At 41.9% G+C, this 72,089-nt stretch overlaps 1 protein-coding gene across 2 annotated transcripts; it reads right to left on the bottom strand.

Moving 5' to 3' along the window:
- Positions 1-14,007: 14,007 nt before the first annotated feature.
- On the bottom strand, positions 14,008-70,851 carry bckdhb (branched chain keto acid dehydrogenase E1 subunit beta). 2 transcript variants are annotated; one of them, XM_071902409.1, is made up of 11 exons: positions 70,647-70,851; positions 68,665-68,742; positions 67,833-67,901; positions 65,897-66,030; positions 62,148-62,303; positions 57,325-57,433; positions 54,067-54,164; positions 52,435-52,545; positions 26,181-26,267; positions 15,315-15,466; positions 14,008-14,518 (listed from the first exon to the last, which is right to left on the bottom strand). In XM_071902409.1, the coding sequence occupies exons 1-10, from the start codon at positions 70,840-70,842 to the stop codon at positions 15,326-15,328; spliced, it is 1,179 nt and encodes a 392-aa protein (XP_071758510.1). In that variant the 5' UTR covers positions 70,843-70,851; the 3' UTR covers positions 14,008-14,518; positions 15,315-15,325. The 2 variants fall into 2 exon arrangements, with proteins under 2 accessions (XP_071758510.1, XP_071758511.1); XM_071902410.2 differs by lacking the exon at positions 14,008-14,518 and adding an exon at positions 14,543-15,229 and having other exon boundaries at positions 15,298-15,466.
- Between the last annotated feature and the right edge of the window lie 1,238 nt (positions 70,852-72,089).

Raw genomic sequence — 72,089 nt, 5'->3', positions numbered from 1 at the left:
TTTAAAAAACACGGTTGGTATAAGATACTGCAAGATAGTGTTCCTGGGAAACAGAGATTGATTAGATACAATAGATTTATTGATGCTATTAGGATAATTTGATAATAATGAATACTGGGATTTGGCCTATTGGCGCAGCAGAGTGGGTGTTACTCTTAGACAATTTATCAGTAAGGGTTTTGCCATCTGTGATTTCAGATTTTCCTCTGTTGCTGTCTTTAATCTGTGAGCTCACAGGTTACTCATATTGCCAACATTTTATGTTGAATTGTACATTCCTTCCAGTAAGTCTCAAGGCCTTTCATTGTCGTTCCTCTAACAATACTGTATGGTGCTTCAGCTCTCTTATTACCAGCTAGACGGACTCTTACACAGATAGAAATCTCAGCTACAAATTCTCACGACCCTACAGCACTATACCATAAAGATTTCCTGGAACTTACCTGCACTCTTAATCAGATCGGCTGCTGCGTTCGGTTTATTGGAATGTGGTGCCATGTGAATCAATTAAGGGAAACTTGGAGAGTTTTCTGCATTTCCCAGTACTGATGAGGCGGACACACTGAAATCTATGGGAAAGCATCTGAAGTCAGGGAAAACACATAAAACTAAATCATATGTTAAAAAACATTTTCATATTATCGTCTCAGCTGGTGGTAAAGATTGAGTTCTGGGAATGTTAGGAAGCTGTATTTTTCTTTCCCTTCTTCTATGAATAAAGTACTTTAGTATATCAGGTTCCGTAAAAAGACTCTGGGAATACGCAGATATCGCCACAAAATCCTCTCTGCAGCTATCAATCACACATACATAAAAGAGTACATTTTGAGTATGTGTGGTCCCTGTATTTGTGTGTAAACTGTGTGCTCGTGTGTGTGTACTGTGAAAGAGAAAGGCAGAGAGAATGAACAAAGTAAAAAGTGTGCCTCGATGTAAATATTAGTGTAAATCATGGTTTAAAGCGCAAATAGCTCCCCAAGTCTGCAGCCTTGAATGCATAAATGCGCCCACACAAACCTGCAACACCATTTTGCCAATCTTTATCCCATTCAATGCCATTTTTCTCTCTCAAAAATGACTTGCATTTTAATGTCAGCCCCGCTAGATGAGATGCAATCTGAAAAAGCTTGAAGGCAAGCAAAGGATATGTGGAAATAAATAGAGGAGAGAGCAGGATAGACAAAGCACTGAGTTAAAAACGCAGAGTGGCTCAGCTGTATTTAGCGATGTGTCAAACAGGGTACGTGGAGATGAGAAACAGCCTTCTGTGCTAGTAACATTGGCGAGTGGGTGGATAAACACTCGCGTACAAAGACAAACAGATGAATACATTGAGAGGCTGACAGAAGGGACGCAGGAGGTACGAAAAGAAAGAAGTCAATGAACGGAGGAAACAAAGTGGTAATCTGCGAGAGATTCTGTTTTTTTGATTTTTTAATTTGGTTGGCATCTTTTGCACTAAGCGGTCATTGCTGTGGTGTTTCTGCACTGCACTTCCCACAGATCACCTGTCTATCAAACAGTGTGTCCAGTACTGTGACGTCTTGTTCCTTGGATTTTCTGTTGGTGAAGTTTGAGTTTCTGTAGGTGGCGCTCTTTTCTTTGTCTGATCAGCCATGGTGGCTATCACTGCTCGTGCTAACTACCCAGTTCTTCTTCTATTTATTCCAAACAAACCGGAAACGTAAAATGCATCACTCCCAGTGCGCCATCACTTCCAGCAAAGAGCTACCAGACACCAGGAGTTCAGAACAGCAAATGTAAAAGCTTTCATGAACTGGCTATAGGTTGCATCACTATTATGCTATAGCAACTGGTGATGGAGAGAAGCAAATCGTAAATGTATTCATATGAAAATGTCACAGATTATTAAAGAGAGCGTCTGAGATGCTTGTGCGAGGAGTCACAGCAAAACTCCTCCCTAACACAGAATTAACATAATGTTATTCCTATGAGCTCATACAGTTCAGTCAACATTTGTCAACACAATGGATTCTCTCCAGAAGCTGGAAACCGGAGAGCCCAAGAATCTGTGATGTCATGACAAGACAAACTGACTTCGCAGACCCACAGCATGTTTATTTGAGCTTTTACATTTACAAATGAGCTTTATTTAATTGTGGTCAGTGTACCCATGCCCCTGTCAGATCCCCATTCACTTTCAACAGGGATTTGTCTCTTAGTGACGCGATGAAGAGTTTTGTCTGGCTCGTTTCAGCTTCGGGGAAAACAGTAACTGTGGTGCTTATAAGGAAATAAAAGGCCTCATAAGTGTATTACAAACACATGAGTACATTATTATAATCAGAGCATGATATAATAAACACAATGTGCAAAAACTTTAGAGGGTTGATTTGCTTTATGGGGCAATTTTATGCTTAATGGCATTTAAATGCACTTTTCTGACATTTATCTGATGATTATATTCTAAAAAAAGTTTATCTCCGCTTCTAATGGCCTTATAATCTGCTGATGTAATGCATCACAATGCACTTCAAGTGAAGTGTTGCTGGAGAAACCCATTCACATTTACAAATACTAATCTGGCTCTTTTTTCTTTCTTTCAGCACCTAGAGGAGCCATGCCCCTCCTAGCCCGGTTCGACCCATTTCTCCTCTTCCATACAGGCTCCCAAACAGGCTGTTCTCATTGAAGTGGTATTAGTACCAATCAGTCCAACTGGCAAGCATCTCCAGAGAAACAGAGTAAGAGTCTTGGTGGTTGTCTGTGTTAGGAAAAACACCGTTCACAGCTGTACAGGGAAGCATCTTTCAAAGCCAGGTCTCTTTTTTCCCCACGGAATCACTGAATTCCATGAATAATTCTCCATGGAGAGGCGGTGGATGGTGGAGAGGTGTGTGTGTGTGTGTTGTGTGTGTGTTCTTGTACTTCTATCCTTATGAAGACCAAAGTGAGGACATTTAGCCGTACTTCACTTCTTCAAGGCGGTAGTTTGGGGTTACAGCTTGGGTTTAAGGTTGAGTTTAGAATTAGGCTTAGGTATATGTTATGTTAGGGTAATGCCAGTTGCAAGAGTCCAACAGTTGACTTCCATTCATTGTCTATGAGAGGCGAATAATTGCATGTGCATGGCACTACAGGATGGGTGGTGATGTGAACCAGGTCCGTGATGCAACGAGCAACAGCTGAAGAAGTTCTCATGGTGTGGTTGTGGCATGAGAACCAATCACACAAATCTGGTTCTCAAATTCTCTTGGTCATTAAATGTGTGTTCCTAGTTCCACTTTGCACCATGTCATTTTTTTCCACAGACATATGATTATGGATTATATTTGGACAAAATGATATACCATAATGGCCAAGGTTAAAGTAATATTTCATTTCATTTTCATATAAATAAATGTCCATTTTACTACTCTCCATGAGCAATTGATATAACACAATAGTGATTCAACCTATTCATGAAAACTTTTCCATGTGCTGTTCTAAACACCTGGTGTCTGGTAGGTCTTTCCCAGGAAAAATCCTCTGGAACACAGAAAGTGATGCGTTTTATGTTCCCGGCAGCAGCAACAGCGGTTTGTTTGGAATAAATAGAAGAAGAACTGGGTAGTGAGCTGAACTCAAACTTCATCAACAGAAAATCCAAGGAACAAGACGTCACAGTACTGGACACACTGTTTGATTGACAGGTGATCTCTGGGAAGTGCAGTGCAGAAACACCACAGCGATGAGCGCTGAGAACCAAAGATGGAGACAAAATAAAAAAGACAGATTACCACTTTCAGGTTTGTTTAGGGTTAGGGCGTGGTTTAGGTTAAGGTTAGAATTAGGATTAGGTTAAGGGTCAGGGAATGGATATAGTCAATGGAAGGTCCTCACAATGATAGTAATACAAATCTATATGTGTGTGTGTTTATAGCATGGGGTCCAATGCTATTTCCTCAAATATTTACCTTGGGAGTGGGGCTGGTCGGTGCCTGTGTGTTGGGGGCCGAGGAGAAAGAGGGCGTGCCTGCTGAGAGTCGCTGCCTTGTGTAAATACCAACAGAGGGAGATCAGAGGCCAGTTCGGGCCTAATTACCAGCATGTTTACACCTACACATCTGGGCAGCACTGCCGAGCGCTGAGTGACGGATCACATGGGAAGTTTATCATGGGAACAGGCATGTCACCCGGGAGAAATTCATTCAGTCAGGGGGAAAATATGTGCGCCACCAAGAGCTGAGTGCTGTGTGGCAAACCAGCGCTGGTGGTGTGGTGGAAGAAATGTCATTATTTTTGTTTCGTTATTATCAGCCCCTCCAAAATATCAGATGGAAGTTTAATCATCCAAAAACTATAATTATCCACGTTTGATTAGATGAAAAATAGCATAAAAGTTTACATTCTCTGGGTGGAAATATTCTCATTTCTTGGATTTTACAAGATGAAATTTTAATGATCCTCATGTGGAAATTGGGACGTTAACAGTAATGGGATACAGCATGAAAGAAAAATAGGGTGTGACGTCATATAAATGCAACCGACAATTTCAACATTAGAACATGATGGAAATGTAGAAAGATATGGATGAAAGTATGAAAAGTTATTGATTACAGCATTAAAGGGTGTGAAAAATAGCAGTAGTTGCAGTAGATATATAGAGATATAGTAAATATAGGTACAATATGAGAATATACCAAAAAAAATATGTACAGTGTGAAATAAGTCAGAAAAATATAAATGTAAATACAATATATGACAAATAACGAACATGAAGGAGAAGGATGACAAGAACATCGCACATCAACGTAGTTTGGTTCTCCTGATCATTCATGAGTGATTTCGGCAGGTAAGAGAAGATGCAACGGCAATTTGGGGGGCATAACAGTAAAGCAATATAACAAAAAGTACAAGGAATGAGTGCTTCCAGTGAGTAATAAGTAAGTAATGAGTAATAGATGACTTCTTTGGGGTGACGAGCCCAACACTGACAACTCATCCGAAGCGGCTTAATGAGAATCACGTCGTCACGCTGCCACATTCACATCGCCTCGTTATTTTGAATCCCTCTCATTTCACAGTGAAATCTAAGCTCTGGCTCGGGGTGTCGCTCACTGTATGGCTGCCATACAGCTTTCATGAAAATTAAAATTGATGCAAATTAATTCCCTAAATTACAGCGCAGTGGAAGCAGAATCCCCCCCCCACTGCTTATTAATTTGTGGACCGCAGACAAGAGAATGTGTGGAGGCTTCGATTTGAGTTTCACTTTTAAAGAGGAGTGTCAGCAGGCAGCCAAGGGAAATGTCTGCTGGGCTCACCCACTCTTCCTGCACAAGCCTGCCTCCATGGAGGACGCAAACCCCAAACAGCTATCAGTATTAAGACACAACTTCCTCTTATCAACACCGCCGCAGGGAGATTAAAACACTTTGTTCCCTAAAACGTCTATTATTATGCCTTAAATCACCCTTGTCACCCATGATTAGGGGGAGCAAACACTTGTTAGAGCGGCCTTAATTACAAGCAGCAGACAATATTCATCTTTTAAGCTATGACTTATTATTATTTATGCAAACGAATGTGCCAAAAGCGTCTGCTTAATCTTTCGAGGAAAATAAAAAAAGGTAGCCGCAAGTTTAAAAGCGTCAGCAGCGGTCCGGTTCCATGAGCTGCTGCGTGTCTGCACCCTAACTGAAGCCTTCGCTGACAGCCATGTTGAAAAGATCTGCACTGAGTCATTCTGTGAAGGCCTCGTCCGCTGCAGGCAGCCATTGTTTCGCCCATTGTTCTCCCTGGTGACTTAAATAAAGAGAGTCTCCAAAGCCACACAGCTCTAAATATGTATTTCTGTTGTGTTAATTAGAGACTGTCTGTCAAGCGGGCACCGAGCCCGGGACGAGGGATGGCTAAATATACCAAAACAAAAACAAAGCTCCCAAATGGAAAATGTAGACATAAAGTCACGGACAAAATTGCAAATATAAGTGGAAAGGTGATTTTTTGTGTGTGTGTGTGTGTTTGTGTTAGTGGAAGAGGCGAGCTCTGCTGACAGGAGTCGGTGGTTCGGTCACATGCACCGAGAATGTGACTGTGGACCAGGAGCCAATAGTGATTTAGTGATTTGAAATGGCAGAAGAGGTCACTGTCAACGCAGCAGAAGCAGCAGTGTGGGGATATCAATAGACAGAGAAGGAAATACAGCTCATCTCTAGTGGCTGGGATGGCTGATCCTCCAAAAAAAATTCCAAGGCACACTTCTTTGCTGAAAAAGTTAAAAAGCCTTTATTGTATGGGCTATGCCAACGCGTTTCAACTATACAGTCTTCATCAGGGCAGTGGTGTGGGGATATTAGGCACAGGAAACAATGATTCCCTGTGTTTTGCAATGGTTTGACATAAATGGGCGATTTCAGATTTTATCCACGCTGCAAAAATATGACTTGTTTCCAAATGTGATTTCAGTTTTTTCAGGAGTATTTCCAGAAGGGTTAGGGTTAGGGTTAGCGTCAATATCTTGAAACAAGGCAGATCATTCCACAAGCATCGAGAAAGTGTCACTTGAATTAAGAAAATTAATGAAACAAGTTGATTTGCATAGAAAACAAATGGAATTATCTCACCCCATCGGCAAATTTTCTTTACTCATTTACAAAAATCAATACTAGACTACAGTAAATGAGTTAAGATGGATATTTTTTGGAGTGTACTGATGTAATATGTCACATTCCATGACAGCAAGCATTCCTACACTATCATGTATTATGTGAGGAATTACGTAACTCAGTGGCAGGAAGAGAACGTTTTTCTGTGAAATTCCTTTGCATTGGATGCATCTCTGCAAACCAGCGCCAGATTCAAATTCATATGATTCACCTCTGAGGAAAGTTGGCACTGCGCGCTAAAATGATTCTTAGCAGGAGCATACCAAGGTATTTCTGGGGTCTAAAATGTTGTCCAGCTAAATCTGAATTCCCAACTAACTAACAAATTATTAAAGTGAAGCTCTGAACCTTGGGAATCCTACAAATTGCTATCTAAAATGCCTAAGCAAACATTTGCATTTCTTATCAACCAAACAACAGCTGTATTTGTCCCTGCTATACCCGACGTCCAGCAATAATCTTGGCACTTCAGAGAGAGTTCATGTAAGCCTCCAGTGTTTTTTCCCCCCTAAGAGACTTTTGTTCATAATTCTCTGTGTGGATACTAGCAGGGGGTAATAATCTAACTCACTCCTCCAGTGCGATCTCCTCTCTGTTCACGGGTCAGTCGGTTCCCATCACTGTAAATGTCATTTCACCGGTCCCTCCCTCTCCCGTCTCCCTGCCAGCTCAGATAGAAGTGGCTGTGACTCAGCCTCCAGGAAGGTGAAATGTTTTACTGTTCACACATTTCCCCCTCGCTGACCTCAAATAACTCCTCTCTTCCCTCCTTGCAGAATAGCGTTCCTTGAGATCCTTCAGCACCGCCGACCGGCGCGTCTGACATGACTGGGAATCAAGCACTCAAAGCAATGATGATATCACTCCACTGCAGCTGTACCACATAAATTACACATAAAAAAAAAAAAAAAATACACAGAAAATGAAGCTGTTGGTTTGAAAACTAATGTAAATTGAACTTTCCCACTCCCCCTTTTCTCTTTTAGTAGATAGTGTCTTCAGTGATTAACAACCTGAAATGAGTCGGTTTCCCTGAGGAAGCCCTTTATCTTTTGGAATGCTCCGAGAAAAAACAGAAGAAATGTTGCTTTTTGCATCTGCAAATATAAATCTCGGACATGCAATTGAAATCAAAACAGCATTTTGCGAAGAGTGATATGAGCCGTTTACACTTCTCCTTCCCAGTGTGAGCCTGGCCGCAGATGGACATCAAAGTCTTGGATGGAGATGAAAAGTAACGGGTCCGGTCGATCGAGCACATCCACACTGTTTTACCTATCCTGAACTTCCCTCCGACCAGCTGCGGAGCAGAGTCGGCACCGACTGACCACACGCGACACAGAGTGTACTGTATAGGATTGAATACACACAAAAGACTGTATACTGTAGGCTTGGCAGCATTTCACACACACCGACACACACATTGTTGTACTTCTGCCCTTATGAGGACCTTCCATTCATTGGACTGCATTCATTCCCTAACCCCTTGTCCTAACCTAAACCTAATCCTAAATCAAACTTTAACCCTGAACCCAAGTCCTAGTCCTAAATTAAACCTTTGTCAAAGCGAGGATGGGCCAAAATGACTCACTTTAGAAGGTTTTCCTCATCTTTCTATGCTAGTGAAGACATTTGCTCCACACAAACTCTCAGTAACGCTGACCAGACTCTAGTTTTAGCATTCTCTCTCTTCAATTCTCCAACGGGTGCACTTAAAAGTCGGATCCAGTGAAAAGACTGGGGAAAGAGACAATATTATGGTGGAAACTAACTCTAGCATACAAAGACAATGCTTGGAAAAGGTGGCTGACGTTCAAGAAGAAGACAGTCGGAGGCCCTGCACGTTTTCCTTTGTAGGTAGACAAGGAGTATGCTGGCAACTCATCTATCACTGTGTTTATTTTATTGTTTGGCACAGGGAGCCCCGTCCAAATATAGAGTAGAATCTGTTTCCATTGAAACCAATATCACAATGACATGACATCATCTGCCCAGTAACTGAGATGTTTGATTCACCAAAAGCATTTTGGGTTTTGCGAAAGTCAACTGAGAGCCGGAGCTTTACAAACACCATGTTCCCTTCACAGACAGTTTTGGACAGATGGTAGGCATTTGTGTGGTATCAGCTTTCAGAGACAATGATGTGTTGCTCGCAGCAAGCATGGAGAATGGAAACGCTGCCCTTGTTGAGGACGATGGAACATGCAGTACACACGCACTCACGAGTATCATCCATGCCTCAGTAAGAGACTCACTGTTTGCCGTGGGGCGTAAATGTGCGTGAAACGTACATGCAATTCTCCCTCAATTAGGGCTGGAAATTATTTCGTTGCCACACAAATTAGCACCACTTACGTCAGATGAGACTGAACTGGCCTCTGTGTGTCTAACAGAATATCGTTGGTACACAAACACCCGTCGAGCCGCCAGCCAGGCCAAATTACCTCCGCTGACCAAGTGTTTTTGTGTCCCCCCCCTTAGCAACCATTTGTCAACCCCAACAGCCAGAATTAAAACCAAGCCTCGACTGATTTGAAAAAACGGATGCCGATGATGAAGGAAGAGAAGTTCATAAGTTCCAGTGTTCATTTGTGTGTGTGTGTGTGTGTGTGTGTGTGTGTGTGTGTGAGAGAGAGAGAGGAAAAGGTCTGATAGTCAGACAGGCAGATGTACATGTGTTTTATGTTTTTGCATTGTTGTGAGTGCTCTATTTGGGTTTAAAGAGGCAGTAGACCGCAGCTTGGAAACCCGGCAAACAGTATATGTTGTGTGGTGAACCCGCCGCTAATGCATGTGTACATCTGCATGTTTGTGTGTACGTGTGAACTCGTGTGTGCGCACTGCCGCTTGCAGGTAAATGTTTGATGGGGAAATGAAGGTTTGGATAAACGGAACAAGAAAAGCCGGCGTCCTCCATCCGTCCCTTTCCATTCTAGTCAGCCATTTCTGAAGCCAGACAGCCTACAGTACAGATACTGTACAAGAGTAAGTGACAGTGACATGAAGATATTCCGTAATATTCAACCTAATATAATCTTAAGAGGTTTCAGTTTTGGCTTTTTACCAATTCTGTCCTCAAAGGTGGGATCATTACCACCGATATCGCCATTGAGACACTTACAGGATTGTGCGCTTGAGCCCATTTCTACTGATCATGAACACACCTTTTTAAAAATGTACATTTGAGCAACATCTCTTTTCTATGAAACACAATCTGAAGAGGTGACCACAAGATGAGGTACCGAGTTCAAATGCCTTTCTTCAATATCCAAAAAAGGCTTAACGCCATATTTCTGCATCACAGGGAATTAATAAAATATGTACCCTGTTTTGCATTAGTATTCCCTACTGCGTTCCATCAAACTCCCGATTTGATTCGCTGTCTGCCAGGTCCATCACCATGCCAGACTCCAGCTCTTGTTGGCACATAGGGCCAATAAATCACTTGCAGCTTCCTTTAAGCCTGGGAACAGAGAATTGGTATCTTTAGGATGACAAGGATGTTAGCTGTGGTCACTGAGAGCCTGAGGAATCCTTTGGTCAATGGAGGATTTCTCTGTGAGGCTGATGCAAGGTGACTTTCAATTTGAAAATGACTGACAGAAGCTGCGCCAGCGGTCATTACTGCAGATAAATTGAACACAAATTAGCTTCGAGAAATGTGAACTGTCCAAAGCTGTGAGTATAATATGATGTCTTGCTCATTTGCTCTTTTTTAATAAAGCCAATAGACATGTTTTTCTTATCAGTGAAAGTGAACATGCTTCTTGGGAATGAGTTCACCTAATTCAATTATTGTGGCAATGCTGGAAAGAGCAAACAAGCCTAAGTGATATTGAACCAATTTGGCATCCAACAAGCGTTTTTCAAGCCACACATCATTTCTTTTACCACCATCTTTTCGCACTTTAACCACCAGCGTAAACTAGCCCATGCTGTACCTATTACAGTTAACTATATCAAAATTAATTGTGCAGTGAATGTTGGATGAATACATTCATAGCAATCCCATAAATGTGTAATGGTGCTATAAAACATGACCCGGTAACCATTAAAATGTACAGCAGGCCACATTAGAGGCCAGGCGGTTCTATAATCTTCAGTAATCTCTGGTTGTATGGTTGAACATGGACCAGAGGATCTTCACCCCCCGTAGCTGTGTTGTGACCTACCTCCCCTGGTTTCAGCGTTTCATGTAAATATAGTGTGTAATGACACACTGTCAGAGCATGGATTGCTATTATAGCCTTCCTACCAAGCAGAGGTCATCTCCGCCACCCCGCCCAAAGGAGGGGCCGCCTCACCACCATGGTTAAAGGCCCTGCTTTCACCCTGACCAAAATGACAGATGTGATTTTATCTTTACATTTTGACCGGGCTTTGCGGCGGAGAGTGCTGAGAATCCTATCTGAAGCTTACAAGAGCTTAGTAGATACTTGCTGATTAGTGGCGTTGTTTCGATCATTTTGTTACATTGTCTGTTTATCTGTCCCCCCCCCCCTTTAAGCCCGAAACCGCTGCTTCCGGGTGCTGGGAACCGCGCAAACTTTATGATAGGTGTTGAAATTACGAGGCACGAGGGAGGCCAACATTATCTCAGCGCTCAATGATTATGAGAGACAGAAAGAGCGCATTTGGCGTGGAGGCGAGCATCCTTTGTATTCCAGCTTTGAGTCAATCCGAGAGGAGATTTACAAACTTTTCCCTTTGAAATTTCATACGGTGATAGACTGTATACTTCAGTTCTATCACGACCATTCCAAATGCATTCATTTTCACAGGCTCCAATTAAAAAAAAAGTGCAGTCAGCTGGTCATATTTAGCAGTAAAGAACTTGGAGATCTTAAAATGTGAAGATTGTTCTATTACACACAAATTCATTCCTCACACTGTCACAACTTGTTTGCAAAGTGACATATTGGAAGCAGTTCCTCCAAACAGCATGCCAGTCAGGCAACATCTTGATACTCTAAAATACTTCCATTTCCAAAGAAATGGCCAAAAGCACAGTCATGATCTTTTCAGAAGATTTTCCAGATGCCATGTTTCAGATTAAACCCATGGGCCTTTCCCTGGTGTCCAGATCTGAGTTCAAGACATCTTCACAAGACACATCTCGCATATACAGTACAGTATATCTTCCATTTGATCTCATACGGCCATGGCAGGCTGTGCCATGGGGCAAACATTGCACTCTGAACTTATTAGTTGTGCTTTGAAGTCACTCTCACCTTTCTCCTAAAGTCTGTTGACGGTTTGAGTTTTACACTTCAGAAGCAAATTAAAAGCAAAGACCTTCAGGCATGGGGCCATGTGGTCCAGCTGGTCCTTCTTCTAATGCACTCCACTGTAGACATTTCATTAGTAGGCGGAATATTCTTTCCCCATAGGCTTTAACTGCATGAGTAAATGACCATATGGCAGCCATACTATACAGTGAGCAAGAGGACAAGCAGGGAACATACAGGTGCTGATGACTAATGGCAGAACTGCCAAAACATATCAAGCACATATCAAGAAAATATCCAATACCACACTAACCAATAAAAAAAATGGCCCATTAGGTTTACACTAGTAATGCATCCATCAGTTCCCACAAGTTTATCTCCTCTCATACAGTATGTTGTCAGTGTGAGGCTGAAATAAGCTCAGGAGACCCTAAAAGAATGAATGACCAACAGGCACGAATACATGTTGACTGAGCAGAGTTTGTGAGCATATATTGCATGGAAGAGTCTGAAAAACAAGTGAAAACTAGCTTAGTGTTATAGTTTCAAGCGCGCCAACTGTTTTGTCTGAAGCTGACCAATATAACAGTTGAAAGTATAACATCTTTGGCTGAATTGCTCTTATATGCGGTTGAAATGAGGAGAATTCCTTTTGCGTTTGTGCCAAATGGTTTTATTGCACACAAGCGCTCTTGATGTGGTATCCATGATGCTGATGTGGTATTCGTGATGCTGTGTCCCGTAGCAGTTCTTTGTGTGGTTGTCGTAGTCCAGTGAGTGGTCTCTGAATTGCAGTGTGATAGGCTGATTGTTACAGTTGGCACATGACTGTTCAGTGCTAGATTTACATTATATACGAGTTGTGTTGCGTAATGTAGTGCAAAAACTCTATAGTGTTGCCACATAATGTATCGCAAAATATTCTCCCTCTCTCACTCACTGTGCGAGTGTGTGTCCATCCGTTGGTGTGTGTGTTTGCCAACTAGCTGTGGTAGTACTGAGAACCCTGCAGGTACCACTGACAGTCATTGTAGGATGATGGTCTTATCTGCTTTTGAATTATTACTTGCCTTTTGTTACAAAAATAAATAAAAATTGATACTAGGGACAAGTTACTTGTCATGCCAATAAAGCTGATTGAAATTGAATTGAGAGAGTGAGAGAGAGAGACAGAGACAGAGAGAGAGAGAGAGAGAGAGAGAGAGAGAGTAGGGAGAGAGGGAGAGAGAGAGAGTATTTTGGTCCAATAGGCTTGCCCAAAGACTACCTAATCACACGTCATGACAAAAACAATCTGTATGACTGCTTTGATGCCAGAGTCTGTGGAGAATGTGAAGAAGATAGATGATATAAAATAAATCCCTGATGTGGAAAGGTACAGTGAGCCGTGAGCATTGTTTCTAAGACAACATTAAGGCTTGGGATGTTGTTACCTTGGCTGTTGGAGCGTAATGTAAGCATAGTCTGTGCTTACTGTCTGCTGGAGATGGGCTGCGTAAAAATACGCTTCTGGTCTGAACAGCCCAGCTGCAACTTGCGCGCGTAATCCCTCTACGCATCGGTTCTGCTTCTGGTCTGAACAAGGGCTTACGATAAACAAAACCTAAAAGGTAATGTGAGTAAACATGCTGTATGTGCAACAATGTCGACTTCAACTAAAACCAACTTCTAACCTTCAGGCGAACCAAAAATGATAGCTAGCTAGCAGACCATCAACAAATCTCGATACAGACAAACGCTCACAACAAGAAAAGAGAATAGGTGCTATAATATCAAGTTTTGATAAACAGGCGTTATCCAACACATAACAAGGTCTGGCCATATATTGCTGCACTAGGGTGACTGTTGGCGCGTTGTAGAATAAATCATTGTCAGTGAGGAAAATCCGTTTTTTTACCCTTTTTGGAAGTGTATAAAAACAGGAACTGGCCACTTTACTTCTTTTAGTGAAGGCTGATACGGAGCAGCGCTGGCAAACTTGCTGTGTGTTATGTGGATATACAAACAGCGTTTTGATTGACATAAGGGTGAGTAGATAATGACTTCATCTTTGGTTGAATTGTTCCTTTAAGGGCGCTATTGAACAAGTTAATGACTTACCAAACAGTCTATGTGAACAGTGAAAACCCAACAATGAATTCAAAGCAAAGCAAATCACAAACCAAACATATTGCACCAATGTAGATTACTTTATTTTCCTTAAAAACCACAGGTCCATTATATTAGAACAATAAAGTTTAGTTCATGTCAAACCAAATAAAGATTAGAAAGACAACGGGCACATTCAATCAAGAGTAACAGCAAAGTGAGGCAGACAGACACATTAAACCACCTAGTCTAACAGGTTTCGCATACAAATACAGTATCCAGCTTTAATGTCTACGTGGAAATTAAATGATGTGTGTCATATTGACAGTCGAAGGCAAAGGAGTTTTTCAACATATAGAATAGATCATGTGGTCATCGTGGTCATAATTTTCCCCTTGAAACAGAATAAGGTTCCCTAATCCAGAGGTAACAGTCTATTAGCTGGCAAGTGCACAGGGACATGGAGCCCATATGGATACTGCTTCCTGATTGGATGGTTGACAAAGTGTCTTTTCCTGGCTGCTCTCCATTGATTGGATAAATGAAGAGGGAAGGTGAGAGCACAGAGTTCAGGTCTATCAGAAGTTGGCCCTGGAATAGGAGAAAGGTTCAGTAAATCAAACTGAGTAACTTGGCCGTCCACAGCGAATAGCAGATGGGAAGAAAAGAAGCGCTGGATGGAGGACAAAGGAGGAGAGAGATGGTGCGCAGGGAGGATGAGAGGTGACTATCGTTGGATTCATCTCTTCAATAGCTCCTTCCCCCTCCTTCCCCAAGGCTGACGTTTTAATGGTTAGTACTCAAAATGACATTAGCAATTAAAAACGGATTAAAATACAGCTTAGTGGATTGACACTACGTCCCATCTCACAGGATATTACACTCACTTCTGTAACCAAAAAAAGACAACAGTCTAACCTATAATATAGCAGCATGGGGTTTCAAAACTAAATGGGGCATATCCATGACATCTAGAATGCATGTTAGGCTCATCGTGCTGTTCAGGGCGAGGAAAAAGACATGGGATTTTTACAAAGCCATTGTCTCTGGATAAGAATAAAACAGGAATGTAGTGGAAGATACAGCAGTATCAAACTTATGTTATGTTATATGAAGATAGACTCTCTCTAGGAAAAAAAATCAATCCTTTTATGAAAATATAATTGACTTTCAAATGGTAGTTGTATATAACCCTATAATAATCACTGATAACCAGGTTATAGTTTAGCCACCTTTTTATTTATTTACCACTTACCATTACTGGAATAAACAATATAGAATGTGGAGTGGCTGTTGAATAGCCTGAACAAAATGAAATGCACACCAAACATGGTAAATACCAGTGTCTGAAAATGACATAACTCTGAAACTCTGAAATCTTCCATACCTGACAGGGGTTTAGTAGTTGATCATCCTCTTGATCGCGTCAAAGCACTTCCACTTGTCTGGGATGTAGAAAGGTTCAAAGATGTGAGGGAACGGAGTGTCATAGCCACAGACCCTGGCGATGGGAGCCTCCAGGTTAAGGAAGCACTCCTCCTACAACAACAAAGAGACAGAGATCAGGACTCTGTTAGTCTAATGCTGTCAGTGCTCACACATCATTCACCTTGGCAGAGATGGCATGTCTGGGCTAACGCATTCAGACACTGATGGCTGTGAACCCAAGTGTTGGTTTGACACTGCAGTAAACACATTTGGCTGTCAGAGAGCAGGGGCTTCATATAGGCTACTGCATGTCACAAGTATGCTTGATGAAGACCGGAGTTGAATCATATTTTACTAGTATACAGGATGTGATGTACCAATCCCTTTTACCATAATGCAGGGAGGAATGATGCACCAAGCCACAAATGGTGACTATAGAAGACATAAGGCTACCCCTACAGGGAGAAATCCATCATAGAAGAGGCAGAGACACCAATTTCTCCACCAAGAGCAGCCTTAATTTCAGTAAGGAGCATGACTCACTTTCTTGACAGGAAAAACTCTCCCTCTTTTGTTCTTATACTGAACAAAAATATTAACTCAACACTTTTGTTTTTGCTCCCATTTTTTATGAGTTGAAATAAAAGATCTAAGACTTTTTCGATACACACAAAAGGCTTATTTCTCTCAAATTTTGTTCACAAATTTGTGTAAATCTGTGTTAGTGAGCACTTCTCCTTTGCCAAGATAATCCATCCACCTGACAGGTGTGGCGTATCAAGATGCTGATTAAACAGCATGATTATTGCACAGGTGTGCCTTGGGCTGGTCACAATAAAAGGCCACTCTAAAATGTGCACTTTTTATTACACAACACAATGCCACAGATGTTACAAGTTTTGAGGGAGCGTGCAATTGGCATGCTGACTGCAGGAATGTCCACCAGAGCTCATGTTGCAGCATGATAATGCACGGCCCCGTGTTGCAAGGATCTGTACACAATTCCTGGAAGCTGAAAACATCCCAGTTCCTGCACGGCCTGCATACTCACCAGACATGTCACCCATTGAGCATGTTTGGGATGCTCTGGATCGGCGTGTATGACAGCATGTTCCGATTCCTGCCAATATCCAGTAACTTCGCACAGCCATTGAAGAGGAGTGGACCGACACTCCACAGGCCACAATCAACAACCTGATCAACTCTATGTGGAGGAGATGTGTCGCACTGCATGAGGCAAATGGTGGTCACACCAGATACTGACTGGTTTTCAAAAAATGCACATCTGTAGTCCTAGTCATGTGAGATCCAGAGTTCAGTGCCTAATAAATGTCTTTTTTCAAGATAAACCTGCACTTTTTAGAGTGGCCTTTTATTGTGACCAGCCCAAGGCACACCTGTGCAATAATCATGCTGTTTAATCAGCATCTTGATATGCCACACCTGTCAGGTGGATGGATTATCTTGGCAAAGGAGAAGTGCTCACTAACACAAAATTTGAGAGAAATAAGCCTTTTGTGTGCATAGAAAAAGTCTTAGATCTTTTATTTCAACTCATGAAAAATGGGAGCAAAACCAAAAGTGTTGTGTTTATATTTTTGTTCAGTGTACTATGCTATCGCTATTGCTCTCTCCACCTACATGTATAAACCAGCCATTCTGCGAAATGTATGAATGTAGGAAATCAGTAGTAGACGAGGCAGGTTGAGGGAAAGTGGGCACACCAAACCGGAAAAAAAACAACACTTCATCTCAAAATAACTGCTGGAATGCATTAATCATCACAGATTGAAGCGCAATTGATAACGCATACTTTTTAAAGCAAGTCATTACTGTTCCAATGTCAGTAATCACATTACAGTTACTGATCCAACAGGTAGGTTGTTACTTGCGTTACATTTTAACTTCTTTACTGGTGTAACATCTATCGAAAGATTCACCTAGTCAACTTGGAAATAATCAGAATTATGAATAGAGCGCACATAAACGAGCCAACAAAGTGGTAAATACTCTCTGCAGTCCCGGATGTCAGAGCTTCCCATCAGCATGTGAACGCACCAGAAGACCTGCAGACTTGGCACACCGAACATGGCAAATACCAGTGCACATCAATGTGCACATTCAACTAAATTACCACACAACCATAAAGTAACTTTGACAAAAATAAACCAGGGCAGAATGTTCAGTGTGATGGATTACCCATCTCAAGCAGGTTTCAAGTCTCTACGAGTTGAGTTTTTTACCATAACGAAGTGAATGGAATGAAGGGCTGCCTGGGAGGTTGGAAAAACAATCTTGTTGAAAGTGAATGTCAACGACTCATGACACCTCCATAAGGATCAGGAGTAAATTACAGCGTCCCAGAGTCATCCCCCTCCACACCCGCTCAACACTAAACACAACTATAGTCACTTATCTTTTCCTACATTCCTATTTCCTAACATTATCCAGCGGCATTTATGATATCTCCAGTAGTTATTGGGAATTAAGCTGTAAAATGCTCATTTTAGAATTGAGCTAACAGTTGAACACTTGATTCTTTATTATCATATCCGACTCTTATAATATGAGCAAAAATGGCTTATTTAGGCTGGTCAGAGTCGGCCAGCACTAAGGCAATTTGGCCAGAGTGCAAAACAGGCCATCACTCATGTCGCTCCATCGACTTTTGACCTCATCCCATGGAGTCAAAGCAGGATGAAGTTGGCCAAAACACTCCACAGGAGACAAACCCCCAGCTGAGTTAAATGAACACACTCGGACGCACGCACGCAGACTTGCAGACAAGGACCTAAAGTACCCTCTTTCAGATTATACTGTGACCTGCACACAGCTCAAGCAACCAAAACAAAAGCAAACCACTCTACGCACAGGACCTTCCTCCTGGACGGCCTGTTTGCGCAGTTGCTGTGTCTCTTAGCCAGCCTGACAGAGGGCGGAATTTGACCTCTTTCTCCTCACTCTGACAGCATCGAAAACTCAGCCGGACATGTAATCCCAAATTACAAACCCACCAACTGACTGCCATGGTGCCGTTTGGCAGTGCAGAACTTGTATATTTCTCACTATGTTTTTTCATCTCTTATAAAACATCTGGCAGAGTTCAGGGGAATGTCAGACTTGATGAGGAGCCCTTTGTGCGTCGATAATCTCACAGCCTGTAAAAACACAACACAGAGAGAGAGAGAGAGAGAGAGAGAGAGAGAGAGAGAGAGAGAGAGAGAGAGAGAGAGAGAGAGAGAGAGAGAGAGAGAGAGAGAGAGAGAGCATGCTGTTCTGTGTCCCTGTGGAGTTGACGGCAGGTCCTGGGAGGCATTGCTTAATCCAAAAGATCATCAACCTATCTTAGCCTGAGGTTTTAGTGGTCTAATAATACAGTGTGCAGGGCAAGGGATGATGGACGTGCTGGGGGTGGGGTGACGGTTGTGGTATCTCCAAGAGTGAATGAGAACCAGAAAAAGGGGGTGGAGAAACCAGAGGGACCTCCCAGACACCTGGTTTGCTGTCCAGGGCTCTGTGCTGGACTGCCTCTGCCATTATTCACCCTGCGACTGGCAGTCCGCTCCACCCGGCTAATTAAAGGTGATTAGGTTCAATTAATGTACATCGTTTAGTGCCAGCGTCCCCTCCTCTCCTCCGTCGCTCTTGGGCCAAGTGGGCTGAACTGCTTCCCTCGGAGAACAGTCCTCTCCAACAGGCTGTGGCAGATCCTGCCAAGGGCAGCCTTATTGCAGTGGCATGAAAACCCAACTATGATGTTGGCATTTTCCTTTTTTTTTTTTTTTTTTAAATCGTCTTTATTTTAAGCTTTACATTGCCCTTTATGTGCTGAGAAAGTTACATGGCCATGGGGTTCATGAAGTGTATTCAAACTCCATTGTATATTTTTGAACTATGCATGGGAATAGGAAACAAAGCCAGCGGTTCTGAATCCTGAAAAGTTCACTCTTTGAAGATGTGAGGCTTTCATTGAACAGCAGCGCTATGCTGCAGCCTGTAGGCAGCTTCTATGCGTTTCTTCCTGAGCTCACAACAGCCTACAGCAGCTATACCAAGACTATTTCATAGGTTTCTTGGGGTCAAGATAACCTCATGAGTGGTTATCAATTACGCCCGAGCAAGATGGAAATGAAAACCATTCCAAGCTCATTACAATAGTTCAGTCTTGCTTTAAAGATCATTAAGGATCTTTATGAATGCATGCCATGCCTGGCACCTATCCTACAATCCAAAGAAACAGCACTTCAAGTGGTCTTCTCGGGTAATTGATGTTTTCCTGGGCAAGTTTCAGTCACTCTCACTGGAAAGCTACAACTTGGGAGTTGAACAGGAGTGTACTTGAATAGAGTGGGCCTGGAGCAAAGCTGGATGTGGATGTCCTACTCTTGCAGTTGACAGGCAGATGGGAGGCCCACGCTATCTCACACCCCGAAGAGGATTTGTCTGGTCAGGCCTACATTTCTGTGTTTTGTATGTGATCGACACAATAAGAGCACTTTGATAACAGCTTCTGTACAGGCTTGAATCAAAGCAGATCATTTTCACAGGGATTTGCATTTGACAACATGATATACAATGAATGAGGATTTGTCCAACCTATCTGGATAAGTTTGGGCAGGAGACTGAGGAAAAAAAGCTCATTCACAAAAACTCTACCACCATTTTTTCTTACCAATGACCCAAAACAACCAGATACCTCAACAAGTTATCTTACTTTCTTTTCATCCCAGTGTATTGATGGAGGTGGCAGTGCGACCAATCCATGACCGCAGAGATTACAAACACAAGAGCTATTCTCTGCCCTTCTACAGACACCCAGACAGACAGTACCAGGGAGTTTGCTCTTTTGTCTGGATCAGATCTGTAATCTCCTCTAAATACATTTACTGGAAGTAGGAGAAAAGTACAGTAGTCTGGTTGCCTGCCACCACAGCTGGACGGAGAATGGCCACACAACTCAGATTTCATTCAAATCGGTGTTTATCTTTTGGGAAGTGCATCATTATATGTAATATACTTAAAATGTCAGAATAAAAATATGACAACATGGCAGTACCAAGAACCTTGCGTCCTGCAGTGAGGCAGGATTTAAAAATACTACCCGGCGGGGGCTCAGAGTTGCCGTCGTGACATTGTGTCTCCTGTCACACACAAATCAGAGTTTGTCAGAGACAGCCACAGATTGGGGGGTGCAGTCACACAGGCAGTGGCAAAAAATGCCAATATCACTTGCTGTACCAGCCAAAGAAGGCAATCACAGGCCACCTAACGAACACTATGTCAACTGAGGACAGGCTGGGGTACTGCAACTGGTTTCAATTCTTGAACATGTTGCTAAACCTCTCTGCATACAGTTCAGATCAAATAAGTTCTGGGCTACAACACAGCGTTTTCTATTCCAGATGCAGGAAAAGAGTCCCCTTGACTTATAGCCTATAAAGCCTGTGGGCGTGGTCGGCAAGCGTTTATTTTATCACAGATCAATCTGCTTCTAATCATTCTTACATCTCCTGAAAAATGTCTGAACAAATATGCAGCAGTCAAACTACACTTTGACATCACCAGCTGTCAATTTGAGTGGAGTGAATATCTTGACGGCTGGAATGACAACTTGAACAGATTTAGACAACAAGCTGTTATGCCTAATATAACACTATCAAAATTAGCACCACAATTTAGGCAAGATGTCAAGCTAGAAAACATCCTGAAGAGCTCGGTGGAGTCTTGAAGTGTTAATTTATTACTTATTCAATTGCTTGGACAGCTACAAAGGAAGTTTAGGGCAGCCGCATTCCAGGTGGTAGAGCACATCCCTAAATCTAAGCCATCTTTTCATGGAAAAACTCACTGGGCGGGCAGTGTTTGTTACCAGGAATACAGATTTGGTAGATTTATTAGACAACATAGTAGTAGTTCTAGTTCAAGTAGTAGGTTCTTTCCTTTTTTCTAACTGGTTCAGCCGATTCCTGCCAACTAACAGATGCCTCATGAGATAGCTTCCACATTTTTTGGGCACAGTTAAACAAGTAATCCGCCCACCCTGGAATGAACACTGGATTATATTCCACCATCTGGTTAGAAGATTTGGCTGATTTTCAGGTTCAGATCTACCTCAAGGGTCTGTTCTGCAGAGCATTAAATCTAGATAAAAACACTGCCTGATTGTGTTCAGATTTAGTCTGTTTTGTTTTGTCTATTTTTGTACATTTGTTTATTTAAGCTGCTACCAGTAGAATCTAAAACGTGATGACCTCTTGAGTCCCTTAGTGGTAGAGTTTTACAACTGTCGCAAAGACTTACCACAAATATGTATATAGAGAAGTGACATGAAATTGCCACAATGCAAACTGAATAATGGAGCGGGAATAAACTTGTGGAAGGAGGCAAGTTATTTTTCCCACAAAACAAGACATATTCATCAGGAGCCAAATTCAGGTCATTCAGTCCATCAGTAAGTCAAACGGCACTCTCTTACCTCGTATTGAGTAATGCTTACTTGGCCTGTATTAGGTTTAGCTTTGCAACTGCGGTGGCTGATCAATGTGACAAACAAATATTTATTTTTTGCTGGTGAATATTTTGGAAAGCTGTGTTTTGCGTAACAGGTGTGGAATTTATTAAGTGTGCCCAATGCTAATGAAACGGTGCTCTCTCTCACCTTGTACTGAGTGATGCTCGCTTGCCCAGTGTTCCTATCACAATGTGTGTTTCTAACTGCGGTGGCTTTGTCAGCGAAAATATTTTTGTCATGCTTAGATTACATGCATAGTTACAACTACACTGAGCTAACAAAGCAGCTTTGCCTAACAGATATGGGATTTATTAAGTTTGGGCAATGGTAACTAAATATTTTGGCTAACAGGCTATGATGGAGTGTAGCAACATAGAGTGGATCTATTCTTCTTCACAATACATTGGTGAATGATGGTTATCCTGATTATTCCAGGACTGTAGTAACTTCAACTACAGCAACAGTTGATGTTACACACCTAGCTAGGCGTTGTGGGACTGGACAGCATCTGGACTTTCTTTCTGTACGAACAAGTAGAGCAATTCAAAGCGAGTCCTCTTTCTGCTTTTGGTTGAGGCTCTATCTTTGTGCCATAAGTCAGTCCTGCACAATTTGTGCCAAATCGTACCCCGGGACAAATAGAATAAACACATAGAGAGCAACACATAGAATTAAACAATTTATACCAAGGTGGTCTCATTTTTCTACAGCCATTATACTATGCTATCAAAATTGATGATGGAACAATCTTGCTATTGCTTCTACAACAAAGTTTCATTTCCATATTTTAGGGATTTAGCTTGCCGAATTAGTGATGTTGGCATTGGCCAAAAAACATACATAACCAAGACATACTTTAGTGACTTCAGCTCAAAGTTGAGAAATAACTCCTCACGACACCCTGCAGTTATATGAACGGCAGGAGTGGATAATGAGTGAATCAGGCTCTGGGCTATTTCAGCAATCGACTGGAATGAGGTAGTATAAGCAGCAGCATACCATCACTATATGACCTCCGAGACATTACAACTTATACTGTAGTGTAGCGGTACCTGTATCCAATTCCATATCACTTAACAGCAGACTTCTTACATAAACGCCATCCTTTGAAGGCAATTTAGTGTATCGCCTGACAGAGAGAGACATGGGGAGACAGACATGGTTTTACAGCGGAGCACAACGCCCCGGGAAACATCAGGCCGACTCTGCCTCCCATTCAAACAAGACTGACAGGCAACTAGTGCTCTGGTTCTGATTCGGAAGGCATTTATGGAAGAAAACACAAGCCTTCATTCCTCGACCAACACCAACCGGGCCGGAATGGAGTCAGTAGTCTTTGAAGCGTGTCCCAAAACAGTACCACAACTCAGCGGTAAGTGCTGGGTTGTAGTTGGATGCTGGATTCTCCTTGATTCGGATTACACACAAATAGCAGAAAGCACTAGAAGTGGAACTAGAATCAGGCAATTCAAGTGTCTCAGAAAACTGTGGTGGGTCTTCAGGGAAGGCTGCATGATTGACTGTAGCGTGATCTATGGTTGTGTGATTGCAGGGGGAAGATGGGGCATGAACTGTAGACAAGACTACTTGAGAAGGCACAGCTTGAACTACTAAACTACCATCTTTAGTAATGGTAGCCTACATGCAGGCATCTGTGATCTGCAGTTGTCTGCCTAAGCAGGCAAGAGTTCTCTTAGAACACCACATGTTAACAGTCAATATGATGCAGTATTTCACTCTTGATAAAAACAAAAACTGATGGCCAAGCAGTCTTTTTCTCCAAAACAAAAAACGGACATGCCAAAGTTTTTCCCAATCTGAAAAAACTATAGGCGAGGTTGGAGAGTAGTTAGTAGAGTTTAGGAAAGAAGGATGATTCACCAGTTCTCTCTGTGCATCCCTGAGGTCCATTAAAGCATTGTCTTTAGCCCCATCTCACTCTGCCCCTATCCAGTCAGCAGCGAGACACTCAGCAAGAGGCCAGCCAATGACACATTATCAAACCATGAGAGCTGAAGCCAAATGCTGACGATGGAAACTTGCCAAACCCTACCAAACTCCCTGCTGTTTTTAATACAAAAGGGAAAATCTAATCCATAAATGGATCTTTCTGTAAGGCCCCAGAGGCCTGAGGTGGATAGGCTAGGCCTAATAGTCCCTTAGTTGAAGCCTCTCTATCCAGAAATAATAGACAAAAGTTTAAATGGTGCTCTCAGACAACAGTGGCTAGACTATACAAGCTATATTGTCAACCAGTCTCCTATTGTCAACCTTTGTCCCTTGATTTTGAGCCCTGGAGGACTGTAAAGAATTCCAGGGCTGCACTAGTCAGCAGGAAGGAGTATAACAGGTCAAGACCTTTATTGTCCACACTTCTGTTGTTGCTCTGGGCCACTCTTACTCTTTCGTCTTGAGACCCAAGTGCATTTCATATATTATTGTTGTTATTGTAGCTGCTCAGCACCTTTCCGCTAAAAGCCCTATTTTTAGCGGCTTTTCCGTTCCATCCCATTATCAGAGCCCGAGCCTACACCACATCCCCGTTATTTCCGGGTGAGTCACCGTGGTTGCGACCTCGCTGCCGCTCTGCCATCTGGACAGGGGGTAAGTATGTATTATGTTTCCTGGGTTACCTAGCTGTGTGAGTGTATGTCCTGCTCCGAGGTGGAGGACAACATGCCATGAGCTCACTGAATACACCTGGACATGCTACTGTGAGTACATGGAGTACAAGTACTTTCCAACTTTTAACAGGCAAAAGCCTGATAAGGGACAAAACTTCCTGTAACTGGTAGCCTTTATCAGCTTCAAAGACTTATCCAAGGCCAAAGTATTCCACAACATGAATAGAAGCCTTTAGGTCAGGTTGTGTACTTTTAAAATATAAAAATCAACCATCCTAAAGCATTCTTTCCAACAAAACCTTCCCACTTGCCTAAAGTGAGGCCATGTGAAAACTGCAGATCATGGCAATCAGGGAATGCACCAACAACTTACATCACCCGCACACAATGTGAAAACATGGAAACATGGACACGAAGAGGATGACTCACCGGCCATTTAAGCCCTCAGTGAGAGAGGGAGAGAACAACAGTTGACTGACAGAAAATCAGGAGAGGATGGACTGTTTTTACAGCTTCATCAATGAGCTCACACACACTCACAGGGAAACCACTCGAAGTAACGCATACCCTACATACCATTAGCCCGATGCCTTTTGAGGAGTCGGGCGGGAGAGGGAGAGCTGCTGACGTTGTTGACACCCGAATCGCTCATTGAGAGGAGAGTGGGACTCACTCACTGCTAAGAGCCTCACAGAGGGAGAACACGTCACACATACTTAAGATCATCGTCTCACCATCCCAAATATAGACTTCATTAGGATGATAGGGAAGAAGAAAGGGGAACACCTAAACTTTCATTTAGTCACGGATCACGTTTAGCTCAGAATTTCTTATCACCCGTCTCTGGCACTGCATGCCTTGGTTACAGTGTCCAGGCCTTATGCATGGCCAGCAACAAGCAATACTTCATAAGCCTTATATGGGTAGTTAGACCCTCTGTGTCACCGATTCCAGATGAGTACACTGCCAAGACACCCTCTGTGTGCAGCATTGTAGATCATTGTTGAGAATGAAGCTGCTCCTCTATAAAATCTACTTACTCCTCCAGGCCTCAAAGGTATACAATACAATCCAGTTATACACTACAATACAGTCGTATACTGTAGATCAGGGGTTCTCAAAAGTTTTCATACCACAAACCACCAACTACGGACCCCAATTGCTAAGATTTTACCCCACAGATTGGGATAATTTCTAGTGAATTAAATTATAGTGAAATTAAAGTATTCCTCGTTTTGCTGGGGACCTCCTAGAATCTCCAACAAGGACACCGGGGGGTCCCCAGACCACACTTTGAAAACCACTGCTATAGATGCCTGTAGACTGGCAGATGTGTCAGTGCTTCTTAGGGTGTAGCTTATCACCTCTGTAGCTCTGGGCTGTTTACTGAAAGACATGGGCTATCTCTGTTTTATTACAAATTAAGATTATTATTGACTAAGCCATTGCAGCCCATCAAGGCCCATGCCTCTCTCCACCACTTCACATTCCTGAGGGGCTACAGATTCCAATAAAATGCTACCCAGTAGGTTTTCCCATGGGCATATACAAGCAAACACACAGTACACAGACAAATACACCTATACAACTTGTCAATCATGATATCACATGTTCAACTTGCCAATCAATACTAACATACACACACATCCTATCCACCAGGCGCATGAATACACAGAGTGCAAACACTCACCTGTACTGTAGAGCTGATTTCAGCAGCAAACCCTCCAGTGACTGGTGCCTCATGACTGATGACCAAGCGTCCGGTTTTCACCACTGACTGAAAAACACAGAAACATACTGATAATTACAATCGGTCCAGCATTCTGTTCAGTGGTTATTGTCAAGTATTTGGCTCACTCGCTGTGTCAAACCAGGGGTGTCTCTGAAAGACACGCGGCGCACATCACCTGCAAAATGAAAATAAAGGAAGTCGGAGCTTCCTTGTGCATCAGATAACAGATTTAATGGTGTTAGGTGCATGGATTGCAAAGATCAATAAATGTGGCAAAACAAAATATCGATAAACTATGCATCATCTTCAGATTCAGAGCCCAAATTCATTCCTCCAAAATTACTTTACATTTATTCACAATATGTTTACACTAGATCATCCCATCATATTGTTGCATGTATTGGTGGGTCTGCATGCATGTATGAAATGCATCAATAATAAAGAGGGGTATGAAACTAAACATCTCCAGCCAGCATGATAATTACAGGTGGACTGTGTGTCTTGTCTGTGTGCATGTATGATTGATGTGTATGAGAATGTGTGTATACAGAGGTGAAAGGTAAAGTAGTGGAGGTGCCTCTGGTGAGGCCATCTGTGGGCCGGGAGAAGGGCGTTACCAAGTCAGGGCGGTTCACATGCTGCCCGCTGTGGTACGCTATATCGGCTAACTACCCTCAGGCTGTATGTGTGTCTGGCTGCGCATACGCTCTATTTGTGTGTGTGTCCGTGCGTGTATAAAACGCATGTCACACACTAGTAAGAGCTGGAGGTCTGATTTAGGCTGGTACGCAGGGCCAGCGGGACAATCATGGACATTAGAGGTCTCAGCCTCCCAGGCATTTGCATTTGGGTTTTCTATAACCCGGCATTACTGCAGGAGGATGCCTCTGCTCCACCCGTTATCTACCACAGCATAAAACCAATACTATACTATAATCTCATCCACTCGCCACTGGTCCAGACCAAGGCTATGTCTGTTCCCTTCTTTGCAACTTCAGCAAACCTTTCTCCTCCTCTATTCATTTGTTGTATTTCTTTTTTAATCCAGCAATAAATTGTTTATACACTATATTGCAACTTATGTTGAGTAACAACAGAAGAACAAGTCAACTCTGAATGAATACCAATACTGATTTGTTTGTTGTTGCCTAAATGATCTATTTTGCTATGGCAAAGTTTCAATAGGGCATAAAAACAGATGCCTAGGCTGAGCTGAGTGAGGGAAGTGGAATCCCTGGTCCATATTTTGGAAGGAGAGTGGAGTTTCCACTGCAATAATGGGACTACTCAAAGCACTCTTCATTTAAAGACATAGGGTGAATATCACCTGCCTCCCCCCTTGCCTCAAAGCCACAAGCCAAACAGCACATGGCCAACGCATCTAAATAACCCCTGAAAATATGCAACACACAGCCATATGGTGCTGCAAATTAGGCCTGACATTTGTACCCAAGAGGACCACATAGCATCAAACACAGGAGCGTTCTGGGGCATCATGCTGATGCTAAAGAGGCAAATGTTTACATTGCTGAGGTCCTTGGTTTGGCTGTGAAGCACGAACTGACTCTGGCAGACTGTACCACACACTAATATGGGAGCTGACTGAAAGAGTCAGCAGTGTGTGACTCTGAGACACTAATACTTGATTCGATGCCAGCGGGCCTCTTCCTGGTGGGGCACACTGGAAGGGATTGTATTGTATGCCGAGCTATTTAGAAGCTGGAATGCAAAGGATTTTAAGAGTTGTGAATTCAACAACATTAGTGTAGCAAAACAAAATTGAATGCTCATGTCAATTCACTGAGCCTGAATAGCTATCATTAAACAGCTGAGGTGAATGAGTTCAATTTGCACAAATCAGTGATCATATGACACCATCTTCAGGAATGTGGAAGTTTATAACAACATGGGAAGATAATAACAACACCCGGCAAGCTGCACAGTGAGGAGGAATCAAGCGAGGGGTTGAGACTGGGGCGATGTCTTGATATGACACGTTGCTGTTAAGTTCGCCTTAGCGAGATGACTCATACAGGTCCGACGAACAAACAGCACCGCCGCCCTGATGCTGAACCCATTCCTCATCTTACGCACAGTTCCTCCATACACACACACACAGAATGTGTTTACATAACTGTTTGAGTTCACCCTGTGACACCAGCATTGCCTCTACCTCCCTCTACAGAAACCAACCAACCAGGAGGGGAGACCCATCATCATACTCGCTGCATCGGGAGCACATTCTTCAGATGCTTTTGACACAAAAGGAGCCTGCCACTGTTATTACAATATCGTGGGATAGAATTTTGGACCCCGGGGGCCGGGGGAAACTCGCGACCCAGTTAGGAGACCCACTCCACAAGCCTGCTGCTTTAACAGAAGCGACAGTCATTGGGAAAGCCTCCGCTAGCTGGCACAAGCTAATTCAGTAGGCTATTCTAGGAGTAATGCGGCATGCCAGTGCCTAATATGACAATATGTTTGAAAAATGGCAAAATGCGGTAATGTCTGGGAACACACATGGGCACTGGGTACATTGGTACAGTAGGTAATGCACTTTGAATGCCGAGTTGAGCTGCCATTTAGTCATAGAGGAGGAAGAAAAAAACAAATAAAAGTACGCACACCGTTAAATTAAAACGATGCCATTTCCTTTCTGCACTATTGCTTCATACATAATCATACCTTATTACATTTGCCTATGAGCTGGTTTGTAATGGGCTATATAACCAGAGAGACTTGGTTTCATCCCTATGTATCCATGCTTTAGAATTATACTGCTGCATCTCCTGTGCGGTGTAAGGATGCCCAAAAAAACAGAACAGTGCACAGGAGAAAAAACACAATCAGGCAGGTTTTTGACATTTGTCTCTGCACAGATTTATCTGTGTGCTCATTTCTCTCTGTTTCAGTGTGCAGTATTCACATCTATACAAAAGGGCAAATCTAGTGGCTTCTGTTGTCAGACTGCGACCTATTCATGGCCGGCCTCAACACTAGCACTGTCCAACTCATTCAACTCATCTCGCTGCCTGGGGTCCGAAGACACACACACAGGCCTGAAAACACACACACAGTCTTTTTTTCATCTTTGACAGGACACACTGACAGCACTGTAACTTGTACGTAGTAATTGTGGCTGTAGCCTTTAACCCCGTTGTTTCCGGTGCTGGATGAACCATCCACTCTCATCGTGCGGTTTGACCCTTTTCTCAAAAGTCATCCAGTCCTCTTAATTGCCCATCATGACCAGCCTTTCATGTTGGTAAACTTGGGACTCGGGGCTCAGAAGGGAGGCAAAGCTGTTACTGTAAAGACAGTGGTGGAGCCACAGGAAGACAGAGAGCCCCCATATGAAGATTATCAGTCAGACAAATCCAAGAGGGAAAATGATATGCCTTGAGTGAGGACAGTACAAACAAACATGCAATAAATCTTTCAGTACAACCTCAGAAAGACAAAAGGCCCGCTGGCAGGGGGATCTCTTTGTTGCGATTTTACTACTTGGACACATGCCTGATGAGTTTATTACACAGTGGCTCTTGTCCTGTGTGCTTCCAACAGGCTCCTTTTAAAATGATGACCATTTTGGGACTACAAACCTAAGTAATGAGTCAAAGAGCATCTTTTCACTGAAATATAGTGAAATGAGGTTGCTTGGAGGAGGCAGTAGGCTATACACAAATGGTAAGGTGAGAGTGATGGTGGTGAGGATGGAGTGGGTAAGAGAGGGGGGGGGGAAAGAGACACTAGTGAAGAACAGAGTTAGGGATACAAATCTACAGTGAGGCTGGATCTGGAATGGGGTCTCTGAATAGGTCCTGAACGTGGGTTCAGTCTGGAATAGATCCTGGTTCAGTTCTGGTGCTGTAAGGTAAGACTATCCTGCTAGTTAGGCCAAACTGGGTTTCAAAGACAGTGGCTCAGCTTGAGGGGAAATTTCACTCTAAAGCAAAGGTTACAGGTGAATGAGTAATGGAAACTGGAATGGGGAAATGGATGGATGGAATTGGTAAAGAGAGCAAATGAGAAAGCAGTGGAGTTGCTGCATTGCTCAATTCTAGTGAACGGGAAAGCACATTTGTGGTCTGGTCTGTTGTTTTTATTTCTCTCATGATTGTTTTTCTCATTTTCACCTGGTAATTGTTATCTGGACTGCACACATCACTCTTGGACTGGGTAAGGCCTTGAGTTTGACTGAATCTGTTTCCTAGCATTGTGTCCAGCTTCTGAGAATTGCAAATGCCAACTATGCATATTTGCATGTCCTGACTGATTTCTGTAACTCAAGAGCCAACTATGCACAAATGGACATTCTGCATGTATTTGTGTACATGTGTTACCTCCATCTGTAAAGCTAATAATGTCATTAACTTGCACATTTTATGTCTGGACACATTTTTGTATGTATGTTCTCCCATCTGTACACCTGTAAATCTCTCAAATAAGATGCTGTATTTTTATGTGCTCTATTATTCTCCATGTTCCATGTATTATCTTCAGTACTCTCCATTTGTCTTACTCTTATCTATATCCTACTTGCTGCTTCTGCGATTATCTAATTTCTTCACAGGGATCATTAAAGTTTCATCTAATTTAAAGGATAATTCCGGTTATTTTCAATCTGGGCCTTATTTTCCCTTGACATTTTGCCTTGATGATGATTGATTGTGTTCAAAGTTTCGTCACTTACTTCACTGTAGAGCCTCATGTACCCCAATTGCAGGATGCGCTGCTCTCCAATACATTCTCAAGCGCCAAAGCAATCTCCAATAGGCGAACCCAAAAAGCGATTAAAATATATCCTTTCAACACAATACCACTTACACTGTAATGGGACCTGCTGACATCTGATTTTCCGATTATCCATTGCCTGGAACTTGCACATATTGCGTTATAAGAGATAGTTGGCAAGTGGGCCGTTCAAGTACTGCATTTTGTAAATACGTAAATACAAACTGCCAACTGGGAAAAAACTTTCACGTCAACCTTAGAAGTAATTATAAGTAGGATATGTGGGAAATTTTGACAGGCTCCGATATCTCTCATCTGGCGTCACGTATTGCATAAGTGTCAACACAAGCTGTAAACATAGCAGGGAATCCACTGATGTCAGCAGTTCAAAATCAAAATGATCAGTTATAGTCACACTAATACAATCAACCATACTCAGGAAAAGCGAGAAATATCTGCTGTAGTTTGTTTATGGTTGATTTTAAATTCATAAATACAAATGATTTTGGATGTGGGCGTTCCAACAAGCAAAACACATAAAGAACGCTTTCAAGCTGACACAACGAAATCCCATTATCTTCCAATATGACGTGAACGTGGACCGGCAGCCGGCAAAGTAAACAAGGACGTGTGTGACAACACTAAAAAATAAGTATCAAAGGGACTATTATAGCTGAAATGTTGTGATAATTGTTCGATGACAGCTATTTAAAAACATGTGTAACTGCAGTGTGAGTGTTACTATGTAGAAAGAGTGTGTTAATTGATTTTTGGGCTCAACTGTCAACATTACTTTGGCCGTCTGAGTGTGTATTGGAGAGCAGCTTTATTATCAGTACAAAGTGTGGTTGAGGCAATGCTTTTTCTACAAAAAAAAAAAAGTGGAATAGTGTGAACACCCTTTAATCAGCATTCCTACTTTCTGTGAGATGCTGGCTTGATGAATCCTGCTCCCTGCCTCTCTGCCCTGGCTCTGAGAGAGGAGGAGGAGGAGGTGGAGGAGGAGGGCTCCTGGTTGGTGGTGGCTGGTGGTGGCTGGGCTGGGCTGGGCGACAGCGCTGGTGGCTGCAGCTTTACTACTCATTGTGCTGCAGGGCTGTCATTAGACGGCAGAGTCGTTCCGCTGGCTACAGGGGAAATGTCATGTTTACTGCCATTCCCATACACACCCAAACGTAATGAGCGGCATGGAGCTCGTCCTCCCGCCTGCGCTCCATCCTTCCCCCTTGGAACCATCCCTTCCTCCCTCCAGCTCCCTCTCCCTCCTACCCTCCCCAACTCTGTCGTTCCTCCACGCATCCCATCCTCTCTATCTATCTCATCCTTCTCAACCGTTATCCTCCTCCCTCCATCCATCAAAGCATCCATCTATCCCACTCTCCTTTCATCAAGCCTACGCTCTCAATCACAGCGCTCCCCACTAAAGGCCCTGACCGCTGCGAGACTGGCGGCCAACAACCTGGCATGGCCTTAGAGGCTAAGGTCACAGCGGTCACTCTCCCATGGCATACATACACACACTCACACAAAAACACACGGGGGGGCCCACAAAAGCACGTGTACACACACTCAGCATACACACATATACTCGCTCAAACGCACGCACACGCTGTGCACAAACACACGCTGTGCACAAACACACGCAGAGCTTTTCATAAGCTGCTTATTCAGAACTGATTGATTTAGGTTTTATGACAGCCATAGGGAGCTAGTTTCACAGGTAGTTACCTCCTGTTGCCAATGCTGTCATGATGCTTTGACATTAAAGTGTTGCTTGAGCCAGAGGGAAGCCAGAGACACAAACGCAGACAGACAGGAAAGATCTAGACAGACAGAGCCATATTTATACAGTAGACAGTTATCATAGGGCACTAACTCATTCTAAAAGGACAGTGTACAGACTATGGGGATGAGGAGTGAATAAAAACAGTTCATACTTGCAGCTAAACAAGGCTGTGGTTTGACTGGTGCAGAAACACATCATGTGCTTTTGAATGACCCAAGTACTCAAAAAACAGAAGAAGCTGCCAAAGGGTTCATATATTTGTTGGATCTGTATTTTTATGCCGCTAAATTGGTTCAACCTTTCAAGAATAATGTAAAAATAGCAGTGATGACAAAAACAAAATCTGGCGTGCTTTTACTGTGTACGCACACACACACAGTGGACTGCCATAGCCGCGAGAGCAAGTGGCTCCCAGCCTTCCCATTCAGTACGCCTCTTCTTCCCTCAGGCCGTCCATCAAAATGCGACAGGAAGAGAAAGTTTAGTTCTGTGCCGCCAGCAAGGAGTCGTCCTCGCCGCCGGGCCCGCTGGCTTTGCTCCCTTCCGCCGACCCTGTAATTGCGCTGCCACCGCAGGGTCCTAACTCATGCGCCATCATGTGATCTCCGTGACAAATGAGAGTCGAGACGCAGCTTGACTTCTTGCTGGGGCCTTTAAAGTGGCGCTCTGCGATTAGCGAGAGGGGTGAGTGCTCGGCGAACCGGAGGCCCCGTTAAATCACAGCGCTGAGAGAGAGAGAGAGAGAGGGAGAGGGAGGAGGAAACGCAAACACTCGCTCGCTCTTTCAGTGCCATACAATCACTTACTCTCTCACGACAGAGGAAGGGAGAGAGAAAGAGTGAGAGTGAGAAAGCGAGAGAGAGAGGACGAGAGAGCACAAGAGTGAGAGAGCAAAAGAGAGAGAGGGGGAGAGAGAGAGAGAGAACAGCCTCAGCGCTGGGACCGTGGCCAAGCCATCCTCCAGAGGAGCCAGGACGCCAGGGGAGACCTCAGACAGAAATAACTCCAAACATCCCATAAAGACCCATTAAAACCAATTCAACTCAATTACACCCTGACACACACATATACACAGACATACACACTACCTTTCTGCCCTGCAACCATATTGTACCACCAACTGTGCAACAGTATGTACACACACGACTACTAAGATACACACACTCCGATGCGATGACAGCTTAGTGTGAGCATCTCACAGCCGCCACATGTATGAGCACAGACAGAAAGGCAGTAAAAACAATCAACTTTTCTTTTAAGGCCCTATAAAACGGAGAATAACATAACCGAGGGGTGGATTCTGTGCATGTAACATCCCAGCTATGTCTATAAGAGCGCAAATGGAGGCTGTAACAGGGATAACTTAGTAATAATAATAAAAAATGAATGTTAGGACTTTCTTGTAAGGAGGATTTCTATTTACAACAGGATAACCTGTATAAAATGAAGTATATAGTATTTGAAGTAAATGGAATGGAAAATTTGAGTTCACTGTGTTAAAAAAATAAAATAAAATAAATCAGGGATTCAGCTAAATGTCGACACTACAGCTGCAGTGAAGGGACGGAAGGATAACTCACAAACAAACATACCCGCCTCGAAATTCAGTAATTATTACCTCTGCCAAGTAGGTTATGTTTTCACCCCTGTTAGTTTGTCTGTCTGTCAACAGGATTCCTCAAAAACGTATGCATGGATATCCATGAAATTTTGTGGACAGTTAGGCATTGGGCCGAGGAACGACTGATTTGATTTTGGTGGTGATCCGGATCTAGGATTTGTCATTGGACGATTATCATTTTTAGCCATAACTATGAAACTAATAGAGATAGAGACTTTTAGAGAATTTAGGGATAGGAATGATGTCTGGAGAATCAGAGAAAAGTTGGATCAAGTCTGAGAAGTCTGCGCTCTCCAAGAGTACAAACTGTGATGTGTGATGGGGGAATCACACTACTGTGCACTTGCTGTAGCTGCAATTCTCTCTCTCCCCTTTTGCCGTCTGTTTGTTTTGTTGTTCTGGTTATTTGGCTGGCTCATATGGAAACACACAAACCTACCCTTGCATGCAAACACACATCTCCCACAGCATCTCTGGTTTCCCCCATCTCTCAAAACTCAGACAAATGTAAAATTTAACTGAACAATTCTGTATCCTATCATGTAGTTTCAAATCACATTGAACAAGAGCTGAATCAAATTTTATTGTCAAGTTTTCTAGTGGATCTTTCAGTGTACCATATCCTACACCATGTATGAAGACATGAATAGAAATCACCTAGCAAACACCCAATGCCTGTACAATCTTGGTGTGTCCTAGTCTGCTCAATAGCTCACTGCCCTCTCCCTTCTCAGGCCAAGAAACCTGTCTGTCATTATGATTACCAATGGCACTATAATTCCTGAGTGTGACTTTGTAAGGCCAAATAACCATCACACTGTAGACACAGAGGAGCTCACTTCACCTGGCAGAGGACAGCTCCTGGCCAAGGCCAGCAGGTCCCAAAGGAGGCTTCAGGGTACAGGATATCTGCAGGTTTCAGAAAGCCAAATTTAAGACTTTTAAAAAAAAAAAAATACTGTAAATAAATATCCGTTTTGCTACTCTCTATCGCTTTACATTTTCAGCAGCAGCAACAGCAGTTTGTTTGGAATAAATAGAAGAAGAACTGGGTAGTTAGCATGAGCAGCGATAGCCACCATGGCTGAACAAAGAAAAGAGCGCCACCTACAGAAACTCAGACTTCACGTCACAGTACTGGACACACTATTTGATTGACAGGTGATCTCTGGGAAGTGCAGTGTAAAAACACAGCAATGACCATTTAGCACCACAACTGTTGCCAAAACAGGGAAAGAAAAAACAAGGATCTTGCAGATTACCACTTTAAGACTGTCTTCGTGGTACCTGGAAATGGATTTAAGACCATTTTTAACAAAGTTCACAAAACCAGCCCATCTCCAATTGAACACAGCTAATGAAAGTTCAGGAACTACAAATGGAAAGTCTAAGAAAAGGGCCAAAATGTATTGTTAAGGGACATGAAATTCAATTGTGTTTCATACAGCAGACACAATGAAAAAAGCTAAAAAAAAAACATTCATATTGCTTTACTAACCCTGTTCTGGATTAATCTAAGCTTGGGCATGCAGCGCAAAGATCATTGCATGGTGAAAAAAATGAGACCTCTAAAAGGCTGTATTTAAGACATTTTATTACTTTTTAAGGCCTTAAATTCAGATAATTTATTTTACAACTTTACAACTATTTAAGGACCCACAGATTCCCAAGGGGGAACAGAAAATCACTGTTAGTGTCTGTGAAGCTCTTGGATGTCTGTAGCATCCTCGTGACTCTTCAGACATGCTGCCTTTTCCACTCAGGCCTGCTATCGGCCTCCAGGCTGACCTCGATGATCTCAATCTGCCCAGACCTGTGGCCAAGGCTCCTTAACTAAACCCTTCTTCTCCTCAGTGGAAAACCGACGACCCGGCCCAGCACAGCAGCAGCCCATCAGATCTAAAGTGCCTTTTGCTTTAGAGGGTTCATTCTCATAACAACATCGTCATCGCCATCCCCCTGCTGCGGGTGTAGAGTTTAGCCAACAAACGCGGTATGAAAAAACAAACAAAAAAAACCAATACTTAAGAGTAAAAGCGGGGCTTCCTTGCATCATTTAGTTTATTCGCCATCATCTCAGCACTCTGTGGTAATATATTAATCACATCTGTTTAATCTCTATGGGAGACAGGCTGCGGTGAGTGACACAGTATGTTGATCTATGGTAATGATTGTAGTGATGTTATGTTGTGTGCAAAGGTTTTAGTGTCGATGGTGTATATGATGTTTTTGCAAGGCTGCAAGGTTTTTCTAGTGTGTGCAGATGTGTGTTGCTGGTACAGAGTGGGCATCCACTCACAAACAACATCAAACAAACACAAATATCCTCCAAGGAAAACCCCTGACAGAAAAGGATAAGGATTTTTTTCAGTCTCTCGTGGATCTAGCAAACCGAAGGCTAATCTGTCTCTTTCATCGACAGAGCAACCCTATTCGATACTCACTGTGTGTCTGTCGCTCTTCTCTTAATCTCTATTGAGCGTCTATCAGAACTAGCATAAGCCTATACGCTTTTTCACCGTGTCTCTCTGTGTGGATCTAGAAAATTTAAGGCTATACTTCTCCAGCGAGTGACACAGGGAGGAATTTGAGAAATCTCCAGTGCCTAACTGAGGAATGTGAGCACTGGCTGCTGCCTGGAGGATGAATGGAAAAGAAGTCAGAGAGAGACAGAGACAAAGTGGTGGGGGGAGTTAGACGACAGAGATAGACGTTGTTACACCTTTAAGATTTCAGGAAAGAAAAACATAGGATTGATCAACCTCAAACTCTGTGAATATACCCTCCTAACCAAATAAATCACCTAAATGCCATGGGTTGAAAAGCTAGAGAACAGCATATTGCTTCTGCAGTGTCGCATTACGCCATACTTTTCACCAGCAACACCAGAAGAGAGGGAGAGGGGAGCTGGATCCACCACCGAAAACAACCATGAGTAATTTTCCACTGATATAACCACCGAAACACTGCCGCTGTATGACACATGACAGAGTTATGACATGCACATTGGCCAAAAGGCATGCATGACCCCCCCCCCCTCTCCAATCTTTATCCAACTCTCTCTCTCCCCCCTTGCTTTCCCTCTCTCCACAAAGTCCTGCTGGTTCAGTCCACAGCGCCCAGTGTTAACATTGTAATTACAGACGTGGGCTACAATAATAAGAATGCAGGGAGTGGGGCCCAAACCTCTGGCCACTTTCTTCCTGTGCCATTTTCTCCTACTTTGATTGTTTCCAGTGCCTGGTGACAGTGGGCCAAAGATATTAGGAGTGTTGTGGTGGGCCAGTAAGCAGATACAGGCTGAGACCTCTGGACTGCAAGGGAAACACAGGCACAGTCCCAGTCTGTCTGTGTGCTAATCACTAGCAGGCGGCCTGCCCCATCCCTGGCCCCGCTCCAGACCACAGATACAGATAAAGGCAGAGTCAGCTTGCCACTGGACTGGGTGTAAAATCTGGCCAGGTATCGCCAAGGCAAGGGCACTGCACTATAATGGCCCCATATGAATCCCAATAATATCTACGCTTAAGGTAATAATCTGCATCATTATCATATAAATAAATGTCTATTTTGTAAACTATCACCGATCTAACAACTAACACCTGTCAACGACAACTGAACCTATAGCCAGTTCATGAGAGTTCAGCAATGACCGTTTAGCAGCAAAGATGTGGCCAAAAAAAGAATAAACAACAAAAAAACTTAACAAGAAACTTGAGGATTGCCACTCTAAGACAAAAGATGGGGCTCTTGCCATCAGGGCTCCTAGGCTCTGGAACAGCCATTACTTCAACTTATTTTTATAGTCTTGCTTTTAATTGATGACTTCTATCCCATTATTTTTTGGCATTTTATTGTTTTGACTTATTTTCCATCTTGTGGTGCCTTATTTTTTTTCCACTTGATGGTGTTTGATTTATGATTGTTAAGGCCCTTTGTAAACAGTTAAAAAAAAATTACATTATTATTCTCATCATCATCCTCATCGTCTATTTAAAAAAAAAAAACGCTAGCTAAAGACTACCTAATATTATTAGCAAGTTACACTGCACACCTGTGGCTAAAAGTGAAATTTCACAAATGGTATCCAGAAACCTAGATGGTGACAATGCTACTTTAGCTGGTTGAGCGTATTTATGTGTCGTTACAGCACTGTCCAGGTATTTATTGGACACTCCTTTATCCTATAACCTTACTGTTATTTGAACAATATTAGTGTAAAATACAGTGAAAACAAGCAGTTCCTGGGTCGTCATCTGGAGGCCACCTGGTGGTAGCCATGATTCATTGTTCTACATCATTATCATGGTGACAAGCTCAAGGCTTATCTTTCAAATTGGGAAATGGAGCAAAAAGATTGGGCCAGCATTTTTATATTCTACAGTTGGCCTTCATGGAATTGCATAGCTCATTGGAAGGCGCAGGATGCTGCTGGAGCAAGCCCCTAATAAATTACTTTAATTTAAAAGTGATGTTGCTGACATAATGCAGGCTCCAGATTATGTGTTTGTCTGCCTTTGTTTGAAGTGATCTGAGACCTTTCCATATCTCAACTGAGGAGAGATGGATCTCTGCTAGCGGAGTGCAGTCAGTGAACAAGTTTCAAGGTTGGATTTCAGCATCCTCAGTACTGCAACAACTTAACTAAAACCTGCTGTGCCACGCTGGGCCTCAAGTCTCCTGCAAGCATGTTCACATGCAACAGTCAATCAGGATCAAGTAAGCGTGCTCAGTGGGTGTTTGCCAGCAGACTTGCTTCAACACATTTCCATATGGCCGTTCAGAGACCTGGCTCGTTTGGATGGGTTCCACACATTTTCATAACTCAACATGATCGTAGCTGAAACACTGGCCTGTTCCTTCAGGCCCCACTGGGAGAATGAGGCTACTATGAGTGAGTGGTTGATGTCAAAGTAGCCTGCTTAAGTGGCGGGATCTTGTCCAATCCTTGTAAAAATATAAATGTCTCATTTTTCTCGGCTTCTAAACAATCAAAATCCAAAATTGAATCAGTTTATTTTTTCCACTGACCGACTCATGCGGCACTCAACATGTCTCAAGTTGTGGGATGGTTAATAAGCTGACATCATCACCTTTTTTCTGCAAGTTAGCTCTTGTGAGCCGAGTAAAACTCTGTTTATTATAAAGTTTCATTATCAAAAATGCCCCTGCCAGATGCAGCAGAACAGTCCTGTGTCAAACCTAGGGAAACGGAAAAAAGGATCAGGATTAGTGTCTAACAGTCCCTGGTGTTGCCATAAGGCAAACAGAAAGCCGACTGAACCACAGCATCCTAACAGAACCAGAACATATTGATATTAGATCAAATTTTCCAAAACGACAACAATAAAAACCTAGGGAAAGGTGGAGGGGGGCAGGGGGTAAAATCAGTGCATGCATGTTCCACTCGTTTGGTTTCACTGTCTGTCCTCCTGAAAGCAACAGCCAGACTCATTTATTAATCATAAATATTGAGGTTATGGTTTAAATGTTTGAAGTGAAGCAAAACAAATTTTGCGGCTTCTTTTTTTGCAATCGCTATCAAAAGATGGTTTCCATTTGGGGGCGCCAGGATTAGCATTGCCTAAACATTAAAAATCAAATAAATATTTTTTTTGCAAAATCATCTTTTTAATGATCATGTTCCATATTAGAGTGTGGTAGTGATTCTGGGATATTTTCCATTCATCCTGCACAGCTCTTCTAAAGTCTTTGCCCAACTTCAGTTTCTCTTTATAGGCTACTTCAAAACAACTGAAACTTATTCATCGTTCCCAAATGACATATTATTCACTCCATATAATTATGGTAGGTAGTATTGAAAACAATAACAACCACAACCGTCGAAACGAGAACAGTACGTTAAACTTGACATTGAGCAGGAAAACACTGGTGCTCCCTGAGTCCATTTGCCTTTCATGTCCTTTTCCACATCAGCGCATGACAAACAAACATGTCTGAGCATACTGTGTCCTGCCTGACTCCTGGCTGCTTCCACATACTGTATTTACCTGCTGTCTTTGACTAGGACACACATTATGGCTTGGAGCCACTTAGTGAGACTGAGAGGTAAGCAGAGCCTTGATAAGAGGGTCTTATCTGTGCAGCAAGTCAACAGACCCCAGAGCTCTCGGTACACTCGCACACTGCAACCTGCATCACTTCCAAGAATCACAGTGCTGCAGAACAGACGCTGCTGCACCTGTGCCTCACTTTCCTCCTTAAACCCCCGCCTACCTCCCCACCTCATCTCCTCTTCTCCCGTCATGCATACACCCATCTCTTCCTTTGTTACTGGTACTGACAAATGAATTCATATGCTGCAAGACTTGAGATATTGGTGCACTTGCGCACTACGAGTCCTTAGATGACTCCTCCTGCATGTGTTGTGGAGTTGAATAGGTTCAGCCAAACTGGTTGCATCACCAGGAGGGCTGAGTCCCTGGAAGCACTAAGACTCCAGAGGGAGCGCAGGCCAAGAGACACATCTATCAAGACAGAGAGACAGTTTCCGGTGCAGTGCAGTGGTTGTCGGTGCCAGCCTTGGTCCCATCCCTGATGCTGCTCCCACCTATTGTGTGTCTGACCCTGTGTGTTCTGTGTGCAGCTGTTTTCTCCCCTTCCTCTGTACGTGTGTGTGTGCATGCGGCTTCCTCTCTCTCCTTTTCTCTGACTCCAGTGCAGTGTTCTACCTGGCAGTGGCGGGTGCTGCCCTGGCTCTTCGTCGTCAGTGCTGGCCTTGCTCTTCCCTGCCGCTGTTCCCACCTGGACGCTGAATTACGACTGCTGCCCTCGTTTCACTGAATTTTTAGCGCTGGTCTCAGCCCCTTCTCATCGCCGCATGCTGCCTCTCCTTTTTGTCTCTCTCTGTTTTCTCCTGTCATTACTGTGACTCTGTCAATGTTTTGCCTGGCATCTATTGCACGCGAAACCGTCCTGGGGGGGATCCCTATTTGCCTCAGCCCGCCCAAGGTTTCTTCCAAGTTTTCCTACTAAGGTTTCTCTTGGGAGTTTTTCCTTGTGTGCATTAGGGTCTAAGGCTGGGGGTGCCGGGTAGGTTAGGCTATGTAGAATAGGTAGATTGTTTGTCTTGCTAAAATCTGCTCTTGCCTACCCTGTGTTTTTTGCTATGCTTGTCCTATATAATTTTGTTCACCAATGATTGTGTTTAGTTAGATCTAGCTAGACACAATGGGCCTCATTCACGAAACGTGCGTACGATCAGATTTGATCTTAAAGTGTACTTACGAACGTTTCCACGAACATTTCGGCATTCATCATTTTTTTTCTTACCTGAATTTGTTCGTTGGTACGATCAAAATCTACGTGTGTTTGGAAACATGCGTGGGGCATTACGCATGAAGTGGTTTCTGCTTAAAATGCCTTATTCTTTAAGGGAAATCTATTAAAGCAGTCCCAGATCTCATATCAACAACAAAATGTGTTTCAGGCCATTTGTAAGCCTGGTGATAATAACCATATTAACAAAGCTAGGCCGATATGAACAAATTCATAGGCAATTCTATTCAATTGGAAACATGAGTGATTAAAGTGATTAATTAGTATCGTATATATATATTATAATATTATATTATTATATTATTTATTGATCAATAAAGTTCTATCTTATCTTACCACAAGAGCAATAGACTGTGCACATCAAAGCACCGTCTCCAAACGCTTTCCCAATTTAAATCGCCAACAATAACACACCATAAACATTCAATTAATTTGTGACGCCAACCTAAACCTCCTACATGTGGTTTCCCCTGTCCAGGAGGGATCCACGACTCGTTGGTGCTGCAGAACAGTAGGGTGTCGTGCGTCTTGAGCAGGTGCTGCTGGAGACGCACGGCGCATATTGGACTGAATGGAAGTTAAATTAACCAGAGTCTCAAGACTAACTAGTTTGTCTCTAGGTGATAGAGGTTATGCCTTGACCACATTGCTAATGACACACCTGATAAACCTTCAGACCCCTCAGCAGAGATCATATAATTATCATACGGCCACTCGCTCCGCCACAGAGCGAGCGCAGCATACTGAGCTGGAAGGCTGTGATGAGTTTGGACACCGCAGGAAGAAAGCTCCTGTCAAGAGCTACAGTCAAAACCAGCAATATTATTATAAAGCCTAAAGTCTGAGCTTATCATCAGATGGAGATGCTGCTTGAATTAAACCAGTGTCCAACTCCGCTGATGACTGGACACCTGACAGCACAGTCTCCATATTATTCCCCCAATCCTTTTGGCAGTGCCCTGCCCTCCGCCTGAAGCTAATAAACTGCATCTATTTGGAGTTAGACTATCGCCCTCGCTTTTTAGATTCTAACTGTAAGTCAAACCGTTTCTTTTTAATTTAATTCAAGGTGTGTGTTTCTGATGTTGCAGCATTGACAGCATCAGTAATTTCTTGCCATGTTTTCTTTCTCAGTTGCTGTCACTCCACCGCTTACACTTTTAAAAAGTATTTTTATTTTTTTTCTCTCACTCCCGAATACAACACTTCTATTTCAGAGTTTGAATTTTTCTTCTTGGGTCTGTTTGCCATTCTCCACCACTCCAGTAATGCTTCCCATTTGCGCACGACCCTTCAGACAGCAGGCCTTTTATGGAGTTGCCAGGGCGTCTACCTATGCTAATCAGCATCAACAGGCACGCGCATCCAATTAAGGAACAAGTGGCATTCATCATCAGATACACCTGGAATACGCAAAAATCGAGGCTCTGCGCATGCTTCATGAATCCCACGTTGGTTTTGCGTAGGCATGTTTCTTAAGAACAAAAGTAAGAACAATTTAAGAAAGGTTTCGTGAATGAGGCCCATTCTCTGTAAAGTCCTCTGAGACGTGCTTGTGATAAAGGGCTATATAAATAAACGAACTTGAACTTGACAGTTTACACTCATTTAAGACAAGACAATGAGCTGGAGAAGAGAGAGTTACTGGTAGTATCGGAATCAGGACCGATCCAGCTAAGTATTCGTACTTGGATCAGCAAATGAAGATGTCCCGATATCGATACTTGAGTGACAAGCGCTTTGGCGGAATATAAAACTTTTCTGAGGGGAGGAACATGGGCATGTCAAAATCCTGAAATGCTACTATTGGTTAAGTTCATAGGCATATCAGCTACTGTTTAAAGGCTTGGCTGGCGCAGGCTAAATGCCATTCTGTTTTATTGGGACTCTACCTACCGCACTGTTGTTTAGCTGTTGTTTAGCTGTTGTTTAGCTGGACAAGCCGTTTTTGAGTCTGTCAATAAGCCTTGTTTGACAAATGTAAAAAAAAAAAAAAAAAAGAGATGGAAATGAGAAGCTACATATTTTGTAGCATATTTGCTATTTTATTATTTCATTTGTCTTTTTTTTTTTTTTTTTTTACTGAGGATTGATAAACAATGGTCGGTGCATAATTTCAGCAAATAAATGAACGCAACTGATGCACTTGTTGCTGATGTTCCTGTAATTGTTTATTAATAGGCCAATACTGGGCGGCATGAACGACAGCTAGGCTAGATGTAGATTCATCTTCATTAATCTGACTACAGTCAGACGTAAATATCTTCCACTCTGCCAGTGAACTAGACTAAACAGAGTTACCGGGGGCACCGCGAGCATCTGCCAACACATGCCTGTTACCAAAGCAGCATCTACCGTCTCCAGCAACCTCAGGTAGCTGAGCACAGCTAGAGCTGATACTCTAACAAGGGGTGGGACAGGACAGCAAGACACTTCAGCCTATCACAGTGAACTTCAGAGACAAATAGGATTCGACCAATATGAGTTTTTGAAAGCCAATATTGATTCCAATACTTTTGGACTTGAAGCTACTGGTAGCGGATATATTGTGCCGATATTCAATATATTTATATTTGACCATTTTCAGGCAGTAAATAAATAACAGTCACACATACTTGTGGAAGCCGATCAAAATGTCAGATTCGAATCAGTTCAGGTTAAGGGCTTCCCATAGACAACCAGTGTCATACTGATCAATTATACAATAAATATGTAATCAAATAAACCATATCATATCAGAGCTGGATGACACTGCCTGGCCAATATCCGGTTCAAATATTGGCTCGACTGATCCCAGCAAACTGATACATCAGTCTATCCCTAATGACAAGGCTAATAGTAGTAGTGCAATTTGTTTAAATTATATACAACTACAGATAAAACACAATGGGCCTCATGCAAGAACATTTTCATATTCTTATCTTAAATTTCTCGTACTTTTTTCGTGAGGTGGACTCGTACGAGTGTGCCACATCAGATTCACCAAACGCTCGTATCTTAAGAAAACAGTCGTAAATGACCTGCCTAAACATGATGAATGGCACCTGTTCTAAATGAACGCGCATTCATGAGAATTGTGAATTTGCATAATTGACGCCCCAATAATGCCATATAAGGTTAGGCGTCCGGCCCATATGTCGGGAAGCTTCATTCGTAAAAATGACACGGAAGACTAAGAAGAAGTCTACCAGCTCTGAGACTGAAGTCCTACTATCAGAAATAAGTCAACCAAAGCATATAATATTTAATATAATTCAATAGTGGAATCAAAGGTCCTGCTAAAGCCAAGGAATGGGAGAAAATAACTTGTGCTGTTAATGCAGTGTTGTCTGTTGTGCGTTCCCTTACGAAAAATAACTATAGTATTCCTATACATTTTAGATGAATACTAAATAAATATCCCAACAAAGCTAATTCTGATGATTCTGGTGATACTACCGAAGACAAAAATACCATGATAAGGTCACTATAAACTCACTATTGAGTACCACAGACACTCTAAGTCCATATCGGAGTATTATAGGAATATTATAGGACTATAGTGATTTGTCGTTAGGGCACCGTCACAGAAATGAAAAAAAAAGAAATTGCTTGATTCACTTGCACCCACATTAACGTTATCAACTGGAGTAAAATAGCCTAGAAATCAGATTTATCTCCCTCTATAATGTATTTTCCCCCAATATAATCTAACCTTGCCTTTGTCTCATCTGAATGTTTGTCAAATAACCTGGCAATTATTAGTGTTTTTTGTTTTGTCTTTGTATTGAGCGCACTTATAGGCTACTATGTAACCCGCACGGATACTTATGAGATTTTATGCGGCTCTGGTAAAATAAATTACGCACTACCTTCTTTTGAAAAAGCCAACAGTGCTCCCTTGCTATTTTTCCTATGGCTATAACCACTGTACTGGTTAATCTCAACATGATTATACATTACTTTACAGTGTCATTTATATATTCAAACTCAACATTTCTTCACAGTGACAGAGATACAATCCATTACTCAACAACAAAGTTTGTTTTTTTTGCTTTGGAGAACGGCAGGTTGATTGTACGTGACTCATACGACAGGTCTGGACCACTCGTAAATTTTGTTCGTACCTAAGAGAAAATTCTAAATACGAGAAAATTGGTGAATGCGGCATGTTCTCTTAAATCGCTCGTACGAGTGATTTAAGAACGAATCTGTTCGTCCGAGTGGTTCTTGCATGAGGCCCATTGAGTAACATAAGATTACATGAATTCAAGCTAGCCCCGTCGGCCTCATGTACACACGCGTTCTGGGGTTCATTCAGGGACACCTTATGATGAGTGGAATGTGCGGTGCCTGGACTGAAAGTGGGAACAGTGTATCTTTTATAGGAGCAGACTGGACTTGCAAACTCATAGACCAGCATAGACTTGCTAAGAAGACAAACCCTAACGCACTTATTCACTCTTTCTGTCTTTCTGGGTGAAAAGACAAAAAAAACACTGCGTGGGATGACTGCTGTAATACTGAGAGAGTGAAAGAGGCAAAGGGGATAAAGGGAGAGAGGCAGAAATATGACAGACCAAGCTTTGTGCTTGGCGAGAGACTAAGAGATACCAACCAAACTTTGGAAATAGCCTTCCCCCGGCAGATATTACCACTTTTTATAGTGACAGCTTCTTGGCCCCTGCATTTAGTGTGCATACCCCGTAATACAAGCATGTTCTGGTGATGAAAAGTTGACTTTTTGAACCCATCCATCAGGACAGGGGCGAAGAAAAGTATACATGAACTCTACTGTAAGGTTAGTGGAGAACAATGCATGACTGCTAGGTTTATACGCTCACTTCCAGTGCTCCAACAAATTGATTAGGTGAGGTAAAGGGGGCAAGTGAGCCAATCCATCCACAAGCTTCCTGTAAAATAAAAAAAATTTGACATTAATTTTTCTGGAAAGCATTTTATTGGTGACATGCGCGCAAGGAGCTTGGAGGCCATCTGCGGGGCTTCCCTGAAACTAGCAGCCACATCTTGATCACATCAGCCGGTTGAGGCCAGCAGGTTTGTCTTGGACAGGCGTGTCTGGAAGGGCAGTTGTGCCTCATGGTGGATAGAGCAGTCAAATAACTGGGGAGCTGAGTGGAGGGCCATGGGAGGAAATAAGAGGCCCATTGTGGAGGGACATGAGGCACTCCAGGTCCCAGAGCTGCTGCCCGACAGACTCTATGTGAGGCATTATGGGAAGTGCCATCTCCAATCATGGCTTAAGAGCCAACAACTCTATTACGGACCGGCCTGGCGGCCCGCTCTCCCCAATTCCACACTGTCTAGATCTGGAGTCTGGAAAACCTGAGAATGAGGCTGAATCACTAACGATGCACTAATACAATAACGGGAGCAGAGATGTTTTATACTGCTGACTGGCCCACTCAGAGCCAAGTCATACAAATGTGGAGCCATGGAAGGATGGGCAGAAATGTTGGCTGAAAGGCCATCTGAAAAACATTAAAATGCAGTAAAACAATAGGGAATGAAGCACCCCACTCAGAGAAGAATCAAAAAGCTCTCCTGCAGTGTGTGCTCTTGATAACATGGGCATCTTTATAGGACTAAACCTCCACACGTACTTTGACCAAGTAAGACAGGGAGACTTTCCACAGTATATCATCTGAGCCGTGGGTCTGGCAGGGGCAAACCAGCCATTTTGTTTATCCCTTAAATGAACGACTATTACATTTACTGGACCGCTCCAGACAGTGGGACAAAATAAAATACACTCACTTTTTCTCTACTTTTACAGCAATTTCTGCCCATGATTCCCTTTGTCAACAAGAGGGTTGAATATATTTAGATCCAAGTACAGCTAGTTGCTGCCAGAATGGATCCCTCAGGAAACGGAAAGATGGCATGTTCCTCTAAAGCGCTGCTTTAATGATCTCTCATGCTGAAAGACACATCATTCTTCATTTATTTTACTCACCATGCTCAAAAACAACAAGCAGGCTACATATAAATCAGCTGCACAACACACACATATGCACACGCTTTTTCAACTGAAAGACGCAAAAGGTAAATGTGACTCATAGCACATGAAAGATTTTAATTGGCTGCCAGCAGCCGGATGTGCGTCTGCGGCCTATCTCGCTGTCTGTACACTCACCGCATCAGCCCATGAGTTAATCAACGGTTCAAAAGGCCAGCTTTAAAGAGATGTAAGCATGTCGGAAAAGCTGGACACCAGGTGTACAATCTTTTGAATTAAGAAGCCGATGCGATTACTTGCCTACTATCTCTCTCTAAAGCCAAAAATAGCATTAGCTCCAAGAATCTATTTATCAGAGAATAACAGCTTTTACAAATTCATTGTGTGGTCAAAAAATGTTTTACGGCACGCCATGCCTCGGGAACAAGGCACACTATGCGATGATTTGATTTGCAGTGATGAAAATACAGGCTAGGTTCCTGCCAATACTTATTGATCATAGCCTGGTTATTGCCTTGGGCAGCTGTTTTGAGAAAAGGTCGAGGCCATGTTGAAGAACCGCATGGCCTGGGAAAAATAACAATAAAATTCATACACACTGACCTTAACACATTACACAGAAACAACTGACGGCTTTCCATAAAATGTAAATAGCATTGTATATAGACATTCCACTCATAGCAGTTCTGCATGGATGCTTCTTGTGTGAAGAAATAGTCTGTTGCAGCCACAGAAGCATCCAGATGCCAGGCCTGCCCAGGGCCGGGAGCAGTCGGGGAGCACCCAGTAGTTAGGGCACCACTGTTTGGGGTGACTGAGGGCACGCAGGGCCTTCTCATCATTTCACTCATTTGTCTAAATGCTCTCCATTGTTGCAGAAAAGTCATTGCTATACTACTTTAGTAGGCGTATGGTTTTCTTCTGAGGTTTTTGAGAATAAATTTTATTTTTTGGGAAATCAAGACAACATAATTGTGTGCAGGGCTCTGAATGTGTGTAATATTTTTCAATGGGATATGAAGAGGTTTAAGACTGAAAGCCTTCACGGCACAAATGAAAAGTACGTAGCTCAAAAGAGGACCTCCACTGGTGGCAATATGTTAGAGAGGTATTCACATCAGCCAGTAATGAGTTCACCGAGAGAATAATTCTCCATCTGACTATGCCACTGACTCATAAATAATAGAAAGCAGTCTGTGTGTCTATGGCAGCTATTAAAATTAAACCTTGACAGTTTGAATTTTAGACCGTTATTTTTTATTCTTCGCCAGGAAGTCTTCACCAGTCATAATGTGGTGAAAAGGTTTTTCAAACGGCGCTGCAGTTACCCGGACAACAGCCCCTTAACATTGTTAGTGTTTATCAATAAAACCAATGGCAAACGCTTTAGAAACTTGTTCCTATAATGTGACAAATGCCTCGTTAATAAAAAGCAACAGACTAAAATTCAAGATGTCAAGGTATCCTATGAAGTAGGTTGATTAATTATTCCATCATACAGTGAACGGCCTACATGTCAACACACACACACAACACACCAGTAACACATACTTACTCAAGTTAAAAAAAAAGGCATCAGTGGTCCATATAGATTAATTTTGATCTTCTGCAATGTGTTCGCTTCATAATTAGCAAAGATCATATCTACCATTGTAAAAACACGTCTCTTTCTATTTTTGGACAACCAAACACTATCTCATCATAACGTCTATAGCACCTTTTATGCATTAAAGAAACAGGCCAAGATATTTGATCCCACTGTCCTTTGTTCATCAAGTCAGTGCTGTTTCCATTCCCTAGTTTCTCGCCATTTCAAAACACAAAAACACAGAACCCCTCTGCTTTTTCTTTACAAAGTAACTGGAAGTCTTACATAAGCTTAACAGAACCAGAGACTCACGCTTGTTTTTGTTCTGACTAATGCACATCTGGACGGAAAATTTGGCACTGCGCTGCAGATTGATTAAAAGATAAAATAAAAGATCTTAATGTGTATTCATATGCATTAGCCCTGGTGTTAATAATCATGATTTAGTCTAAAATGTGTTCATTCTGTTCATCGCTATTCACCAACAGCTTGATTAAAGGCTCTTTCTGTGCTCAGCAGAACATGCCACAAGAAAGCGTCTCAAAGGGCGAAACATCTTGTCTAAGGACAATAATATAATATGACAGTAACTAAATTGCCAGATATAAAAGAGGGAAAAGGCTGTGGCATTATTAGTAGCAGGAGTGGGGGTAGGGCAGCGATGGAAAGGCAGGAATCAGGTTATGGGTGTGAAGATGAAACATATCCAAGGAGGCATTTGGATGGAGGAAATGTCAAGGAGAGAGGTTGTTGAGAAGCCTGAGACGGCAGGCCTGCCCATAGGCCCACTACGCAGCACATAAACACACTATTCAATTTCATGGCAGTTCATGGTTGTTTTAATGTGGCAGCATTTTCAAAAACAAAACAAAAAAAAATCATCACATTTGAGACATCGCCTCTTGGAATAAACAATCTGTAACAGACTATTGCTTACTTCAAGTTGCAAGTCCCTCAGCGCCAGCAGAATACTACAGTCTATGCCATTGGTTCCAATCGACTCCCTATTAAATTACTACCCTCCTACCGCAATTTCATCCTGTGCCTTAACTGTTGGTTATAAGATTTGCTTGGCAGCTGAAGCTGCACAGTGCTCACTGACTGTGTCATGTGTTCCACCAGAGGGACATGAAAATTGGACAATAAATATGCAAAATAAAAATGAATCTGGCAATTCAGTTGAAGGATGTCTGCAAAAACTAGTGGTGTTGACACAACAAGACGGCGCGTGACATATTCTAAGAAGGCCATTTATAAAGCAGCATCCCGAGAGTGGAGAGGATGCATATACATGGTTCATCTCCCACTGTCAAGCTTCTAGAGGCTCGCCTTAACACAGACCTGGGCTTTCATTTCCATAGAGCTTTTCAAAACATCAGACTTTCTCCGTCTGTCTGCCAGCCTGGTATCCTGGTGGTTTAGTCTACTGACACTCAGCGCACTTGTGGTGCGGATCGCCCCTGCTGACCAGGAAAGAATCCTGCATCTGCCGTCTGTTTCTGTGCCATTATTCCCCAGTTTGTCTTGCTTTCATCTCCCACCCCCATCTCAAAATAAAGAACGATGGAATCCCCACTGGAAAGCACACTCCTTTCTCAAAACCCTCCCAAATAAAACATTTTTTTGGTTAGCGCCATAGCCTGTGTAAGGCCGAGGCAACATAAACTAGTAGTCAAATCTTACCAGCTGTGGAAGGAATCCTGTTTATCACCCACCACAGGGAACCACTCTGTCGAGAAGAACATTGTTTCTGCGCCACAATAAAGCAAATCTTAAATAAAATGTGAATAAGGGGACGAGTCCATTGCTGAACAACGATTTAATCTTCTCGATAACATCAGTGTAAGAGATCCAAATAAAATATTCTACAGGAGTGTCATGTAATCACTTGGGAATACAGAATATGGCTGTCTGTGACCAAAGATGAATAGATGTCAATCTAATAGGGGTGTAACGGTACACGTATTCGTACTGGACCGTTTCGGTACAGGACTTTCGGTACGGTGCAGATGTGTACCGAATGCAATCTTAGTAGGCTTGTTTTGCGTGCGGAACATACATCAAATCAGAGTTCCCACACGAACATATTAAGTGGCGGACCGGAAGTTTGTTTAGTCTCCGCCTCGCACTTTCAGCGCACAACACAGACAGCACGCTTAGCTTAGCCTAACCTAGCCTCTGGCTAGCGAACGTCATGGCCAATGCAAACGATAAGTCAGAGCTTGAAGACCCTCCCTTACCGTTAAGGTCTCCTTTGTTCAGTAGTGATCGGGTATGTTTCTGGCAACACGTCAAAACTTGATAACTCATTTGAAACGGCACCACGCGAATGTGAATATCACTGCTGCAAGGAAAAAAACGAGCGTAGTGCAAACGCTGCTCCCTTCGTCATTTAAACAGCCTTTCGCTGGTAATTCAGATCGGGCCAAAGCAATAACAAATGCTGCACTTTAGTCAATGTGGAAAAGTTCATTTCCTAAAAAAAGAAAAGATTATTATAGTTATTTATATTTTTGATTATATTTTATATATTTCTTATTATATTTTATATTTTGTTTAATTTATTTGAGAATATTTTATTTATTGGAGAACTTATTAGTAGTAGTTTGCAGCAGTATTCTATTTTTTATTCTATTTTATTTTTATATATTTTATTTTTTATTATGTTTCATTTAAAATTTTATAAAAAAAAATTATAAACTGTTGATGTTTACAAAAGTTCATAATAAACGACAAGCAATTTTATGTTTTGCATTTTTTCCCCTTACTGTACCGAAAATGAACCGAACCGTGACTTCAAAACCGAGGTACGTACCGAACCGTGATTTTTGTGTACCATTACACCCCTACAATCTAATCTGCAAGTATCACCCGAAAATTATTCTTAGCACTGACAGATGTACAGTGCCCTTCACAGTTATTGGCACACTTGGCAAAGATGAACCCAAAATATATATCTATGTATATATATCAATGTATCTATATCGAAAGAGATTTAGAGATAGATAAACACACAAACAATAATTGTTTTTAGAATTTCAGAATATTTGTCATCAGACACTGAAAATAAGCAACTGCCTCCAAATAAAAAAATAATAATTTTCTGTTCTCAGCAAAGAATAATTTTACTTGTGCTGTTCACTGTTTTGCATCTACTTTGGTCTCATTTTCACTCAGGGTGAAAGGTGCTGTAGATTTGTGTTTGTATGTGTATTTCTGTGTCACCTTGCAAACAGTTTCAGTGTCCCAGGGCAGGATGGTCTGTAGATCGATGACCTCGCAGGACACTCCCAGTTTCTCCTGAGCCATGTTGGCGACTTCCCTCATCACATGGATCTGAATGGAAAACATCAAAGGAGGAACACCTTTAAGTATCACAAGCTAATGCAGTTTACAGTTAGGCTGAGATTTTATGTCTTTGGTTTTTGTGCAACATTTGAGCGCTATTATACGTGAATGTTGTGCTAATTGTTTGATCACAGCTATTTAAAGACATGTTTAACTGCAATGTGAGTATTATGAGTGTTGAAAGGACGTGTTTTAATCACTTTTTGGGTTCAGCAGTTGGAGATTACTTTGGCCCTTGACTGTATTGGAGAGCAGTGCTACTGGCAAACTGAAGCTATATAATGCTCTACAGTGAAGTAAGTGACGGAATTTTGAACACAATCAATCGTCGTAATGGCAAAAACTAGAAAAATAAGGCCCCAGTTGAAAATAACTGGAATTATTTAATTAATAAAAGGCATTTATGCAGCTCCAAAAACAGCAATTTCAACCTCAAAGCATGAAGTGAGAGTTAGTCCCTTTAAATCATCTTTTGAGTAATGAATGAAGCACTTGGGTTCGTTGAGTCCATGTTTACTGGCAGGCCCTATTGGCTGCTCCCAGATTAACAATGGCTGTGATAAATCTGAAATCTCACAGCTGGAGGAGTTGTCAGCAGTCAAACCAGTTACACCAGATACAGGCCTAACCCTAACAAATAAGCTCATACTTGTAAGCATTCATTATGCAATGATGCTGTTGTTACATTACTGCCAGCAGATAAAGTGGATCTTTCTGAGGCAACACTCAATAATAGACAGTGATTGCGAAGACTAGGGGGAAAACCTTCCTCTGTCTGGCTCATTAGAAACCTTTACTGTGAGCACTGGGCACTGCTCCTACCACTCCCACTGTGGAAGCTGTTTTCTTTACTCTCATCTGCGCCGGGCTGACGGATGAGGGAGTAATGGGGTGGGAAAGAAGACTGGCATTTCAAAAAGGAGAGCCATGGTTTCCACTACTTTACTGGATCTTCTTTCTTCTCTCTCCGCCCTTCACCCTTCAACGATAATACCGGCTTTGATGGAGCCGTTTTCCTCCAATGCCCTCCGACCCCCCTCTGCTACAGGTACATTAGGCCCCCTCTACCGGGCCAGGATAAGCCTGTTAAAGTGGCTAGGCACAAGCTACGTCAGGGATGACTCCCGGAGAGCTATAGACATCTTGATACTAAGCTGCGGAAAATAAAATCTCAAGGACGAAAAGAAAAAGAAAGGGAACAATGGAAAGTGTGCGGCAGACATGTACTGTTAACATGTGGAGAGCCAAGAACAGCCTTGATGCTGTGGAGATGTCTGGGAAGATACAGTCACAGACCACTGGCTGGGAAACCCCGCTGAGAGACAGGGGGCTTGTGATGGAGTTAGAGTTAATCCACTGCTCATCTCTGTGGCTTTAAATGTCACTGAGCGGAGATGAGATGCGGTTCTTTTTCCTCTGGCCGCGGGCACTGTGCCACAGATAGACGACAACTTACGACTGCTCAGGTCACCCATTGAGAATCTGCCAGCGATGCTCTGAATCTCCTACCTGCGTCCCCCAGGCAACCAAAGTGACGTCACTTCCTTCCTGTAGGACCTCGGCCTGCGAAAGTGGGATGGTGTAGGACTCCACCGGGACCTGCTCCACTGAGAAATCACACACACACACACAAACACACACAGTGACAATAACAGATTAATATTCCATCAGCATTGTCACTCGCTGGCATGCAAATACATTATGCACATGCACAAAATAACTGAGGGTCAATTCTGAACACATTCATTAATCATTTCATTATGTAGCATGTGGTCTCCATGTAAAATAATAAGGTCCCAAACTGCCCATACCTCTCTGTGATAGAGTGTATTACAAACTGGTGAAATGACAGACACAGTTCGAAATACAATTCCCAGTCAAGAACACACTATCTGGCCCGTTCCAGATGCCTGTTCATGCTTTTTCCAGAACCTCATCTCTCACCAGAGGCCAAGTGTGCTTTTATCAGCAAAATCTAATGTATGATGTAATGATATCAGTTGCCAGCTGACAGGCACATAACCCTGATTAATCTTGACAAGAAAACATTGGTGGGATGGGATATGGTTCAGAAAAGGGCCCACATAAATGGGACATTAGTCCAAAAAGGGGGCTGTGCCGCCAGTCTCTCTTTGAACCAAGTCCAAGACAAAGTGCATGTAAGTACATGGTTTGAATAATAGTTAATAATATCTTGGAACACTCCAGCATAGTCATGGAATTCATTACAATGCAAAAACTTATCATAAACTCAAACTGCCATCACTATCAAACATGCAGCCTATTAGCAACGCTTATACTGCATGAACACAAGGCATAAAAACAAAACGTAGTATTTTAAGCATATCTTTGGATCTCATTCACCCTTATGGCTTTGACTCAGAAAAAACAAAGTATATGGGATCTTAAGAAAGTGTGAGTGGATTTGGGGGAAAATGTGGTGTTGAAAGCATTCCTGCATGGCAACGCATGAACTCCAAATTGCAATTAGACACAGTAATTATACTCAAGGGAGACGTGGGGTTTGAGACCTTTCTGGAAATTTCGTGAATGACTTCCATCCTTGTAGAAGCTGTAAAGGAGGAGAATGCCGATCTCCACAATTCAGGATGTTAAAACAGCTTGAGGAGCTTGGGCTAGTCCTATGTGACTCAGATCCTGGTTTAGGCTTCCAGATGGACAGAAACTGGGCCATTTCAGTGGGATAATAGCATTTAGCAGAATGTTACAATTGAATTATGAAAACTAGGTTATGCTTTAATAAGTGGAATATCAGCCCCCACATAACAGTATGGCCTAGATGAGGCAAATGTGTGGTTTTTATCCACTCCTGCAAGAGAAGAGAGAGACCGCTGCAATTAAAAACATGACTTCATAATCCAAACAGAGATCACTCAGAGCCATGGGGACCCGGCACGAGAGCTGGCTCTCTTTGCCCTTTTAGGAAATCAAAATAACTCCTTAAACGCTACCAGTTCTGAATCCTGTGTGTGAAATAGATGAGTGATTTGTCACACAGCTGGCAATACAGTAAGAAAAATACCTAGCAATGGGGAAAAAAAAACTTTAAACCTGAAAAAAAGGAGGGAATATCCATTAATGTGGGTGGTACTGGAAAGTAATGTCTTTATTTTAGCTTGACAAAACCACCTGGTCAGTAAATTCATCCTCTTGCAAACATATGGCATTTCTCAACATTACGCTGACTTGAATAACCATATCTTGTCACAGACTCTTCAAAAAAGTGGATGTATTATATTTGGCACCGGTCCAGCTGGAAATGCAGCAAAAAAAAAGTGACATGGAGAGCAAGACCTTTCTTAGAGAGATAAACCGATTACTGATTTACTGTCTCATCACTCTCTGAGAAGCTAATATACCAAGCCTGTCAAGATCCATAACAATTCAGCAGCAATGCAAACAAAAACACTCCCAAGAACCCAGACACCTGCTCCTGGCTGCCCTGTTTTACTTAGCGTGCAAAAACCACATCAATCTGGGACATTATGTTTATCAATCTTATTATCAATGTCTTGCTCTGACACAAAGCTACACATCATCCAACCTCTCTCATCATACGATCATGAGACAGATCAATCATCAGGTGAATTTGAGCCCAGCTTTTTCTTAGCCACTGAATCCTATTGTTCTTCAATAGATTATTAGGCCACAGGTTTGGGATATTAAAGACATCAATAGTAATAAAATAGGCCTGTATCAAATACCTACCTACATATTTTGTTTATGTATTCTATACATATATTTTCTGTTTTTCACTCCATCACATTTGAAACAGGTGAGACATTATGTGCTGCTGTAAAACTACACACTACCACATTCATCATCACTGAGTCCCTATAGGTCTAAAAGTTAAAACAAGTCAAGTGAAAATCTCAGGAAACAGTGAGGGAGATGTGATGGATGGGAATCATTGCTTTTCAACAGATGAGTGGTTTTAATATCAGACTACACTGTAACATGAGAAATGTTCTGGGCAATGATCACTCATCTAGCGCCATAATCAAAACAGTCTCAGCAGTCCATTTTAATATTTCGCAATCTCATCTGGTTCTTATCACAGAGGGAAAACTAACAAAACCTGTGAAAATCAGAGGCTTCTCTTTGAGGCTGGAGGTGCCAATCCATTTGGGTTCTGCCTTTCGTTAGTATAATGGGCTCCAACAACACAGCAATGCAAGAAGAGAGTTGGTAGCCAGCATCGAGTCTTCACACAACAAATAAAACAGTTTTTTTGGGGGTTTTTTATGCCCAGGATTAACATCCAGCCACTGCAGCACTGGTTTGGCAACATATGGCAACAACTGTTTAGACTGGACTAAGATTTGACTGGATACCGTTTGGCACGACAGCCTGACCAAAGCCACACTGCTGACCTCAAGTTTAACCATGCTACTCTGAACACCAATGCCGCCTTGCAGCAGAGCGGTCCAGCCAGGGAGGGGAGGGGAGAGAGGATTCAGCCCTGCACTGTCAACAGTTCACAGCCCATTTGAACCGGCTGCTTCACACTTGTGATCCTGCTGAACTCACTCACAGCCAGGCACACTGTTTGTTTGTCTTGCTTCAGATCTCTAAAAAAGGACGACATTTGCTTTCAATAAGGGATACAGGCAAACAGATAAAAGGCCAGAGATGGAGGATGCTAGAGAAAGCTGAGCATGAGGGGAGACAAATAAACAAAGCAAACAAACAAGCACTCACAGTTACGTCAACTCCAGATTCATTTCTACCCACAATCCAGCTTACCTGCTGCTCTATAGAGGATCTTGGGCTCGAAGAATATGCAGGGGTTCTGGTCAGCGATGCAGGAGAGGAGCAGCCCCTTGGCCTGCACCGGACCTCGAGGTATTACAACCTGAGGAGCACACAACACACTTGAATAAGGCTTTGTAGTGTTGTCATGACAACTGAAATTTCAATACTACTTCAACACCATTGCAAAATATTAATTTCAGTCCTACATTTTATAAATGTTCAATATTTTCACCAAATGTGTTTGGCTAGCTGAAATTCCTTTTCAACGTCGCCTCCACAGGGCATATATGTGCGGATGGCACATGGATTGGAATAGTTAAAAGAAGAAGAAGGATTTAAATAAACAGAGCTGCAGTTTGGCTCCTGACAGTGGACTGCAGAAAAATTCAAGTGTCAAACAGCTGAATACATGGCAACAACGTCAAACAAGCCACCATGTCTTGAACTGGCTGCTAGCCCAACTAAACTGGTGCCAGGAACGCAATATGGAACTATTTCACTAACAGAGCCAACAAAGACACAAAACCAACATATCAAAACCTCAAAACCTCAAAAAAACTCAAAGTCTCAAACTCAAGAGCTTCATGGCTCAATGATTTTTCTTGTTTGCCATGGTTATCATACTTGTACTGAATTTTTAGATATCAAACTTAGAATTGGTATTGAAGTCTAAATTCTGGTATCATGACAACACTAGGCCCAAGCCTGATCAAATCTGTAAAACCGTACGGTGGAAATGTCAGTCAAACACAGCTGACTGTGCTGACAGTATGCACGGTGAGGGAAGATAACATTTATTAGCCTGACCTTTGCTGAGAGACAGCCGGGGATGTTTATTGCTATCAGCTATGGATACTCACGACGGATGAACCGCAGTTGTAAACCATACAGTCGTTTCCAGTCTGTTGCATATAAGAAACTTTAACACTTGTAACTTTCATGATGATGACTGTGTGTATATGTTTGGGAGGAAAAGGGGATAGGGATGCTACATTTGACATATTTAACACAGCCTTGTTTACTTTGTGCATATGTATTAAATTCCAGCTTAATGACACACGCTTTCAGATGAGTGCAGTGCATGTTGAACCCATGGTCATCCCACCATGAGTCACGCACTGATTTCGGAGTGTGAGAGCTTCATTTTCCCCTCTTGCATTTCACTTAACGTAGAAGCAGAGAGCTACAGGAGCAAGAGGAGCGCGGGTGGCATGGTTGGTTCGAGAGCATTAACGAGAATCTGTAGTCAAAATGTTTCGCCTGTTTGCCACTGTTTGCTTTTTAAGTCAATATAGATTCACATTGAATTTTAAGTGCAATAGAGCAGAGCCAATATGATGTCAGCCAACAAAGAAATACATTTTGGCAGTACTGCTGCTGGTGGGTTTTCTTTTTAATATAGAGCAGCACATCTTGGGAGTAGTTTTACTTTTCTATGTGAGGCAGGCAGAGAGTCCCATTTGTAAAAATCTATACTCAAAACCGGTTTGATCTTTCATTTCCATCCAACTCCCTCCCTCCTGTCTTCTTTGCTCATTCCCTCCTGTCTTCTTTCCTCAGTCCCTCCTGTCTTCTTTCCTCAGTCCCTCATGTCTTCTTTCCTCCTTCCCTCCTATCTTCTTTCCTCATTCCTCTAAATCCTGTTCAACTAAACATCACCATCTAATCTCTTCCTGTGGCACCAACTGAGACCTATTAACACAGTCACCAACACATGCACTTCCTTGTAAACTGGTCCTCAAATTCGTCCCCAGATATTAGACTGCAAAAAAACAATTATCAGGATTTTAAACACAGTTCCCACGCTCACTTGAACATCAAATTCAAGGGCTTTTCAATGACTTGCAAGGTACTGTTTGACTCACAATTGGCATGTTTTGGGGCAAGACATGACAATGATCAAAGTATGACATCGTAAAGGCCTCATTTTTTACTCATGATCTTATCAAGTCAAGAAATCATGGTGAAATCATTCATTTTAAAACTGCTGCCATATCAACACAAATTTTCCTCAGGAAGTAAAGTGTTGATCCTAGAACTCAGAGATCCAGTGTGCTGAGGCACTGATGAATTTGGGTGCTATATTTGAATAATAAAAAATAAAAAAATCAGGTACTTTCAAGGCCATCCTTTCATTTAAAAACATTTAAAGCCTTAGTTTATTTTTCTCAAATTCCTGAGCTTTCAACAATTTTCAAGGCCTGTGGGGACCATGTTTAAAATCAGTTCTAAAGCCGACATGGAGCCAATGAAGGAACGCCAGGAGACGAGTGTCCATGTCTTGAAACATGGCAGATCACTCCACTACTATCAAGAAAAAGATACCCGATTCACAAAAATTCTGGAAACAAGATGATTTACACTGGAAACATCTGGAAGAATCTCACCACATTGGCAGAATTTCCACTCGTTTTACAGTTTTTTACGATTGCTAGCAACCTTTTATCAGTTCTGTAGTCACATTTTCATAACTCTTAACACAGTTAGCACATCGGTCTGTTGCGGGCCATACCATTAACACATTTCTTGTTCCTTTGACACAAAATGCATTCAGTGAACACATTTTAAAAACTCTTGAATTTCTTTTACACACAAGCTCAACCAAGACCAAAATTATGGATTTTTACTGCCAAATTTACAAATGCTTGCACACTGTATGTCAGAACAGATAACCTCATGTTCTAAACCTAACTTATAGGCTAAAGTTGAAGTGAACAGCAGTTCACATTGTATATTGAAACACAAATATATGTCCTATATTTTTTTTATTGCTATTGATTAACAGCTGATTGAAGTTATGCAAATAGACCAATCACAGCTGATTCCCGTCTAGGGCTGCAACTAACGATTATTTTCATTGTCGATTAATCTGTCGATTATTTTCTCGATTAATCGATTAGTTGTCTATAAAATGTCAGAAAATGGTGAAAAATGTCAATCAGTGTTTCCCAAAGCCCAAGATGACGTCCTCAAATGTCTTGTTTTGTCCACAACCCAAAGATATTCAGTTTACTGTCATAGAGGAGTAAAGAAACCAGAAAATATTTACATTTAAGAAGCTGGAATCAGATAATTTTGACTTATTTTTCTTAAAAAAATACTCAAACCGATTAATCGATTATCAAAATAGTTGGCAATTAATTTAATAGTTGACAACTAATCGATTAATCGATTAATCGTTGCAGCTCTATTCCCGTCTAAGTTGGAGACATACCCAGGTGTTGAGGTTCTTTCAATTGCATGAGCATATAAAAAGGGGACCTCTTTGGACTGATCTTGTTCAATGTGGACACAGAACAATATAGAGCAGCAGAAAGAGAGAGAAAGAAGCCAAATGCAGAAGACCGGGTAGATTAGAAAAGGACTGTGTATTTTTCTTTTTTTTTCTTCTGTGCCTTTTTCTGTTTATATATTTTATTTTTACACAACTGTAACCAGCAGCTATATTACAGATTTTTGTTGATCTCTTGCAGTAATTTCCTATTGCAAATAAAGCCTTTACTGCAGCAATTCTGTCACTTATTCCTTTTTCATATACTGTACATTCTATAAAGTAAAGATGAGTCATTCACTTTTGATATAGAATGTTTGCAAAAAAGAAGACAAAAAATGCATACATTTACTACACTCAACAAAAGAAAAATGTAGAGTGACTTCAAAAGAAACTGCAGTACGAAAAACAATTGACTATCAATATACTGTCTATTGTATAAGGGTAGAACTGACACATGTAAAGTAATGTATTTTCTGTAATACCATCTGCTGTTAGTATGTTGTATGTCATTGTGCTGTGATTGACTAAATGTTCCTGTTGGAAGAAAACGTGCTAGTGTTTTGAAAGAATTATTTGATTTTGAGACATGCTTGCAGTGTTTTGGTAGTTAGTGTATTTTGACAAAGTATTCTTGCATTTTGAAAATTAGTGTTGGTGTTTAGTTTACAATATGTGATTTTGAGCATAAAATTAACTGTTTTGCCAACTGTGTGTTGTAGGTGAGTTGGTGTGTGAAGAGTTTAGAAAAAGTATTATAAGTATTGAAAAACGCTTGCTAGCGATCGTAAAAAACTGTAAGAAAAATGAACACTCAATGCTAAATTAAATGACTTGATAAGATGGATATTTTTTGCAGTGTAGTTCCCCCACCTAACCAAATCTGTGTTGGTATGGGACTTGGACCGTTGGGACGTTTTTGCCCTATGACTCCTCACTGTTGTAGTTGTCAAAGGATAATTCTGGTTATTTTCAACCTGGGCCTTATTTTCATAGTTTCAACAGTCTGATCAAAATGTCATTAATTATTTCATGTACTTCTCAGTTTGCAGGGAGAGCTGCTCTCCGATAAAATCTAAGGGGGCCACCAGTAACTCAAACAGTTGAACCCAAAATTTATTGACGCAATTTATGATCAGAATGAATCAACGTGATGGAAAAACTAGGAAAATAAGGCCAAGGTTGAAAAGAACCAGAATTATCTTTTAATGCTGCTGCTGTACAGTGTGGTTTTTGTGTATTGTACTTGTCAACTCTCTCTACATTTTCTCTAGAAAAGGTCTAATCATTTGCTTTCTTGTTTTTATCTAGTGTTAGTTTGTTGTCCAGTGCATTGTAACAACCTGTTTGTCTGATATGTGCTTAATGCAAATAAGCCTGACTTTGCATTGCTGAGGCAAAGTGGTGGAGAAGCGCAGAGGTTGGATACATGAAGGGAGGCGAGATGGGATGGGAGCAAGATGAAAGAGGGGGGAAAGAAAGACAGATTCTAACTGAGCTTTCTTTCCCTTTTATTTTTTTCTGTGTAAACTGCCTGGCTAACCTTGATGCCCGGGCAGTGGGCGAAGAAGGCCTCAGGGCTTTGAGAGTGGTAAAGTGATCCGTGGCCAACACACCCCCATGGAGCCCGGATGGTGAGGTTGCCACAGTCAAACAAGTTGCCAGAACGGTAGCGGTACTTGGCTGCTTCGTTGACAATCTGAAAAAAGACCAAGATAATTGAGATTAATATAATGACTGATTAGATAATAGAATAATAAGACAATAGGATGAAACTTTACTGATTCCTGTAGGGAAATTAGATCGTTGCAGCAGCAAAAGTAATAAGCGTCTGCAGGGAAAAAGACAATTAGAATTAAGCACACCAACAGATTATAAAATAAGCAATAAAAACAGTAAAAATAATAAAGCAATAAAATAGAATGTAAACAATTATGCGGTTCTATACAAGTATGCTGGTGTCAATTTAAACATGTTAAGTAGACTGTCTTGGTTGTAAATTAGGGAAGATTATGGATTACCAGCATCTATGGATTAAATTACATTTATTACTACAGTTTCTTACAGTTGTTACATAGAGATATTACTAGCTGTCACAATCTCTTAATGACTCAGTTATAGATTACACTAAAAGCCTTTCCATATCAAGAAACTATTTTTGGGCTTTTATGGCACTAAAATAAACAGAATTTGAAATCCATGACTGTTCATATAGCACCTTTGTAACTCTCCCTCAAAACAGTCATTATTTTTCTCAAATTTGGCCTGAGAATATGCATTCAAAATGCATATTCATATTACATTTGTGTAAAATGTTAAAGGCGTCTATATATAACAAAAAGGCATTAGAAAGAAATTATAGCTTACAATTTTTAAGAACTAGTAAAGACCACACTAGTGGACATTGGATCTAGACTTTATCTGCCAACCCATACTCTCTGCTATTCATCTTAAAGCTATTAAAATCCCATTTTCTTTTGAACAGACAAAAACAACTTAAGTCTCTGGTTTCTTTTTATCTACTTCTAAATTTTCTGAAACTGGGCTTCCTCCAAGAAGTTGTCCCAAGATTTCTCCCTCAAACTCAGGTGGGCCGTTATTTCTAGTTTTATGTCTCTCTAAGGCCAGTTTGGACTGCGTCATTTTAAGTGAGAGCGCAGAAGGAGAGAGGGAGCCCACTCAAGGCCTGACACCAGATTAAATCTATTGTTGCTGTGCAGCACCGCAGGAGCCTTCTGAGAAACCTGCCCCATTATCACACATGCCGTTTTCTGTTGCCTTGATAAAAGCAGAAAACTCATTCATCTTGTGGAGAGCGAGGACACACAGAGCGACACGGGTGCCAACGTGCATGCATGGTGAAACGGCAGCGCTGCCCGCTCTCCTGGTCAGCCTGTTAACGCCACATTAATCTTCCTCAGGTGAGTATCAGTGCAGGAATACATGGAAAAGAGTTTCTCTTTGTTTAGCAGATTTTTCCAAGCAGTTTGTGGAACATGGTACAGTATGTATTTGAGGTCTGTTTAACACCTGCACACTACAAAGAACAGGCTACACAAACAAGACAGAAGAACAGTCAGAAAATCACTAACATTTGTGGCTGCCTGGCTGGCAAAGAGCCAAAGTGCATTTCAATTTTTCCAACTCTTTCTCTGCTGGATGTTTTTGAGGATATTTAATTTTCTACCTGTTGTCGAGAAGCCTCATCACTTATGAGCAAATTTGCATGGGGGATGATTACATTTCCAGCAATTATAGGAGTGTGACATGGATGCAAATCAATCAGATGTTACAGAAAATATCCACTAGGGTTAGACTGATATATCCGTTTGCCGATACTGGCCTATTAGGCGCTCGGGAGGAGCACCGTACCTCTGTAAGAGCCAGGCTCTGTGTGTTTGTTGGTTCGTTAGTTGGTTTGTGGGTAATGCTTTCTGCAATGCACAGTGCTTAGGGGAATTAAGGTATGTGCTCTTTAGGCTGCGCAGAGCCCTAGGAATCCCACATAAGGAAATACAGTGTGCGCTCGTACACCAGGCAGGATGGTAGAAGTCAAACAAGCAGGACCCAGCTCTAGTTTGGTGAGTGATGCAGTCACATACCAGGAAGTAGCTCTGTGATTCTCCAAATATAGTGGGTAAGTCAATAAAAGGAATTTATTTACTTACTTAACTTCCAACAACACTGAGCTACCATAGCACTTTGGTGTTAACAGGTGGAGTTTTTAAAGTCAACGTAGTTTCACTCACTACAACCATGCATACCGCCATCCCACCCCACCCCTCCACCCCACCCCTACACCCGAGCACCTAGAAAGCTCTAGCACTTGTTAAATATTGGATATCGGCCACTCATGTCATCCACTGCCGATGTAGAGGTTCCTCCCTGACCACAGCTATATAAAGACAGTCTGTAAAACCTCAGCGTTTCCCACAGGTTGTCAGTTTACTTCAGCAAAGTGGGTGGGGATGAGGGGCTGACAACTTGTTGCTGATATTTCATTTAGCAAGTCCAGTAACTCATATTTTTTCAGGCACTAAAGTCTCTCAGTCAAGTATAAACTATTGGCATTGCAACATTATCTGACTATTATACTTGCATCTGATTATCAAGGCTACATTTCAAACTGTCTCTCCATTCAGCTTGTGTTGGCTAAGACACACCGTGACGCGAAGGAGCACAAATGCACTGCATCATAGGTGCAATGAATTATGGTCATTGTAGTTCACCAACACGCTTTCAGTGCTTGGTAGCATTAAATCTTGATTGTTTGAAAACTACACTGAAGAGGACTACCAGCTTCATTTATCGTGACACCCAAAATTAAAAAAAAAATAAAATAAAAATAAAGTACTTGACAGGCAGTTAATTTACCTGGCAGGTTAACCAAATATTAACATTGTATGAGAAACACTGAACCTGCAGTGGAATTTTATTTTCTTTGTACATTTTATTTATTAATTTAATTGTTCAATTCTGATTTTTATGAATTAATTCTTAATCTAAAAGGCCCAACGTATCCCAGAGTTTCCCCTACCACTAAATAGGTGAGGTAGGCAACCCTGCCTTAAAGAGCTTCTAACCGTAAAAGAATTTCATTAGTTTAGTTTTCAATGGAGAGTTTTAGTGTCCCATAATAGTCTAAATGCTGTTTCAGAGGCTTTAACCACCCTGCCGTCAAGAACATTATGGGGGAAACACAGATTTAAAGATATTGAATATCTGGACAAAGTATCACCCATCAGGGACTTCAGTCTAAAACCATAATATCCACATAAGTTAGAACTGACGAGAATACTGGGAACAGAAAACCTGTCCCATAGAAAGACGGCAGGCAGTCATTCATTGTGAAATCTACTCCTACTGGTCCCTAAGATTTTGGACAAGGCACCAACACAGTAAACAGAACACATAAATAGGTCTAGCCTACTGTATGTTGAAACACGGTGATTAAAAATGGCTACACAGGACATTTTTGATTTCTAAATGTAACTTTGGTGAAAAAGTTGATGGAGATGTTGTCACGACACTAACGAGAATTGGCCCGGTCCAAATTCTGGTCTTGCACCATCTATACCCATTCAAACACTATACCTCTTTGTCTATGTGTTCACCAGAAAATAAGGACATCTGAAGGTAGAGTAGGCAGGGCCAAACAGCCTTGCTCTAACTTAAGGTGTACAGATGCACTCAAGGTAGCTTTTGATGTTGAGATTTTCCAGTGTCATTCACCAGAAAGCAACAATGTGTTAGTCTGCGACAACACGCCACAGAACAGAGAGTGTGCCCTACCTGGTCAAAAGCAGGGTAGATGTAGTCAGCGAACTGGATCTCTGCAATGGCTGTGGCACCAGCAACAGCTGCACCAATACCGAATCCCACAATCCCCTGCTCACATAGAGGAGTGTTGAAGACTCTGTCTTTACCTACGGATAAAGTGCAGGAGACGGGGGAAATAGGAAAAAAGAGAAGATGAAGGAGGCTGATAGAATGAATGGTGTTATATCAACTTCAGTTCACAAAAAGGTTGAAGATATGTTGGTTGTCATCCAGGCTAAGAAAACTGAATGGCCCTGCAAATAAATCATTTAATTTAGTGGGACCACTGAGCACATTTGTGCAAGGACACCTGAGAAATAACAGTATTTGTCAGATGAGAGAGTACTGCTCACACCACACACTTGAGTGATGAGAGTGGAAAGTATACTCTCTCTTAAAATGCCATGCGGTCCTAAAATAAGTGAAGTGACAAGCTGATGACTCCTCCTCAGCTGTAGCTAACCAAGCCTGTGACGCATACTCAACCCCCTTGGAGTAAAAACAGAAGAAAAACTATTTTTCCATTCTCCACCCTATAATCTGACCAAGAGCCACAAGAGTGGGACTCTAAATTTGGGTTGGGAATGTTATTTTTGCTCTCATCCTTTGTGTATTTGCCAAGCAAGTCCTTTTCTGTTTTGATGGGAAGTGTGCTTCTGAGCAGTGAAACCCTGGCCTCAGTTGCTCTGCTCTGTGCCCACAAAGCTCTATTAACAACCACAGCACCACAAGCCCTTGGAGGAATGAACAATTAAGTGATCAAAACTTAGCTGCTCGCCTCTCAGACTACAGACAACCTCAAATATCCATTTCATGTGAATGTGAAAATAAATAACATAGGTGTGCGTGCTTCTGTGAATGTCATCAAGGCTTTGAGTATTAACAAAGCTAGTAATAAACAACAATAAGAAAAAAAACTACTAAGTGATGTTATAATAACATCTGTGAAATGTATGAAATATAAAATGTATTCCTAAAGGTTTTTACCCAAATCTAGATTGCTAATCTAAATGGTCAACACAAGCTGGCTCTCACAAAAACGTATTTCCTGTGTTTGGTGACCTTTAGAAGTCGGTGCCATCTGACACCGATGCGCATTTCAGTGAAACAAGCTAAACATCGATGAGGGGAAGATGGTAGCCAGAGCGCAGAGTCAATGTGAACTGTTTTTTTCCAGGAGAACGGCACTCAGCGGTGGAAGAGCTGTATCACGGAGGTGAATGCATCAGCCTCGTAAAAAAGCCTTTCATATGCTGTCCACCTGCATTATGCCCCGTGTTGTATAATGACTGGAGGTAGCAGAGGTGGGTACCATCCCTTTCAGGAGTGAGAGGGATAAAATCAGCTTTGTGCTCGCCACATGGATGAGATGGAAAATAATGATCCCTCTCCGAAGGTCAACACTTCTGACGTCAATGAAAACAAAAAGGCAAAGCCAACCAGGGGTGATTTATGACGCCTTTTCACGAAAATAACTAAATAAATAATATGGCAAAACCATAGCGCACAAATGGGTTGCACAAAGTCAGCTCTGATGAATTTGGAGGCGATAAGCAGATTGTCAGATGAGGCAAGACTCAATTCTAAAACAAAATGTAAAAAAAGACAGAAAAACCACTGAATAAAAGTACATCAAAGGCAAAACAAATCAGTATACTTCACAGTAATTTGGTTAAAAGGTGTCTGACAAACTACAATTGACAAATAAGTGCAAACAGATCCTTTTGGACCTCTAGGTGAACAGTGAACACTAATATGAGGTTGCAAGAGAGGAGGTGGAGGCTCTTTAAAGTGCTCTGCTGCTCCCTAGTGGTAAAATCATGTGAAGCAGACTCAGGCACAAGTTGCTGACAGATTCTGTAATGGTGATATTTGGAAGGAGAGACTGAAGGGAGATCAAGCTTCTTACCATATTTGTCTCTCAGACCCACTGTGCATCGGAAGACTCCTCCAAAGGCCACGTCCTCCCCAAAGATGACTGCAGATCAAAAACACAACAGACATTCAGTGATGTCAGTGCACGTCTACTTATGATAGACTGAATTGCAGCTACTTCCATATTCTTCTACATTAATGCTTTCTACATGCAAGACTAGAACAGGCAAGATCCAACAGTATTCAGTTGCTGCTGCAGCATGACGATCTGGTGACATTTTTACTAAAGCTGAAGGCGGAACTAAGTGCTGAAAACTTTTACTGATCCTAGCATCTATTAGCCCAAACAGCCTCAAGATGTCACTGCAATTAATTTATATTTACTTGCATCTTGAGTCCATATGCACCAATGAAACACATTGTTGTGAAACAATGTGACACAAGATTTCCATTTCCTTATCATGGACTTGGACACAGAGTGATCCAATTCGGAGATGTTACAAGTTGATTTTGACAATCAAATAAAATCTTTTAGTGCCCATTTTTTAAATAAATGCATTTTGTATCAGTTTCAAGGAGCAAGGCATCCCATCAGATCCGTTTTTGACCAGTCGCGTCTTGCCACACTGTGTGGTAAAGATTTCCTCCTCAAGGTTTGGTACAGGTCAGATACAAGATGCAAATATGTATGTAAATGCAGCAACATCTTGAGGTAATTTAGGCTAAAGGGTCTATGGAAATAATTAAATAAATAATATAATACAATTTCAAAAAATGCATGGCTGTTAATGAGTGAAGAGGGTTAACTTTTTAGAAGTTTTCATCCGGTAACAGCAATAAAATGATTTCCATTTTTTGCCTCTTACCTGCCGTAGGATCACTCGCCAGGGTGTTGTCCAACGCACTGGTAACGGACTGGAACAAGTTCATCTTCTGGGTTGGGCCTGCAAAGGTTTTGGATGAGAAAAGATTTTTATAGGATTTTACACTAACAACAATCATACAGTGCTCAGCAAATGTGTACAGTGCATTTGCATATGACAATTAGTACAGAATGCCTGTGGTCATATAGTTAATTATCCACTAGGACACAGAGAGTGTTCTTCAATGGGAGCCTTTCTAATGTGCAACATCTAAGATGTGGTGTACTGCAGGAGAGCTGCCTTGGGACATTACTATTTCTTGTTTTTACCAATGACTTACCACTGTTCTTAAAAACAACTAATGAGAATATGTGCAAGGATGATTCCACCATTTACATGTCACCCTCTACCATTAGGATGATAAAGGATGATAAATTAGTATTAAATGTGTCAAAAACAAAGAGTATTATATTTGGAACAAGTCACTCTCTGAAACATACACCACAATTAAAATTTTTCTTAGGGGATGTTAAGATTGATCAGTTGAACGAAGTTGAGCTCCTTGGTGTGACTCTGGACGGTAGACTCTGATGGGTTAGGGTTAGGGTTACTGACTGACATACTGACAAGATGGTAGCAAAGATGGGAAGAGGCTATTATTAAAAAATGCAAATCATTCTTCTGCCATTTGGTGTAGTGCAGCTAAGAAAGACGTGGATAAACTAAAACTACTCCAAAACAGAGCAGCACATCTTGATTTGCAAAGCACCAATAGCAGTAATGTTGATACCATGCATAACAAGTTATCCTGGCTTAAGGTAGAGGACAGACTGAGTGCATCCCTTCTCAGATTTCTGAAGAACATCTCAGAATTAAGGTTATCAAGCACTTGGCATACAGTCACAAAGTACATACATACACAACAAGACATGCAACAGCCAAACTGTTTACACTTCCAAAGGCCAAAACGGACAGCATGAAACGTACAGTTATGGAGCAATGAAAAGCTGGAATTCCCTTCCACAGTAAGGTATACAATATATATATATAGTTCATGGAACAGTGGACAATATTAATGTATCAGTGTTGGGTTGTCGTTTTGGATAAACAATTAACAATTGTTATCGTGTGAACATCTTTGTGAAATCTGCCTATATGAAGGATAATAAATGGAGGGCGCAGACTAATAGAGAGTTGCCCCCAGGTTGGCTACAAGCTACATAGAATGGACATGTAAGACGCATATTGGCCCCGATACGTGCCGATCTCACGTATAGAAAGTCACGTCAAACTCATTCAAAAATCAGGTAGTTTAATGCTGCCTTGCTCATCGGCAAACGTATAGCCTATATCTGGTAGAACAAAACTTAAAGTATTTTCTGAGTCCACTCTACAATTCGGCATATGGCAGAGTGATCCACGAAGCAGCACTTGGAATAAACTACAACAGCAGTTTATCCCATTTAGGGATCCAACTGTACATGTTGAAACTCACTGAAAAGTGCTGCTTGGTGGATCACTTGCATGCCGACTTTACCAGTACATCCTAACAATATGGTAATGGTCTTGGGTCACGTTGACGAGCTAGGTGACCTTGCCGATAAGCATGGCAGCGTTAAATTGGCAGATTTTTTAAGTTAAGTTTGGCATAACGGTCACTCCATACAAAAGAGGATAACACGTTATCAGGGCTAGACAGCACCGACTAGCTAACTAGTGCTAGCGGTGCTAGGCTGAAAACCGGTGAGCGTTATCAAGCCTCTGTGGCTAACTGAGTGTGCACTTTCCAGGTCTCCTATCTAGGCTAGAAAATAGAATGGACAGTGAACTAATTAACAAGTCCTTCACATAACCTAGCCAGAAATGTTTCCAGAGATAATGGTCATTCACTTATCTTTATCCCAGTTGGCTTGACAGTTAAGATAGGTCAATTTGAGGTGCTAGCTAACGTTAGCTCAACCGGCTAGCTAAGTTAACCAACTCACCATATTTTGTCACAACGGGGTCAGGCTGGAAGGTGAAGTGCGCTGCATGCCTTCGTTGTGTTTTTGCATGGGAGTTGCAGCTCGGGGATAACTTCAGCAGAGTGGCACCGAAACAGCTCTGAGCCCCGCTGCTAACACTAGCGATGGAAACTTTCGAGTTTGCACCTCGGACAAGAAACCGTGCAGCGGCCGCCATGTCTGTTGTTGTGACTGACCAGGAAGGACAAGGTGACAGCATCCGAAGATCGTCTATTAAGACAATTCATCACGCAGTTGCAAACAACGGTCTGCTTTCCTGTCTTCAAAAGTGGGCGGTAACCCTCACGCATGCGCTGACATTAGTAATGTACCTAAGCATTTTAACATTCTTTTTAGATCATCATTTTTAGCTGTGGATGTTAATAATGCTTTCGTAATTTGTGTTTAATCTGGTTCAAATATACAATAGTTGTTTTCTGTGGAAGACATCTAACAGAGGGCCACACCAGTCCAGTCAGACCCTTTTGGTCGCGATAACGATTGTGGTACCCGGGAATAGTGGCAGAGTGAGAGCTCTAGCTTCTTCTTCCTCTTGTCAGCGTCCATGTGCTGAAAAAGGCTCTGATTGGTCAAAACGGAGGGCGGTGCGCGTGGAAGAGATTTAAAGAGTCCGCAGTGCGCATCAGTTGTGTGCATATTACTCTATTTTAATACATTCATGAAATTACTCAACAATGTATTTATCACAACTGCCAAAGTGGGAATTTTCATGTAGTGACAGAGATCACGGAAGTGGTGTCAACGACTGATGGGAAAAGTGATGTTATATTATTTGACATTGTGTAAATAATTAGTAGCCTATTGTTGCATGTTTATATTTTCACTCTTTGTTTAACTTTTAGTTATAGCATTTTTGTACACTTATGTGTGATCCAATAACTTGTGGTTAATACATTACACATGTTCTCTTTAAAACTTAAAAGTAGGATCTTATGAGGAGGACCTGAAGGCAGCATTAAATTGATTATCAGGACTGAAAACCCAATACCCACATAGCATTGGGACCACAAAAATGTGGTGCAACCAGATTCAAGACCTGGGAAATTGTAGTTAATACAGATGCAGTGCTGTGCTTTGGAATGTAGTGTGAAAATGTATATTAAACTTGTGTATTAGAGCCTCAAATGCCATGACATTGCTCAACTATAGGCCATTTGTGACAAGTTTTAGGATGAGTGATCGACCAAAAACCAGCATCCTAAACTGCAGTCGAAGCAGGTGAAGATGACCAGAATGATCCATAAGCAGAATGTCCTAGAATCTAGAGATCCCCAAAGAAAACACTGTCCTAATAAAAAGCTCTCCAGAAATATGCATGTTGTGGCAGTTTTTTCCCCCCCAAAACAAACAGTTTAGTCTCAGCAGGACACAAGGATTTACAACCAGTAAAGGAAGACTGTTTTC

This window comes from Centroberyx gerrardi, chromosome 12, assembly GCF_048128805.1.
Source record: "Centroberyx gerrardi isolate f3 chromosome 12, fCenGer3.hap1.cur.20231027, whole genome shotgun sequence".
NCBI classification, from domain to species: Eukaryota; Metazoa; Chordata; class Actinopteri; order Beryciformes; family Berycidae; genus Centroberyx; species Centroberyx gerrardi.
The sequence above is the reverse complement of the archived record's forward strand: the minus strand, read 5'-3'. Positions and strand labels throughout refer to the sequence as shown.

Coding starts and splice junctions, on each gene's coding strand:
- bckdhb (XM_071902409.1), bottom strand. CDS start 70,842: ATGGCGGCCGCTGCACGGTTTCTTGTCCGAGGTGCAAACTCGAAAGTT. Junction 62,304..65,896: donor TCTACCCTGCTTTTGACCAG/GTAGGGCACACT, acceptor GTCTTTTTTCAG/ATTGTCAACGAAGCAGCCAA. Junction 52,546..54,066: donor TGGTTGCCTGGGGGACGCAG/GTAGGAGATTCA, acceptor TTTTCCATTCAG/ATCCATGTGATGAGGGAAGT.